This window comes from Cornus florida, unplaced genomic scaffold (genome assembly GCF_030987335.1).
Source record: "Cornus florida cultivar Cherokee Brave unplaced genomic scaffold, ASM3098733v1 CherokeeBrave_3.0.0_Hap2_Chr03, whole genome shotgun sequence".
NCBI lineage: Eukaryota > Viridiplantae > Streptophyta > Magnoliopsida > Cornales > Cornaceae > Cornus > Cornus florida.
This window is the reverse complement of record NW_026775573.1, coordinates 24,624,973-24,697,061: the sequence shown is the minus strand read 5'-3', so window position 1 is coordinate 24,697,061 and position 72,089 is coordinate 24,624,973. Positions and strand designations below refer to the sequence as shown.

Sequence of the window (72,089 nt, the reverse complement as noted above, 5' to 3'; positions counted from 1 at the left end):
ACACAACACCAAACGTCACAATCATCAACCAGTGTAAAAACTCTCTAATGATCTCATAGCACTCATACCAGATGACTCCATAACATCATTCAGTTCAATTCTTACATTTTCAAAACACATAATACGATCATCTCATGCCTAAAACCTCAAAATCAAAATCAATTATTCCCATTATTCCTCAACGGAATCTCACATTCACTTTCTTTAATCACGTAGTTCTAAGGCGATATCACACTTATCCTCAAGACACTGCTCGAATCAAACGCCGATAAAAACATCCGAATACAGGACTCACATCACGTCACCTAACCATCCTCAAGCTTACAATTCATAACACACCTCTAACCATCACCAATAGTACTAGACGCCGGAAACGCAATCCCTATTCAGTAACTCGTGCCGTCAAAACCACTCTCAAAACAAGCACCACCTAAAACGAATGACTTTATCTCCCTTCGTGAGAGTGAGTCGACTAAATCAACCAACCTTTACCGATAAACTCTAATAACATAATAAACCACACACAGGTCCGTCCACCCACGGACGTGCAGAACTCCTAAATGGAGAACAAGACTTACAACAATCGACGTCCTTGCCAGGACTAGAACAAACGGAAAGGTAATGAACCCTGCACTCACCAAAGACTGACAACTCCTACCCGAATGCATCTGACACCCTGTCACACTTTGCTCACCAATCATCCAACCACGGATACCCAATCTCACCTGAGATGAACTAAACTCCTTACACACAAGGAAAAGAACCAACTAGATACCTGTACAGAACTATGAACTCAATTCTAAGCGACCTCGCCTCTAACGGACCGTCATACACTATCAACATTGAATCCTCACATACGATACTCCGCAACACCCATGCTAACCCAAAACCAATCAAATAAGAGCACCAACGCTCATAACACACTGACACTAGAAATTATCACAACCCATCGGACACCGCATCCCGTTCATCTAGAAACCGTTACTCTCAAATGGCAACCTCTAAATTATAAAATGACACATTACTACCCATTTCATCTTTACCCTCCCAAGCGACACTACCTCGATCACCGTACACATAAAACCTGTAACCTTAGTCACAACAACCCACTGAATCTTCAAAAGAAAAAGGTGCCTATATAACAGCACCGCTCTCACTGGCTCTAAAGACTAAGCTATCCACAATCACATCAACTGGTGTACAATCCCATCACAAAACTGACAATACACAACAAACAACTCATAATCCCTAAATCACATTCGGATCATACCTCAAACCATTCTGCTTATCAGCACTAAACATCACCCTATAACGCCTCGATTACCGTCATCCTCGAATGACACTTGAACCTCTCATTTTACCATACCATCAAGCTACTTCCAAACGATTCATCCTCAAACATCCTTAAGGCAACACCATCATAAAAAGAGAATAAGCATCACTCTCGATAATCCCCCACAACGGCCACTATTTACAACTAGAAAAGAACCTCCATACGGCAATGTCATGCTGAAAAATCCTCAAAACAAAAATGAGCATAAAACCCAGAATGCTCAACACTCAACTATCTCCTCAAAACCATCCACAATGCAATCAATCACCAACGCTTAACCGGCCACCCTAACCACTCTTTCTTAGACAATATACATGCTTTAACAAGAAAGCTTCATACCCCAGGTTCAACGTCACTACTTCCCCATTCCTCATAACCCCTTTGGCCCCGTCAAAAGTTAAATGGGGCTACCAACTAGACCTACGAGATCACCCTCATCCCAATCATTCTAATCATCAGTCTACCTTTTCGAATCCTCAAACACCAAGCACTATCTCCTGATACTTCAGACACAACTTGAATTACAACTCCAGCCCACAACTTTCAACTTCCAATACATAGTCCATTTGGTAACATAGTACCTACCATCTATCACTTCATCCACAAACAACCGAGCACTTCAACGACCCCATACTACCTGCCTTATCATGCAATCTTGCACCACACCACTAAAACTAACCACTATACTCCACCTCGTGACTCTCTTCATAACTGTGCCAACCCAGAACCCCGCTTATCGACCGAGCCATGCAATCAACCCACCGAGAGTCGATTACCCGTAGCACACTTTCGTAACTTTTCGAAATTGAAAATCACCCCTCATCCAACCGTAACCAACACACTTTCTTAGACCGCACTAGAACACCCGCAATACACATCTACAACCCATAGACTACATTCGTGACTAAAACAACTTCTGTCACACCTACCACGACTGGTTCGAAAAGAACCTCCGCACCAAACTGTGACCCAAGTCACAAACACTAACCTCCTAAGGTCGTACCTTTCCCCCTCGAAACCCTCACTGGCACACCTGACCTCCATGGTCACAGGAACCCATCCACTAATGCATGAAACTCACACACAACAAAGACACCATGCCATAAAATATGAACCCATTCTAAAGTCGTGCCCTAAGTACCGCACAAAATGTAACAAGAAAAAATCAGGATGACTACACATTAAATAGCTCAATCCACGAGCTAGAAGTCCACGTCATTCATTCAATAAGAACCGGCACTTCAAACAACCATGGAGCAACCGAACTCCTCGCCTACTCAGGTCAAAACCCACGCAACCATCCACGCTCAACCGCATATTACTATGCATGTATACATATATATATATATATATATATATATATATATATATATATATAATAAAAGTATCTCATACCATGAGTCCCATCATTTAATTTTTTTTTTTTTTTTTTAAACACCTCATCTTTCATTATTTTTTTTTTAAAAAAAAATAAAAAAAAATACTTGGATAACCATGCCTAATAACTATCACAATACCATCCGAGACATGCTTGCACCTACCATGCTCACTACTTGCCACATTATCATTTAAAATAAAACTGCACACCACCGTGCCTACCACTTGCCGTTACCATCTAAATCACACTTGACATCTTATCATAATTAATATGTTTTCAATTATTTATACATTTCATCGTCATGGCCATATAACACACACTTTATCAATTAAATATTTAAGCATGTGAACACTTAGCAAATAAGCATGCCTTTTAAAACCGTAAACACATAAGCAATTAAACAAGTAAACATGTTTCTCAGGTAACAAACACTTTAAAACACAAGCACATAAACAATGCAATTCACCTTCCACATAACCCTAGGTAGGCCTCCACCCATTGTCCTACTGATTTTCGAACCATTGCTCTGATACCAAATTTGTAACGACCCAAACCCGAGGGTCCGAATCGCTAACCGGGTCCCTATCCGAACCCAAGGTCAACTAACGACATTACCGTCCTTTCCTACGTCAATTTATAATATACGTGTCATTCAAGGTTTTAAAAAAAAAAAATAGTAATAGCAATAATAATAAAATGAGATCATAGCTACAAAATATGTCAAAACAGTCTACTAACCCATCGAACCCTCAGGAGGAGCGTCGTCCGCCACTTCCCTTCCGTGCCCTGAAAAATGTTAATAATAAAGGTATGAGCATAAGTTCAGTAGGAAGTGTCTAAGACACACTTCTTATGACCCCGTGAATCTATACGAAGAATAGGTAAAGGAAAACGGGATCATGTCATAGGGAATATATATAAATATATATATATATATATATATATATATATCAATAATACCACAACCAGTATATAACCAAATATCATCAAATCACCCATACACCAAATGTAAAACCCCTAATTCTCAAAAGGATATAATTGGAATTTAATTTCATTTTTTTTTTTTTAATTATGTGTTTATTTGCTTAATTGGTTAATTATGTATTTTTAAAAAAAATTAATTGTTTAATTGAAATTGTTTGTTTGTTTTAATTAAGTGTTTAATTATTATTTGATTAATTGGTGATTTAATTGATGTATTTTATGTAGTAGCTTATATGGTTTATTTATTTTAAATCTATGTATGCTAGGGTTTTATTTTTATGTAATTTTGGTCGTCGACTTATAATTTAGTTTGGGGTTTAGAATTAGGTTTTAGTGGAAGCTTATATATATACACCGTTAAATCTGACATAGGGTTTAGACATTTTTAAATATATTCTTGTTTACGTCTACTAGGGTTCGGAAAACCCTATTCACGACTGGAGAGGTAAAACAGAGGGAAACTTGAAAGAGAACAGAGAGAGGCTTGAGCGAAACATATAGAGGCTCAAGGAGGAATAAAGGGAGTTACTCATGGTAAACCAAGAGGCAACAGAGGAGGAGAATAGTGAATTGAGGTGGAGAACAGTCCTGGAATTCTAAAATTTTGAGACAATGTTGTAAGGTTTCAAACCAAAACCTAAAGGCAAGTTTTATTCTATCTCCTTCCTGTAAACTTGTGGTCTGTGCATTCTAGGTAGTCTCCAGGGGTTTAATTAAATTTAAAACAAGTCATTTATGCATGTGTTAAATATATTTAACTTTGTTGAATTAAACTGGGTTGCAAGTTCTTACAGTTCTGTTAACTGATGTATGCTTTGTTTGAGTTTAAGCTTAGTTTAATTGATGTCGTTGATACATGTTAATGCTTTATAAATATTCTGGGACATTGATTAAACATTAGAATAAGTGTTTAAAAGAATTACAGAGACCTGGGTATCGCCGGAGGCGAGGAAGACGAAGCAGAAAACGCAGAAAGGCTTCAGAGAGTGAGAGAGAGGGCTCCCAAAAAGAGGGAGCCAGCTCCCTCATCAATGAAGCCAGCTCCAAAGAGCATCTGGCTCCTAGCTGCTAAGATTAGGCTCCCAATGTTAGGGAGCCGGCTCCCATGCCAAAGGAGCAGGCTCTCAATTTGAGAGAGCCTACTCTCGCCCAGAATTATGTATATATGGTTTTAGGGCACTGTTTGGACTGTACAGGGTTTTTTCGTTTTGTTTAAACTGTTTTAAATGGTGTATGGGATTATTATAGACCTATAATAATATGGGGAAACATTAACTCATAATTGGACTAAGGAATGGAGCAAGATGGATTTAGAGAAAAACCTGTAAACTGCACACTGTTATGGTTAATTAAATTACTTACTGGAACTTGGAGCTTCTGTTATATATAACTTAATACTATTTAATTATATCTAAACAGAGTTATAAGTATAGTGAATTACTTGAAATTAACTATGCTTGGTTTGGAATAAATTGGTATTTATTTGTTTTTAATTGTATCAATTTATGGACTATTTGGAGGATGTAAATGCTATGACTTGTTTTAGCAATTTAGTATACTGTAGTGTGGACTCTAAACATTACATTATGCTATAATAGAACCCACATCGCATAATTAGTGTCTTTGTGCTCTTGGATTTAACAGTAGGAAAGTTTAACCGATTTTGCATACTGTTAACGAATAGACAGGATTAAATTGTTTGGTTTTGTTTTAACAATTTAATGGAGTGTGTAATGATTTATAAATCATGGTCTAGATGCATAATAGGGTCATTTAATTATCGGACTTGGTTTATGCTTACTTTGGATTTTAATTGCTAAGATATTAAACTTTAATCTGCAATTACATGGATTACGGTTTTGAAATTTAATTGCTGAAATATTAAACTTGATTCTGTAATTACTTGGATTATTGATTTGGACTTTAATTGCTGGACTATTAAAATATGTCTGTCAATTACATGGATATTGTGCTGGAATTTAATTGATGAACCATTAAATACTGGCGTTATCAATTATATGGATATTGGGGATGTATTTGATATTCAATTGAGTGTGCATCATTTATGGATCATTTGTATTGTATGCACCGGTATGGGATGGTGGCATATTGGGGATGAATTAGATCAAAACGCTAATTCCTACCTATTCATACATACGGAATGGATTAACTAAAACAGTTAAATCCTACATAGATGCATGTCCTAGTCAACTAAAACAGTTGAATGACATAAAAAATGTTTGCTTACTTTTCTGTGTTAGGAAAAATTTATATATATCATTATGGTACCGTGACATAAGCTTGAGTCTCCTGATCACAGTTAGGGTGTGTATATTACCTTGGATGGATAACTGGACCTAATGACGTTCCCTGGTAGGTCTAGGTGTGCATGACTACGCTACATGCGTTTTGCGTGTTACCTTCTACTCAGGTGTGATGACTATAGGTTAGTGAGCGTCCTATAGTGTGTATCTATATCTATATGGACTATTTTAGATATTACCGAGCTATCTAGGATGTATCTGCGTATCGGGTTTATGTATGGATTATAGTATGATGGAACTTACATGTGGGCCTGACCCACTCTTATTTTTCAGGTGATCGTCAGTACCAGGCTTAGAGCTTGATCGTGATAATGTAGATACAGACACTCACTCTTCCGACTACATAGGATTTTCTTTCTTATTCTAGTTTTGGATTTTGATTCTGTAAATTTATTTAATTTATTTATCATTTGGGATTATTAGGGGTCCATTAGATGGATTCCCGAGTTGTACGGATTTGAAGGTTTAAATTTTACTAAACTTTTACAGAAAGAGGATTTTTACATTTAGAATTCTTTTCAGCTTATTATTTTATTTTCTTTTAATTCTTTTGTATTCTTCTTGTTTAGATATTAATTGTTTGGTATCCCTCGGATTTGTGCTCGGACTTGATCACCCGTGGCTCTAGAATCAAGGGGTATCACAGTTGGTATCAGAGCACTCCAGGTTCTAGCGTCCTTAGGAGTGTCTTTCATTATTTGACTTCCGCGTTGCGTCTCTTTAAACTTAAAGCCATATTAGAATTTGTTGTACTCCATTTACAGTTCGTTAGGAGGAGTAGATGTCAATTATATTCCATAATTATGGAATGGTTGACACTAGGAGGAGGATGGAGTCCAAGGCGAAAGTGATACAAACCCAAAGGAGTAAAGGAATATGTTATCGAGTTCTTTGCCAGAAGCAGAACTTGGGATCGAAGGTTAAGTTTTGGTTGGCGCTACGTTAAAAAGTATAAGCCAATGAAGGATTTAGGTGTGTGTGATAAGTCACTGCATCTTGGGCCTACACGATTTCAGTTTTCTCAAAAAGGAGAAAATCGAAAATAATGAGCCTGAAAGAGATTCTAACGGAGGAGATTTGAACATATCCAAGAAAATAACACTAAATCTTAAGGATGAAGGATCGCACGAGTGTGATCTTATTCGCTAATAATATAGTGAATGATACTAGTAGAGTTGGTGTGGATCAATCTACATATAGTTAAACTTTCGTGTTACCTTTAAAAGAGGTAGATAAAAAGTACTCTTCAGGAGTTTAGGAGCGGATGGAGTTCTTATCAAAACGAAGCAATGATTTTATATCACGTTCTGGAGGGTATGGGGATTTGGTTGTGACATTCTATGTTGCTTTATAAAGCTACGTTAGACGGTTTGAATTCCGCGTATAAGGAGGATGAAGGTTAAGCCTTTGGTATTTGCTTAGGCAAATGGATTTTGTTTTTAAGCTATGTTTAAAGGATATGTTTCGAGGTTGGATGATTACCTACGAAACTATAAAAGGAAATTGTGAACCAATCTGGTAAGATTTCTTCCAAAAGAGACTTTCTTTTCTAGAAAGAATGATGTTTTAGGTAGGGTTGTATTTTATTTCAATTGTATGTATCTTATGTGTTTCATTTTCTTCAATTATTCAGGATTAGGAATGTGGTTTAGTTGGGGACACAAATATGTGATCAACCAACTATCGTTTTGGAGGAATAGCGTTAATTACACTAGGTTTATGAGCATGTGGTCATAGGATTTGGTAAATATACATAATTCTAGCCAATCTATTAAACCTAGACATGCGTAATTATGGTATATTTTCAGGATGGGATAATTAGAACCAGCAGTACGAGTCAAATAATTTAATACGATTGGTTAAATATATCATAACACCACGATGATTTATCAGAGGTACTGACCTTGCTGAACATCTTCTTGGAAATTTCAAAAGTTGTTCCTAAGTCAGCAAGAGGATTTTGTACTGATTTAAGTACTTATTGGAATAACATCGACTGAGGATAGTTGACGGACTAACTAGTCATTAGTCTATTTTTAATCAAGAATTTTACTCATGAGGACGTGTCATTGGGAGGAGTTGCTGGGGTTGTATATTGAGGAGGAAGAAAAGTCTCTTCATTTGCACAAATAATATGGAATTTTTTTTTTTTTTAGGTCACAGTTCGCAACAAATAGTTGTTGCTAGGAAATTGCTGACCATTTGGAGGATGGAAAGATTCCATATTTTTTTGAAGTTAGACAGGAAGTCTATAGACACTTACTTGTGTTAGAGAAGTGGGGTGTCAAAGACATAAAGGTGAGGCCGAACACCTAAATAAAGAAAAGGTACACGGTGTATGTGGAAAAGTTGTTGTTAGTTGACTTCTGATAAATAGAATTACCGATTGACTTTCTATATTGGTAAGTTTATCATGGATCAAAATGTATGGATTTAGTTGCATAGTTAGCTTTTGCCAATGCTCCAAATTAAACAATGGGTGCAGATGAGAGCTGGTGGTACCAGACTAACGGTACTTTCTGTAGCCAAATTTGGAAGAAGGATGTAAGGACAGAGGTTCACAACTTTTAGTTCCTTGTTTATCCTGGAGGAAACATGATGCTTCACAGAATGAAGCTGATGTTTAGAGGACAGGCAGGAAGAGGGATATAGTGAGTTTGTTTTAAAGTCTGATATCTATTAGATAATTCAGATGGACCATTAGAGATCACTAAATCCTTGCAGCCATTTCTTTTACTAGAGTAGGAATGACAAAGTCGTTTCCACGGATTTGGTTGAGAAATTGTTGATTCTACACAAGGGTCAGAATTCTGGTTGGGATATTGCTTGACTGATAAAATTAAATCAGTTTTGCTTTTGTCTATTCTGGAACTGATAAGATATAAGTTCATATGAATAGCACGGATCACGAGACAGCTTGGATGCATAGATGTGGTGATTTACACATTGCATTAAGTTTCATCTGGTGGAAGTTATTGGGAGAAGGATAATTTTATCAACCGATATGGTAATTGAACCTTCGGTGATTATTGCGAAATTAGTTGAGTTTTAGCATGTGTAAAAATAACACTTGCTATTACTAAGGAAATTGAAGAGGTCAACTTAGAGTGTTGGACCTGACCTTGGAGGAGGTAGTACCTTACTTAGATGAGCTTAGGGTACTGAAAGAGGATTAGTAGTTTCTCTTCATGATGCTAAGAAGGTCGGAGTGACTGAGATGTAAAATTCATCAATTTTATAGTGCAGTCAAATGGTTTTGAGTTGCATCATGGCTTACAAGGTTAGTTTTGGTGAGCCGGTATAGATAGGGACATGTACATAAAAGTCTCTAAGTGTATCACTGGTTAGCAAGGTGGAAAATTGATACTTGGATATCATTGGCGGTTTTAGCCACTTCCTATAACAAAATGGGAGTCGGACTAATCCGGAGTGGATGGTTGGTATAAATTACCAACATTGGTTGGAATTTTAATTCCATATGGATTAAGAGTGGTGGATAGAGCAAGTTTGCTTGTAGACATTACTTCTAGTAGTAATTACCTGGGGAGATTCTTATCAGTTCTACACTGCACTAATAATGGAGTTATAGCATGTAGTTATTCATTATAGTGAATACAAGGTGCTACATCAAAGGAATTTTCTGTAGGTGTTGGAGCAACAACTATGTTTCGCATCTCTAGGCCAGAGATTGGGTCGAGACATTATATTTAATCATGGCAGTTATGCTTAGGATATATATCCTAGGTTTGCAGGGGTAATTGAAAGTGTTATTTTGCTTTTCAGTTATTATCTATATTATTGTTAGCACAAGGAGGTTAGTGTGCCAACAGTTGAGGTTTTGGATATTATGTAGTGCAGATCTCCCACTTGTTGGTCTGCCATGGAAGCGAGGTTGTAATAAGACCTTGCCTTTATTTTAGGATACATCGGAGAGAAATACTCTCTTTTGTGGAGGATTACGCGTGGTTTGAAGGCGGCAGTCGGATTTTGTACATAGTTGAACTTGTACATTAGAGTTTTTCTCAGGAAATAGTGGATGGGATGTCTTTCATATTGGAAGCAATGTCTTTTTTTTTTTTTTTTGAAGAAAGGTCAGTTTTAAATATCAAATTGACTTTTCACGGATTTTATTTATCAATTTAGGCAGTAGCCTAGAGTTCAGCGTTACCAACTTGTTAAGCGCTGCATGCATAGGAATTTTGTGCGAATTTTCTATGGCACTTGGAGGACTATGGATTAGTACCCTCGTATAGATATTGGGTATGGATGAGTGGTTGTACGATACAACCTATGTGTAGTTTTGGTGTTTCTTAAATATCGGAATCATAAATTTTCTATACGGATTTGGAATTCAGTGGAGCCCGTACATAGAGGCAGAGTCCACAACAGAACGGAAATGAATTTACAATAAAGAATTCAGAGATTCGTGAATTCCGAGGACGGAATTCCTTTTGTTAGGGGGGAAGAATGTAATACCCCTAATTCACAAAAGAATATAATTGGAATTTAATTTCATTTTTTTTTAATTATGTGTTTATTTGCTTAATTGGTTAATTATGTATTTTTTAAAAAATTAATTGTTTAATTGATATTATTTGTTTGTTTTAATTAACTGTTTAATTATTATTTGATTAATTGGTGATTTAATTGACGTATTTTATGTAGTAGCTTATATGGTTTATTTGTTTTAAATCTGTGTATGCTAGGGTTTTATTTTTATGTAATTTTGGTCGCCGACTTATAATTTAGTTTGGGGTTTAGAATTAGGTTTTAGTGGAAGCTTATACATATACACCGTTAAATCCGACATAGGGTTTAGACGTTTATATATATATTCTTGTTTACGTCTGCTAAGATTGGGAAAACCCTATTCACGACTGGAGAGGTAAAACAGAGGGAAACTTGAGAGAGAACAGAGAGAGGCTTGAGCGAAACATATAGAGGCTCAAGGAGGAAGAAAGGGAGTTACTCGTGGGTGAACCAAGAGGCAACAGAGGAGGAGAATAGTGAATTGAGGTGGAGAACAATCTTGGAATTCTAAAATTTAGAGATGACGTTGTAAGGTTTCAAACCAAAACCAAAAGGCAAGTTTTATTCTATCTTCTTCCTGTAAACTTGTGTTCTGTGCATTCTAAGTAGTCTCCAGGGGTTTAATTAAAGTTAAAATAAGTCGTTTATACATGTGTTAACTATATTTAATTTTGTTGAATTAAACTGGGTTGCAAGTTATTACAGTTCTATTAACTGATGCATGCTTTGTTTGAGTTTAAGCTTAGTTTAATTGATGTCGTTGATGCAAGTCGATGCTTTATAACTGTTCTGGGACATTGATTAAACATTAGAATAAGTTTTTAAAAGAATTAAAGAGGCCTGTGTATCACCGGAGGCGAGGAAGACGAAGCAGAAAACGCAGAAAGGCTTCAGAGAGTGAGAGAGGGGGCTCCCAAAAGGAGGGAGCCAGCTCCCTCATCAATGGAACCGGCTCCAAGGAGCATGGAGCCGGCTCCTAGCTGTTAAAAGCAAGCTCCCAATGTTAGGGAGCCGGCTCCCATGCCAAAGGAGCAGGCTCTCAATTTGAGAGAGCGGGCTCTCAATTTGAGAGAGCCTGCTCTCGCCCAGAATTATGGATATATGGTTTTAGGGCACTGTTTGGACTGTACAGGGTTTTCTCATTTCGTTTAAACTGTTTTAAATGGTGTATGGGATTATTATAAACCTGTAATAATATGGGGAAATATTAACTCATAATTAGACTAAGGAATGGAGCAAGATGGATTTAGAGAAAAACCTGTAGACTGCACACTATTGTGGTTAATTAAATTACTTACTGGAACTTGGAGCTTCTGTTATATATAACTTAATACTATTTAATTATATTTAAATAGAGTTATAAGTATAGTGAATTACTTGAAATTAACTTTGCTCGATTTGGAATAAATTGGTATTTATTTGCTGTTAATTATATCAATTTATGGACTATTTGGAGGATGTAAATGCTATGACTTGTTTTAGCAATTTATTGGACTGTAGTGTGGACTCCAAACATTACATTATGCTGTAATAAAACCCACATCGCATAATTAGTGTCTTTGTGCTCTTGGATTTAATAGTAGGAAAGTTTAACCGATCTTGCATATTGTTAATGGATAAACAGGATTAAATTGTTTGGTTTTGTTTTAACAATTTAATGGAGTGTGTAATGATTTATAAATCATGGTCTGGATGCATAATAGGGTCATTTAATTATTGGACTTGGTTTATGCTTACTTTGGGTTTTAATTGCTAAGATATTAAACTTTAATCTGCAATTACATGGATTATGGTTTTGGAATTTAATTGCTGAGATATTAAACTTTAATCTGAAATTGCATGGATTACGGTTTTGGAATTTAATTGCTGAAATATTAAACTTGATTTTGCAATTACTTGGATTATTGATTTGGACTTTAATTGCTGAATTATTAAAATATGTCTGTTAATTACATAGATATTGTGCTGGATTTTAATTGATGAACCATTAAATAGTGGCGTTATCAATTATATGGACATTGGGGATGTATTTGATGTTCAATTGAGTGTGCATCATTTATGGATCATTTGCATTATCTGCACCAGTATGGGACGGTGGCATATTGGGGATGGATTAGATAAAAACGCTAATTCCTACCTATTCATACATACGGAATGGATTAACTAAAACAGTTAAATCCTACATAGATGCATGTCCTGTCAACTAAAATAGTTGAACGACATAACAGATATTTGCTTTATTTTTCTGTATTAGGAAAGATTTATATATATCATTATGGTACCGTGATATGAGTTTGAGTCTCCTGATGACGGTTAGGGTGCGTATATTGCCTTGGATGGATAACTGGACCTAATGACGTTCCTTGGTAGGTCTAGGTATGCATGACTACGCTACGTGCATTTTGCGTGTTACCTTCTACTTAGGTGTGATGACTATAGGTTAGTGAGCGTCCTATAGTGTGTATCTATATCTATATGGACTATTTTAGATATTGCCAAGTTATTTAGGATGTATTTGCGTATCGGGTTTATGTTTAGATTGTAGTAGGATGGAACTTGCATATGGGCCTGACCCACTCTTATTTTTTAGGTGATCGTCAGTACCAGGCTTAGAGCTTGATCGTGATGATGCAGATACAGACACTCACTCTTCTGACTACGTAGGATTTTCTTTCTTATTCTAGTTTTGGATTTTGATTCTGTAAATTTATTTATCATTTGGGATTATTAAGGGTCCACTAGATGGATTCCTGAGTTGTACGGATTTGAAGGTTTAAATTTTACTAAACTTTTACAAAATGAGGACTTTTACATTTAGAATTCTTTTCAGCTTTTTATTTTATTTTCTTTTAATTCTTTTGTATTCTGTTTGTTTACATATTAATTGTCTGGTATCCCTCGGATATGTACTCAGACTTGATCACCCGTGGCTCTAGAATCGAGGGGTGTCACACCAAATATACGAATGAGATGTAATGTCATGCCAATGTCACTCCCCGTTTTCCAAAATAATTCCTTCATGCTGTTCCAAACCGTTAATGCAATCAGGCTCATAGCACCTCTATGGCGCCACGAGGAAAGGATTGGCTAGCTTTCCCCGACCACATGACACCTCCATGGCGTCGTCTGGCCTAGGTAGCTCAACCTCTTTCTAGATCACAATAACACCCCGGACCACTAGGTGCCTCCTAGGCGTCCGATTTTCACAAACCTTTCATCAAAAATCATTTCCCAAAAACAATTTCATTTGTTTTAAAATACTTTCCCCCTTTTCTTTCCCAATGAATGCATGAATGCTTCATGTGTCTCAATGACGTAATATCATGCAAATCAACTCTAACAACTATTACAAGCTTATCAAGATAATTCTCATGGAAGAACAACATGCATATAAATAATCAAATTTTATCCATTAAATATAAGAATTTAAAACACAACCATTTAAGCATGATTCTCTATTCATTTTAACAACTATCTACTCATAAATCATTTTAACATAGAAACCCACATGGATATATAAATTTAATATACAACACTAAAAAAATTTCTCCAAAGAATAATCACATTCAAACATGTTGTACATTAATTATAGGAAAATGAATCACAAGAACCAAAAATTGAGTGAATTAGAACACCCCTACCTCAAATATTGAAGAAAACCCCAATTTTAGCCCAATTTTTGGAATCCAATGGGTGGCCAATTGAAAATCAGCTCCGATCAAATCAAAACCCACGATGAGCTAGACAACTTTGCCTTTTATGGCAAGATCAAATTCACAAAGACGGAGAAAGGATCAAAGCTTGAAATGCCAGGTTTTTAGAGAGAGAACAGATGCACACACAAAGAGATTACGGTCTGGAGAAGGAAAAAGAAAAAAAAAATGCAAAATGTGATAAGTTTGGTGTATATAAAATGTAAAAGTCTCTTGTGGGGCCCACCGCACTTACTTTTCCTTCTTTCCTTTTCTTTTTCTCTTTTTCTTTTCTTTCTTTTTCCTTCTTCTCTCTCTCGACTTGCAACCACCTGCTATCTTCTTTATTTGATTCACTACATACATACATACATACATACATACATATATATATATATGTATGTATGTATCATTTTTTTTTCTAGTTGGGACTCACACACACTGCCTCCACTGAGGTTCGAATCCCTGACCTCCCTTTGAAAAATAGGAGCCTTATACTGTTAAGCCACAGGCCTGTTGGTTATATATATATAAATATGTCATAAACATTACAAAAGTAATATAAGAGAAGCACAATTATCAATCACCAAAGCTAAACCACTTAGTTACAAGTCCTAATTTTTTACGATTTTGAAGGAGTTGTTTGGATCCAATTTCTGACAAAAAAGGTGTCATTGTCTAAAAATAGGGTAACTTGTAAATGTCGATCCTTATACCAAATCTCAAGAGGTGTCATTGTACTTTAACTTCTTTTTTTTCTTTTTTCTTTTTGTAACACTTTAATGAATGAAGTTTACTGTGAATGTAATTTGGATCACATCTTTTAAAATACTCGTATAACATAATTTACATGGCCATGATGCTCTCTTTTCTTATTTAATCAAAACTTGCATTGATTTTCACTTGTATAATATATTTTTCAACAGATTTCACCATCTTTAATTGCTAAAAAATTCGACGTTAATAAAATTATATTATAAATAAATATATTCTTATCTTTTTATTTTAAATCAATGTTGAATTACACTGGTATATATAACTCTTGAGTTCAAAAAGAAAAAGAAAAAAAACCAAAATCATTATTCTTGGAATAAATTTGTTTAACATAGAAGGTCAATGTAATTTTGGATAAACTAGGGCATTTAGTTTTGTAAAATTTTAATATATTTATCTATAAAATTATACTATTGCTCCTTCTAAAATATAAGTAATGAATAAATAAATATTTTCACATATTTGTCCTAAAATATAAGTAATGAATATCAGTTATAAAGAAAGAATAAATAAATATGTTATATTATATTAATAAACAAAAATAAATTACATCCTTATAGAAAGGGTAATGGCTTTTGTATTTTTAATTCAAATGCCTTTTCTCAATACAATATATATAAATATTTATTGGAACATTATGTGTAATATCAACGTGTGCCTTGCCGGTTTGATAAGATAGAAAAATGCCAATATTATTGAAGAACTCCTCGGAGCTTGGCCGGTTTGACAGGACCGAATCGGCCCGTTAAGATTGAAAAATGAAAATATTAATCGGCAGAGTGTTGGTAAACTCTAATTGGCTGCATCATTTCACAGATTCTAAGGTTTATTTAACTGCCGCCTCTCTGTCAGATCATTATGGTATGGCTGTACACTTGAATTTTGTGAGTTCAATGGGGCCAAAACCATTTAAGTTCCTCAAAATGTGGTGTATGCAAGCTAAGGTTAAGGAGGTTGTTGCTATAGCATGAAAAATTGGTGTTTCTGGAAATCCTTTACATGTTCTTCAGAAAAAACTCAGAGAGGTAAAGAAAACTGTTAGAGAATGGAATAGAAAGAGAAGGGTGCTTTCAGAGCAAGTTCAAATGGCTAGGGAAAAATTGATTAGAGTACAGATGGACCTACTAAAGGAACCATTTAACTCAAGTTTCATAAATCAAGAGAGGCCAGTGGTGAACTTCAACAGCAGTTGGAACTTGAAGAAATCTTGTGGGCACAGAAGGTTAGAGTTAAGTGGTTTAAAGAGAGGGATAAATGCGCTGATTTGGTCAAATAGAGAAGGTCTAATAATGCTATCACAACCTTGGAGAACACCACAAGGGAGGTTTCTAATGATCCTCAAGTAATGAAGGATTTGTTAGTCAAATTTTATATTGATCTTTATAATGATGTTGGTGGGGTAACGGGGGAAATATTGGAGCCCAGAAGAAAGCTATCTCAAGTTGAAGGCAATTATCTTGATATAAATGTCACTGCAGCGGAAATTAAAGATGTGGTTATGTATTTTTAGTCCAGACAAAGCTCCGGGTCCTGATGGTTTCCCAGCTAGGTTCTTTCAAAAGTACTGGGAGATTGTGGGACAAGAGGTGGTGAATGGAGTTCTTCATTTTTTCCATACAAGTACCTTACCCAAAGGAGTCAACTCCACATTCCTTACACTTATACCTAAGAACAATCATGGAAACAAGATAGCTTATTATAGACCTATAGCCCTGTGTAACATCATCTACAAGATCATTTCCAAAATTTTGGCTAACAGGTTGAGTTATGTTCTTCCAAAGTTGATTGTTCCTGAGCAGTCGGCGTTTATTAAAAATAGGAGATTGCATGACAATTTTTGGTTGGTCTCTGATTGAGTTAAAGAATTTGGAAGAAGAAAGGTGATCCATCTGTCGCATTTAAGATAGACCTGAAAAAGGCTTATGACTCAGTGGATTGGGGTTTTTTACAAAAAGTTTTACTAAGTTTTGGTTTCAGTGAGAAGTAGATTAGCTAGATTATGGAGTGTACGTCCAAAGCTACCTTTTCTATATTATGTAATGGAACGCCTACAGGGTATTTTTCAGCTTCAAAAGGACTCAGACAATGTTATCCTTTGTCCCTACTTCTATTTGCTTTTGTCACTGAGTATTTCTCCTCTCTTATTGTTAAAGCAATTGAGGATGGTAAGATAAAGAAGTGTAAAGCTGTTACCAAGACAGGGTTGACTATTTCCCATGCTTTTTATGCAGATGGCCTGTTAATTGTGGTAAAGGCTGATGTGGGTACCATTAAAGGGGTTGAAGAAGTGTTACAGAAGTTCAAAGTGTCACGCCCCAAATTCCATCACTCAGGCCGCGAAGAAAAAAAAAATTAAAAAAAAAAATAATAATAATAATAATAGATAATAGATAATTAAATAAATAATTAATTAATTATATTCACTTGAGTAAATAAATAATTAATTGGAGAAAACCGGTGTCATTCACCACATAAATAATAATAATAATAATAGTTTCATAAAATAAATAATAGCATGATTAATTAACCATTTATATTAGACTATCCAAATGAAACCACATGTACACAACTTAAACAATAATTGTTCAATCCCACTATATAAGTCATGGCCACCATGGCCTCATTACAATCCATAAGGTGAGAAATAATGTTAAGGGATTACATGAGTAAAGATAAGAGAGGAAATTCCATAAGAACTTCAAAAGATAGATGGGTGAGTCCCTACGTCATTTCCCTCCTCCAAAAGAATATTACAAACATGTCATCAAATATAATATCCAAAATACATCATGTGTCAAAATACAAGTCCAAAAGTAAGCTACACAATGGATGTCACAATTATCACAAGTAGCTCAAAAATGTTGTCAAGATTCCAATCAAGCTAGGGATGAGAAACCTCCTCTTAGGCAATGCCATTTCCTGAAAAATATAAGAATCAACGGGGTGAGCAACGAATTGCTCCGTAGGAATGTCTCATGAGTATAAACTAGGTTTCTCAAAATTCTACAAACATTGCATTGTCATACAATACAAGGAACATGTTCCCTAACGTCTAGTCTCAAGGGGAACCTAAATAGGATCATCCTAGTCTAACATAAATAATATTAATTCATTCATCAAGACAAACATAAATAATATAGTGTAATGTACATAAATTCACAAGTTGCAATAACACATAAATGCCAACTTGAAAATAAAGTTGAAATCAATTAACGGGATAACTCGGAACACACCCACACTCCCGATCACATAGCCATGCTATGTGCCTAAATAAAAATAGTCATTTTCGGATTACTAGTCCGCCGGAAACTAACCGATTGGCCAATATAAAGTGGGGAAACTCATGTTTCACCCGCGAGCACCGAACCCCCGCATTCTCAAAGTAACAACTCCCGAGTATCTCCCAAAATCAACAAACAAGTCCACAAAATAATCCATATACCATGATATGCCCAAATTGCATTTCACATGCGCACATAAATTATACTAATCACACAATCCATGTCCTATGGTCCAAAATCACTATAATGGCATACTATTTGATGCAATGTCAACAAATTGGGTATTTTAAAGTCATTTAAATTCATGTTATCATTATATCAAATTTCAAGTGTGTAAAAGTTTAACATCATCATAGAAATATACATCTTCAAAATTAACCTTCACAAAATAACAAATACATGATAATTCCATGAATAAACACAACATGTAAGGCACTTTAATTACAAGAAATTGTACACATTAAGATTTAGCACTTTAATAAACATCCATAATATCAACAATGGGACAAATAACATATTAAACATGAAAATTGATATAAAAACTCAATAAAACATTATGGACATGCAATTAAATCATTATATAAGCTCTCTAATTAAACCCACACACACAAGTGTATGCATAACTCACACAATGGTCATAAAATTCCAAGAACTCCTAGGTTATAAGCATAATACACCCCTACCTCAAGCTAGGAGCAAACCCTAGCTACTCCAAAGGAAAAATGTGCTCCAAATCCGAAATTAATTGAGGGGTTTTGTTCCTCTCGTAGTCCCCGTCAATTTTCCTTCTATGCAAGCTCAAAATCTCAAAGGTTGGAGGTAAAATGGTGGAGAAATGGTTGAAGTAAAATGAAAAATAAAAGAATGGGAGAGAGAAGAGAGTGTGTCGGTGAAGTAGGAGAATGAGAGGATTTTTGACTTTTATTCCACTTTCTCTCTCTATACAAACACACATATACATATCACACACATTCCCATCCACACATATCTTACCCACTAATCAACCTAGGCCCCACAACATAAAAAAATGCAATTAAAAATAAATAAATAAATAAATAATAAAAAATAAAAATAAAAATAAGACTTGGTCATCACACAAAGCCATGGCTAGACTGCAGGTAATTAAATAAGGATAAAAGCTCTATCATATTTTCAAAAGTTGTTAAAGGAAGAAGAAGATTAGCTAGTATTCTTCAATTTCAAGTGGAATCCTTCCCTTTCAGGTATCTTGGCTTACCTCTTTCTTATAATTTACTGAAGAGTGGTGATTATAGAATGTTGTTAGATAAAGTGGATGCTAGATTGGGACACTGGAACACAATAAATCTTTCATTGGCTGGGAGAGTAGAGTTGATCAAGTCAGTTTTGTTTTCATATTTGTATCAATGGTTGTTTGGGTTCAAAATTCCTTGGGAAGTAAAGAATACGTTGGAAAGAAAGTTTAAGAAGTTTTTGTGGAGTGGCAAACAAGACATAAAGAAGATGTTTCAGTTAAAGTGGAGTAAAGTCACTTTACCAGCAAGGGAAGGAGGTCTTAATATAAGGAGAATCAAGGATATTGATTGTGCCGCAAAGATTAATTTGTGTTGGGACTTGGTTCAGAAAAAGGATAAACTTTAGATTGAATGGTTGCAAGTTGTTTATTTGAGTAAAACTAATTTCTTGTTGGTGATCCCAAAAGTAACTGACTCTGCAGTTTGGAAACATGTGTTGGGGGTGAGAGATCTGATTCTTGATAATATTATATTTCAGGTTAGGGATGGAAATAAGTTTAAGCTTCTTACAGACCCTTGGTGTAATGAAAAATCACTGATTCAATTGTATGGAGCTGCTAGATTTAGGGGGATTGATAGACAAACTTGTTTATCTTCTATTAATGATCATGGTATTTGGAGTTTCATGGATAATTTGGATTTCATTCATCATGATTTACAGCAAGTGATTATTCATGAGGGAACAGATCAGATCAAATGGAAACATGGTCAATTCAACTTGAAAGCAGCTTGGAATAGTTGCAGGTCTTCGGCTCAAAATGTAAAATGGGCAGGTCTAGTTTGGAAGAAATGCAGACCAAGAGTTACCCTCTGTGGTGATCATTTTACATAACAAAAACTTGTCATTTGTGAACTTACAGAAGAGAGATTTACAGTTAACCTCTGTTTGTCATAACTGTTTTGCTGGAGAAGACACAAATGATCATTTGTTTGCTTCATGTGGATTTGCCTCAAGTGTATGGAGAGGGATTTTTGATATTTTACGAATGCAGTGCCCAAGGTTTCTGTATTTTAATCAGGTGGTGGATAGGTTTTGTCAGCAGACTGCCAATAAATCAACTAAGTCCAGTATCTTAAGTGGACTATTTGCAATGTCAATATGGAAAATATGGTCTATCAGAAATGCAATGTTGCATAATGGGATCCAAGAACAATGTAATCAGGTTGTGCTGGCTATTATTTGGATGTAATTTCATATCTCAATATTAACCTTGCAGATTTGTTGATTGTTTTTGGAGTGGAGGTTGCCAACTGATAGATAATTTGCTGGGTTTGTGGTTTTGTTTATAGAATTGCAGTTTGTGATTTTATTTACAAAATTGTTTTGGGGTGGTTTTGTAAGGGAGCTATGTTGTAATGTCTTGTGTTTTCTTTATATATATATACATGTAATTATGGTATGTATATATATTTGTGTGTGTGGTGAGAATTTAAGACAAAAGAAAAAAATAAAATAAAAATAAAAAAGAGCAAAGAAAGGGAAAAAGGGTGGGACCCACGCCCCTTTTAAGTGGTTGTAAGACCACATTTGGCCTTGGTTTTTCCATCTGCTCTCTCTCTCTCTCCCGGCTTTGTCTCGCTGCTTCTCTTTTCTTTCTTTTTTTCTTCTACTCAAATTAAGCTTGATTAATCCCTCATCTCTTAGTCTTTTTAACAGCCATTTGTGGCTATTCAAAGCCCACGACGAGATCAACACGTTGATAGGAGCAATTCCTTGATATGTGCACTATAGGAGATTCGAAATTCTAGGTTTTGAGGTGAAGAAATTAGGGGTTTTGCATATAATTGAGGTAGGGGTCTCTAACTCACATTTTCTTGTTCCTTTGTGGGTTAATTTCTAGCAATTGTTATTAATTTGTCTAATTGATGGTAATTACCCTAGCATGATTTTTTTTTATGTGTAAAGTTAATTTCTAGTAATTATTATTAATTTGTCTAATTGATGGTAATTACCCTAGCATGATTGTTTTTTTGTAAAGTTCATGATTTTATATTTACATGTTGATTTGTATGAAAATCATGTTTAAATGTTGCTTTACTATGTCTATAAAGTTGTAAATTGTGCTAGAAATGATGTATGAATTCTTGTATGATTTTCTTTGAAATTTTAGCAAAGGATGACTAATTGTGTTATATGAAAATTTTCTTTTTTCCATAGTAATGTAGGTATGAGACATATATGCATGTCATGGGGCAAAAGAAAGGGTAAAGTGATTTGAAGTGGATAAGAATGGGTTTTTGGGAAAAATATTTTGAGAAAAAGATTTTGTGAAAAACCCGGCCGCCTGGGAGTTGCCTAGGGACCGTGGCGTTAGTGAGACTTAGAGGGGACTAGGAAAATCGTCCTAGTGTGGTTGAGTTACCTGGGCCTCAAATGATGCCATGGAGTTGCCATAGGTCAAGGACAGTGACCGATCCTGCTCTTGTGCAGCCATGGTGACGGATTCACTAACGGTTTGAAAATGATAATGGAAATGGTTTTAGAAAATGGGGAGTAGCATTGCATCACATGGCATATCATTGCATGGCATATTCATTTGTGGTATCGGATTAATGATGTGGCATGGTGGTTATATTTTTTCTCGATATGGTATGATCCCAATTTCTTTATTCCTATTCATGGTGTGAATTCACGAGGCCACAAGAGGTGTGTTTTAGGCACCACCTACTAAGCAATTTTGCTCACCCTATTATTTAACATTTTTCAGGAAACGGGAAAGAAGTGGCGGATGACGTACCACCACAGGCTTAATTTGGATTAGAAGATTATTTTGCTATTTTTGTATCTAAGTCCTATATTTTTTTAAAACCTTATTTTTTTATATTTAGTATAGAGATTTGTGAACTCTTGCTATTATAGTTATATTTATGGACTTTAATTATGATAATTTGGATTAAATGGTATGTGGATGTTCCACCATGAGATGAATCATGTTGAGGCATAATGAACAGGTGAATGGGATGCTGGATATATTATTTGTATTGTGTGTTGGGACAGGTTGGATAGGTCTTGAAAGACCATTGCAACTTTTTTTTATTTGAGCAGGTTGTGGTAGGCCCCTTTTTAGGGAAGGTCATGTCGAATTTTTTTTTATATAAATGGGATCAGCTTAGGGTCGTTACAAATTTGGTATCAGAGTCTTGGTTCGAAAACCATTAGGACAACGGGTAGAGGCCTACATAGAGGTTGCATGGGAAGTCATTCGCATAGTTTATGTGATTAATTGGTAAAATGTTTTGCTATGTGCAAAAGTATGCTTAACTGTTTACTTGTTTACATGCTTACGTGCTTATATGCTTATATTAATGTATTCATTGCCTAGTATTGCATGCTAAGTGTTAGTATAACATTCTTTTATGTTTAGTTGTTCACAGTTCATTTGTGGTATCGGATTAATGATGTGGCATGGTGGTTATATTTTTTCTCGACATGGTATGATCCCAATTTCTTTATTCCTATTCATGGTGTGAATTCAAGGGGCCACAAGAGGTGTGTTTTAGGCACCACCTACTGAGCAATTTTGCTCACCCTATTATTTAAAATTTTTCAGGAAACGGGAAAGAAGTGACGGATGACGTACCACCACAAGCTTAATTTGGATTAGAAGATTATTTTGCTATTTTTGTATCTAAGTCCCATATTTTTGTAAAACCTTATTTTGTCATATTTAGTATAGAGATTTGTGAACTCTTGCTATTATAGTTATATTCATGAACTTTAATTATGATAATTTGGATTAAATGGTATATGGATGTTCCACCATTAGATGAATCATGTTGAGGCATAATGAACTGATGAATGGGATGCTGGGATATATTATTTGTATTGTGTGTTGGGACAGATTGGATAGGTCTTGAAAGACCATTGCATCTTTTTTTTATTTGAGCAGGTTGTGGTAGGCCCCTTTTTAGGGGAGGTCATGTCGAATCTTTTTTTTTTTAAATGGGATCAGCTTAGGGTCATTACATATGTGTTGACAGATCAAATTTGATAGAAGTTGTTTTTAGTTTTTGAAATCCCATATGAAGGCTTGAAGATTGTGAATCTTTAGAGTTACCTGATGAGGTGGTTCTAGTTGGCATGAAGTTTCATGGAGTATGTTTTTCTGGAATTTAGTTATGTAGTGCTCTGTGTTGTTTTCAGTTGCTAGATTTTCTTAGCCTAAGGAGGATAATCTAGTTTTGGTGGAAAATGAGCTTGTTCACTTTTTGCTTTGTATTGGAGTTCATCCTCCTGTTGTAATTGTATTATCTTGAAAAATATTTATAAAAAAATAAAAATAAAAATAAAAAATAACCATTCAGGATACGGGCCTTTTCCTTTTAATGAATTGATTTACCAAAAAAAAAAACTATTAATACGGGCCTTTTCCTCGTAAAAAATAGACCTTTTGTTACAATAGAAGCAGAAGTGATGTAAATTATGCAAGAATCAAAGTCGATTTGCTTTATAAAAATACGATATCAATGAACTTATAAAAAACAGTTTCACGGGATGCACCTCAAAAACCTTGTCCGATTAAGCACCACCATAAGACCTATTTGAAGCCTCATTAAATGAAGTATCATAAGTAAAAAAAATTGTAATTTATGGAACCCGTTACATTATCATATTATCTTGGGACAACGGTAATAAATTAAATTGACAAGCATGAAAGAATAAATTTGAATATAAAAACAATCACTTTATGCAAAATAATTACAGATACAAATTCTAAATTTTATCTCAACACTCCCTCCCACTTCCCGTTAATTAGCATTTCTTCCCAGCCGCTAGTGATACATTTACTAAGTAAATGTCCAATAATTTAATGATGAAGATGGTGATGCTGAGATAATGTTGGGACCAATTGACATGGTGTGTGATCGATAACGATGAATAATTCTTCTAATCCGGGACAGATGTCTTAATCAACAGCCATGCATACACATATAGTAGCATAGAAAACAAAATCCTTGGTTGAAGTATGGTTCTTCATAACCACAAGAATTTCTGAACTCATGTATACATACATACATATATATAAAGCATGTTTCTTCATAACCACGAAAAGAATTTCTACATACACACACACACACATACATAACATATTCTAACAACTGAGCTCTCCAACCAAAACAAGAGAAGTTTCTCTCAATATGGCTAGTAGGTGTGGAGGATAAATGGTTGTCTACCACTCAAAATTCCACAACACTAGAATAAAATACCCACAAATAGCAATTTGACACATGGCTAATAGGTCTTGGAACAATAATTCATTATATATACCTCTTAAATAAACAATTATGTGGAAATGAGTGTCCTTAACATTATTTCAGAAATACCCATACAAACGTTCAATCAGCAATATGTACCACTTACTTAAGGTGCATAGGCAGCAACAATAGGACTTCTCACCATACGAGTCCCGTTAACATCATTCCAGCTTAAATACCCATAATTCACTAGGGAATCACTCTGTGGATTAGCATCTTCAACAGTCACTTTTATCGTTATACTGAACTCGGCTTTGCTGTACTTTCCAGCAAAGGATACCACCAGGGGCTGCACAACCACTTCCATCCCTGACGGAACCTTCACCACTGCACGATAAGTAGAGGAACTATCTACAACATTTGTTAATGCCCGGTTAAAGGTGTAACTCATAGTGTTGGTGTCGTTGAGGATAACAATTAAAGATGGATAATTAAGGTCAAGACTGGCTTGATCACAGCTGAAATTCGACCTTTTGGTGATGATCTTAATCTGTTTGCTCGTGTAGTTCATTCCACACAAGTAATTGATATAATCCTGAACCTCTATATCATAAACAAGACCAGGATCCATGGCCTTTTCAGGGTTAATATGTCCTGCCCCATAATCAAGTGGAGTCCCAGCAACTCCAGTGGTCATGTCAATGACGGGGCCATTGGCGTTATCAATCACATAAGCGGTAGTCATCATGGCTGATCGGATGGCAGCTGGGCTCCAGTCCTTGTGGAGCGTTTTTAGAAGCGCCGCTACACCAACTGCATGGGGAGAAGCCATAGAAGTGCCAGAGAGGAGTTTAAAATCGCTAAGCAAATAGTCATCTCCTATAGGTGCAGCTCCTCTATTGGGTACCCATGCAGCTAAAATATCAACCCCAGGAGCTAAAATATCAGGCTTTAGTATCCATGGAGACATGCGATCTGGCCCTCGTGATGAGAACCACGCCACAATAGGGGCAGGCTTGGTACCCAACACTGTTATCTTGAACTTGATGCTAACAGTTGCATTCTCCGTCTTGATTAGGTAGTCTTTGATCAAATCTCCGTGTTTTTGGGTTACTGCCACATATGGCAAATTGAAATCGCGTGGCCGAAGAAAGTTTTGGAAGGCAGTACTAAAGATTGCACCAGCAGCTCCTGACCTTTCTATTTCAAACATATTGACTGCTGCACTTTCATTGATGAAGTCACAAAATACAAACTTCCCTGCAACATCTTTTGGGTCAAGAGCATAGTCTTCGCAGAGTTCTTTGCTTCTATTCCCTTGGCCAAAGTATATTGGATCACGAGACACTAACAAGTCTAATGGGTAGACAGATTTTCCACTAACAGTGAGGACCTCATCACCAAGCGTCACCTTAGCTGCATAATCGCGATCGATTGTCCCAGCACCAACAGTTGTGATCCAAGGAGCTCCATTGAGTATAGTGAAACCATCAGGACCACTGTTGCCAGCTGAACAAACAACAAAAATCCCTTTCTCCATGGCTGCAAAAGCTCCCACTGCAATAGTGTTTTCATCAAAAGGCGTCTCTCTGAATCCCAATGATAATGACATGAGATCTACTCCATCAGCTATGGCTTGGTCCATGCCGGCTAAAGTGTCAGTGGCAAAAGACTTGAAGGTGCTGTTGAGGAATCCAACCTTGTACATGGCAAGCCGGGCTTTTGGTGCAACCCCAGTTGCTGTTCCTTCTGCATAACCAAAGTAATTGGCACCTTGTACTGGGCTCCCCGCAGCAGTTGACGATGTGTGAGTCCCATGTCCTAAGAAGTCCCTCGGAGAGTCGTAGTCATCAGTTCTTGATATGTTTAGCCCTTGTTGCTTCATCCCTTTACTGAAAGAGCGAGCTCCAATGAGTTTTTTTGTTACAATAAGAAGAGTTGAATTTAACTCCCGACTCACATGTCCCGCGCCATCTCTCTGGCACCGGGGTCATGCCAACATCTCTGAAACTCTCACTTTCTGGCCAGATGCCACTGTCGATTATACCAATAATCATGTCATCACCAAAATTGGCTTGAGTCCACAAGCCAGCACTCTTTTTCAGGCCAAGAAACTCTGGTGTATGTGTAGTGTGAAGCTTTCCAGAGGTCTCAGGCAAGGTTGTTAAAATCGGGATTCTAGGCAGAATCGTTTTGGGCTCCGTAGAATCGGAATCGTAGAATCGGATCGTGAATCGTAAGATTCTACCAAATTGTGAAAAACAATTGAAACGAACTTCTTAAACAATAAGATCTGTAAAATATAACAAAAATGAGGTCAAAACACACAATATTACATATCCATGAGTTCACAAATCTCAAATCCTAACAATATTTCAAAGTCCGAATATAAATAAAAGAGAATTTAACTCAAAATAACATGAATTTACAAATCTCAAATCTTAACCCATCCATCTCCAAAGTTAGAAAATAAAATTACATATCAAAAGTAAACCTTTTTTTTTTTTTTTTTTTTTTTAACTCTATGCAAATTTTTTTTTTCGAAAACTAAAGAAATAAAAAGACCTTTTTGTCTACCAATCCAAGTGTTACGGTGTATGTGACTTTATTAGTCACAAGTATGAAATTAATCAAGAGTTAGCACAACAAAATATGAACCACGCGTTAACTTGATCTCATTATATTATCAGTTTAGACTACAAGATTATACATTGGCTGGCATATTCGGCAAGTCTTTTAAGCTTTTAAATTACTTTTAATTTTTAATATATATGATAAGCCTTCAAAAAAAATTAGTCAAATGAAACCAAAATTTGCCTAAACCTGTTAGTCACGAGTATGCATCCTTGAGATATAATTGATCATTTTAATTTTTTATAATTAAACACAAAAATATATTATGAAACATCAACATGCATGGTAAAAATAATTGATATATATACATATATATATTTCTTTTTCTGCCACTAATGAAAAATAATTTATATTTTATAGAATAAATATTTAACTTTGTATACTACACTTGGGCCAGGCCTCTTTTATTTTGTAGCCCAGAAGAAACCAACCAAAAAATAAAAGAAAGCCCAAAAATAAAGGCCCAAACAACCAATTTCGTAGAATCGGTAGAATCGTGTAGAATCGTACGATTCTACCTCCGATTCTACGATTCTACCCCCGATTCTACCGATTCTACCCCCGATTCTACTAATTGAACGATTCTGCTGCGATTTGACTCGATTTTGAGTTCTGAGTCGTAGAATCGTGCGATTCTACGACTCAGAATCGCGATTTTAACAACCATGGTCTCAGGGTATGTGGCAATATGGCCAGGCATCTTCTCTAACTGATCTAGTTGAGACCGAGATAGCACTGCACTGAAGCCATCCAACACATGGTTGAAGGTGTAGAGATGGGTTGGGAAAACGCCATGATCGGACGATGACAAGGATGAAAGCATCGACATGTACCAATTATCATGATCTGAGTGTTGGGAAACGTGCTAGTTTTAAAAACTTTTCGAGGGATTTTAATTCATAGATCTTGATTCATTACATAGAGACAAGTTTTATGCAAAAATAAAACATGATGTATCATTCAATTAAAAGATTGAATACTTACATCAAGGTTTGAGTAAACCTTAGATCTCTCCTCTAAAGTGAATGTTCTCACTCATTGTACATCCCTTTTGTTAGACACCTTTTCCAAGGATCTCCATCTTCTTGGTAATGGTCTTGCCTTTAGGAATCACTCATAAGCCTCCATGAATGACCTTGGAAAATTAGGCTTGTGGGAGCCTCCATTAGATGAGAACACTAACCCTAATTTTCTAGAGAGAAAAAATGTATTCCTTTTTCCTTCTCATAAAATTCACACCCTAAAATATACATAAACCATGTATATATATAGGCAACATAAAGATAAGGAAAATGAAACTATAAATCTTTCTCAATCTCTAATTCACATATCTCAAATCTAATATGATTCCAATATCAAGTTGGGCTATGAGTGAGAATCCTTTGGGCTTATTATTTTTATTGGCTACAATGAATTAATAATTGACCCGGTCCATGGACCCAATTAAATTAATTCATAAATTAATTTCTACTCCACTAAAAGAAATTAATTGAACTCCAATTAAATAATAAATAACCTTTAAGTCAATATTGCACTTTGACCCCTCTATGCATAATTAGTTATCGGATAAATAATGCCATCAATCCGACTACTTAATTAATATATTTATTTTGGTACCTTTGATTATTTCTGGCTTGATCACAATAAAACATTTGTTTGACAAAAAATAATAATTTAAATAAATAAATATATAATAAATCATTTTGTCAAAAAACATACGAAGGCCTTCGAATTTACTTTGTGATCAACCATAATCCATACAAAATAAATACAAGTAGCAATGATACAAATATTGAAAATATAACCCTCTAACTATTAATTACATAACTACCCAAAGTGTCGGTTTAAGGATCCCAAAGAATCCGCCAAACAAATCAAAGTAATTATTAATTAACAAAAAAGTCTATACTTTTCTCATGCTTAAGAGTCAAATGCCATGACGGTAATAGGGAGCAATTGCATACGACGGCTCTCGCAATATATCTCAACCTAACGCGGATCCAGTTCAAGTCTTAATTAATTATGAGTCCATCCATAATTACTGACTATGAACAATTTATGATTACTATTTATATATCATGCATTGATTGCCATCACATACATATATATAAATATCTCTTATAATCAAATGGACACTATCAATTCTATAATGAATCAAAATATAATACATTGAATTCACCAATTGTATAAAACATAAATATTTCAGAAACGTCAGGAACATATGTCACTTAATCCAAACAGGAATTTGCTATACCAGGGCATATAAATCCCAACAGCTCCCACTTGCCCTCATAGCCAATTCAAATTGCACCTAACTCCAATGTTATCCAGATGATGATCAAAATTATTGATCAATGACACCTTTGATAATGGATCAACAAAGTTGTGTTCCAATGCAATGTTCTACCTGCAAATACATTTTCTTGCCGGACAATATCATGTAGAACATGATACTTCCTCTCAATGTATCTTGTTCCTCTATAGAACCTTGGGTCATTGGTTTGGACTACTTCTACACTATTATCACAACATAGCTCAATAGGCAGGCTAGTATACTCCACAACCTCTAAATCAATGAGATCAAACCAATAGACTTCTTTTGCCGCCTTTAAGGCTGCAATATATTCCACCTGTAGGTTTGAGTCAACAGTTGAAATCTGCTTAACAATCTATCAACTGATTTCCCTTTTATTAAGTGAACATACACTAAGTCATGAACCTCATAGTATCTACTTCTGATTAAAAATCAGAATTAGCATACCTGACTAGGACCATATCATCACATCCATAAATGAGTATGATATTATTGGTTCTCCTTAGGTACTTAGTGATATTTTTCACAACAGACCAGTTATCAAGTCCAAAATTGGACTGATATCTACTGACTATCCCTACTATGTAGCGGATGTCCTGTTTGGTATAGACTATGGCATATATGAGACTCCCATATGCCAAAGCATATAGTTCCAGTCTCATTTGCTCAATCTTCTCTGCTAGTCTTGGAAAACTACTTACTAGAGAGAGCAATCCATATTAATAAAGCAAGAACTCATTCTTTGAGTTATACATACCAAACCTGGTCAAAACTTTATCAATGTAGGATTATTAAGATAAGCCTATTTTCCTTTTAACCCGATCTTGCAAAAGCTTGATCCTAAGAATATAGCTTACATCTTGAAAAATCCTTCATTTAAAAGTAATTGAACAACTACCTTATTATTGATGACAAAACTTCCACGTCATTATAAATGAGTAGGATGTCATCAATATATAGAATTAAGAAAAAATAATGACATTCCCTTATATACTCATGATTTATTCACTAAGAAATCTTCTGGTATCTTTTTGTAGATTAACTTGCCTTCCATAGGAATCACCCTATTAGAAAGTTCTACAAGATCCGAGAATTTATTAGAATACATAGATTCCTACTCTAATTTCATAGTAACTCGCCAAATTGATCTGTATTCATATCGGTTCACGCTTCCGTGTAGCTTACTGAATCCAACTCATGTTTAACAGGGATGTCCATAATGGCCTCACCTAAAAACATAATTCTATCGGATTGGATGATAATCCTCCCACTACATCAATGTACTGATGCAAGAATCTGTGTACTAGATAATGCTGACGCATCAATAGGAAATTCATATATTATTCTCAATCTCTATAATAAGTGTGTTCATATGTGGTACATCTGGTACTCATACCATATTCTCTAACACTATGCTACTAGGTATGTGATTCATAATATGATTCTCCTATAGATAAACAGTGAGTGTAAACAATCAACTTTTATCATTGAGATCATAAAATAATCCGTCCTAATGACTTTTAGAGTAGCTATCAAATCAAGCATGCTTATGATCTGCTTCTAACTTACTTGTCCATATCAAGCACACATGTGCAAGACTACTCCATATGTGCATGTGATTCAAACTAAGATTTAGTCAAAAACATATCTCAAACAGTATCCTTGAGACAGACTAAGATGGAATGCAGTTCATAATGTGCATCGATATCATTAACACTAAACTCTTAAATGAAAGAGATAATGTAGCATAACTGTTCATAGATCTAACCATGTTAAACGGAAATTTTGTTATTCCTATTTGACACCTCAATCCATTGAGCGTTAATTGCAGAAAACTGGTACACAACACCCTCATTGACCATATAGTCTTTGCACTATCCCAAGAAATACTCATATCCTCGATCAGATCGAAGTGTCTTGATAAGTTTACCTAATCTGTGCTCCACATCAGTCTTGACCTTATCAGAATATACCAAGAGTTTAAGACTTGTGTTGCATCAGATAAACTTATCCAAAACGTGAGTAATCTTGCTTGGATGTTCATAAGACCACACATGTTAGTGTGTACCGACTCCAATTGTCCTTTATGTCTATTTCATCTGGCTGATTAAGCCCTTAGAGTTATCTATCCTTCAAAACAGGGTTCACAAGTTTGGTTTAGGCTCCTCTGCCTCACTAGGTAATTAACCTTCTTTGACCAATCTTTGAATCTCATTTTGACTGATTACAACCCAAAAATAGACACTAAAAATACAATGAGTCAGGAATAACAATTTTTCTCTTAACATTCAATCTAGAAGATGCAACATTAGTTTCTACATCCTGCAAATCTTAAGAGTTTGTGATTATAGTATATTAACCATCTTTCAATGCACCAGAAGCAATCGCATATCTATTCAATTTTATAAAACCAGTTTTACAAAATAACAACACAGTTTTTATAAACCACAAGTGAAATAAGAATTAGATAGCGTCTAACTTCTGTGTATAAAGATAGTTCTCTAATACTAATATCCCCATACTCTCTAATTTCAGATGTAATACTCCCACTGACTTAGCTACAACCTTGTCATCGGGTCAAGTACAAATATATTCCATATCATCAAGGCTTCTGGATTCCTGAAATCCTTGCAACGAATTGCAAACATGTTTAGTGGCTCCAGAATCTATCCATCAGGAATTAATAGATACAACCACATAACATGGGTCAATGATTAAGTATATATTTTCCTATGCCACGTCATTGCTTAGACAGTTCGTCATTGAGTGTCATAGTTAGCGGCAAAAGAAACAATTTCCTTCGCCCTCAACATACACTGCCTTATTCCCTTTAACCTTTTAGATACCCATGTTTTGTGCAAGCCTAGTCCTATTATCATCCTTCTTCTTTGCTTTGCCCGTCCACTTGGGCCTAGAAGAAGATGGTATAGACTAGGTTAGATTGATAGGAACGCCCATACTCTTGATTATCCCTTCATCTGTTACCAATTCTATAAGAATATCAGCAAGTGTGAACTCAAACTGATTCCTTATTTAGTTCACTCTAACAGAGTCGAACGAGTTTGGTAACAAGGCAATAATCATGTCAACTTGAAACTTACCACCCAAGTCAGCCCTATTGATCTCCAGCTAATTTTTAAATAATAAACAATCATTTTCCAAAATTCGATTTCATACTGGAGTTCCTTAGGCTATCTTGATGCTATTCAAGTCTGACATAGTACTTTGGCATACTCTCTGTCTAATCTCACCAAAACATCTTGTTAACATTTAACATAATGCTTGAAGAAAATAAAATAATGTAAATGTTAGCTTTGGAGCGTATTCGAGGTAATCTCTAGAATATTGCACCAAGTCATCCCATTTGCTTTATTTCACTTATTCAAAGCATTAATGTTCTCTTGGGTATCTTAAAGTAAAAAGAATTAGGTTTAGGAGTAGTAAATACATTTGTACCCTTACGTTGTGAATAAAATATCTAAATTCATTTCCCAGTCAATATTAATAAGGTCTAGTTACATTGAATATGTAAGCAAGCAGATAAACTGGATTAGACATAATTAATCTGAATATAAATACATTCATACAATATGCAAGGTGAATTATTAATACTGTCATGTATATTTAAAATTAAAATGAGTTTGTTAACCACATAATATAATAAATCTCAATCGAACAAGAGATCATTATCATTATTGGTGAACAATCCCTTTTAATTAATGTGGGTCCCTCAACTCTGTAGCATAATAAATCAACCAATTAATATGTCAATAACTTATCCTATTGGAGGAGTTCATTATTACTATTGTTGAGATTCATTTACTATTAGGCGAGCACTTCCATTAAAATAGTATGTGGGTCCCTCAACCACTGCATGAAAAATCAGATAACCAATACACCAATAACTTATTCGGTTGGCGAAGTTCATTACTGCTATTTGCGGGCATAACCCATCATCTCCATATCTCTTAAGACAATGCCTTATCTATCTATATGAAATGATTCCCGATTATGTTTAGCCTTTCTAAAATCACCTAGTGTAGACTACTTCGTTGGTGAGCTAACACTATTGATTTTAGATTAAGTGTATAACGTTATTAATACTCTAATGAAAAATAAAACATTTAAATATCTTGTCATTATAATCTAGACTCTTTAAATCATGCGTAGGGCCTTATTTTTAAAGATCTAATTACAATGAACATTTAATATTATTATTTTCATGAGACAACCATTCTTGTAATATTAAGACTCTTCAAATCATGCGTGGGGCCTTCTTTTTGAAGATCTAATTACAATGGTGTTAATAACGAAGGCCATGGGGCAATGTATAAAAATCCCCTCTCCCACTCAAATTTTAATCATTCATAATTAGGGTTTTCATTTTATTCATTTACATGATATAATGCATGCAAAACGTCTTGATTTTAATCCAATTAAATTTAGAAAATAATTGGACTTTTAAATGATTCACTAATATTTAATTGGAGGCATACTTTAAAAATAATTTTCAAAAATAATTTTTCGTTTCCCAATAAGTGACCTCTAATTAATTAGTAATCAAATCCAATTAATTTTCATAACTTAATTAATGTAAATCAAACCATTTAAATAAATATCATGGATCCAATGCATGAATAATAATAATAAACAATTAATTATTCCATACATCAGATAAATAAATAAATAACAGACAGAAGCAATTTAAATGGCCATTGGATTCAGCTTTTAACATTTAAAAACTAAATAATTATTAAGTGCTATAATTATTGCACCCCATTAGACTCCCACTATCTTTAAATAATGGAGAATAATATTAAAATCCACTTTGGGGCAATAATTCACTCTTTAACGAGTGAAAACAACACAAAATAATCATTAAAAACAAGCCTGGAGGTCCACCGTTAGGACCTATGCACCTGTAGGAGCCAAAACACAGTCCCACGCGCCCACACGCACGTCCCACTCGCCCTAATACTCTGACACGCGCCAAGAGAGAGTGGCAGCGCGTGGCACGCGCTGCCACGCGCCATTTGATGCTGACACTCGCTGCGCGTGATACCCACGCGCTACTTGGTGCTCACACTCGCTACGCGTGTTTCCCACATGCCATGTAGTTGGCTAGGCATTGATTGCATGGTCTTCCGCGAAGCACTGGAACATCTCCTTTGCTGATCACTAATCCAAGGGCCAATGATGCGGGCGCACCGTATGCTGGTGTACCGCGTCACACCTGATCCGCAGCCCTTTCTCCGCCGCATCCCCTAATCGCCGGCGACTCTCTGACCACCAGAAAAACGCCGGAAAATCCAGAAAATAATTTAAAAAATTCCAGAAATTAAATTTAAGCCCTAAAAATTCCAGAAAAATTCCAAAAAATTCCGAAAAAATTCCAGAAAATTCCTAAAGCCTAATTTAACCTTTTAGAACCTTTTTGAAGCTTCATAGCATCTTTTGATGAAGATTACATGGCTTTAAATAAATTTACAATTTGAAATACAATGAAAAAAAATTAAATTATATCATTGAACTTTCAAACGGCTAAATCAAAGCCTTAATTACATTCATCCAAAGATAAAATTACATTCCAATAACCTATAAGCTTCATCCATGGCCCAAACATTCATCATCATTCATTCACAATTATACATACATCATCATGTATTAATATATTAAATCATACATCAACATACATCAATATATATAATTTGGATCCATGATGATGATTTTGATAAAAACATGATCTCTAGTAATGAATCAAACCATGCTCTGATACCACTGTTGGGAAACGTGCTAGTTTTAAAAACTTTTCGAGTGATTTTAATTCATAGATCTTGATTCATTACATAGAAACAAGTTTTATGCAAAAATAAAACATGATGTATCATTCAATTAAAAGATTGAATACTTACATCAAGGTTTGAGTAAACCTTAAATCTCTCCTCTAAAGTGAATATTCTCACTTATTGTAGATCACTTTTGCTAGACACCTTTTCCATGGATCTCCATCTTCTTGGTAATGGTCTTGCCTTTAGGAATCACTCATAAGCCTCCATGAATGACCTTGGAAAACTAGGCTTGTGGGAGCCTCCATTAGATGAGAACACTGACCCTAATTTTCTAGAAAGAGAAAATTTATTCATTTTTCCTTCTCATAAAAATCACACCCTAAAATATACATAAACCATGTATATATATAGGTAACATAAAGATAAGGAAAAGGAAACTATAAATCCTTCTCAATCTCTAATTCACATATCTCAAATCTAATATGATTCCAATATCAAATTGGACTATGAGTGAGAATCCTTTGGGCTTATTATTTTTATTGGCTACAATGAATTAATAATTGGCCCGGTCCATGGACCCAGTTAAATTAATTCATAAATTAATTTCTACTCCACTAAAAGAAATTAATTGAACTCCAATTAAATAATAAATAACCTCTAAGTTAATATTGCACTTCGACCCCTCTATGCATAATTAGTTATCGGATAAATAATGCCATCAATCCGACTACTTAATTAATATATTTATTTTGATACCTTTGATTATTTCTGGCTTGATCACAATAAAATATTTGTTTGACAAAAAATAATAATTTAAATAAATAAATATATAATAAATCATTTTGTCTAAAAACATATGAAGGCCTTCGAATTTACTTTGTGATCAACCATAATCAATACAAAATAAATACAAGTAGCAATGATGCAAATATTAAAAATATAACCCTCTAACTATTAATTACATAACTACCCAAAGTATCGGTTTAAGGATCCCGAAGAATCCGCCAAACAAATCAAAGTAATTATTAATTAACAAAAAAGTCTATACTTTTCTCATGCTTAAGAGTCAAATGCCATGACGGTAATAGGGAGCAATTGCATACGACGGCTCTCGCAATATATCTCAACCTAACGCGGATCCAGTTCAAGTCTTAATTAATTATGAGTCCATCCTTAATTACTGACTATGAACAATTTATGATTATTATTTATATATCATACATTGATTGCCATCACATACATATATATAAATATCTCTTATAATCAAATGGACACTATCAATTCTACAATAAATCGAAATATAATACATTGAATTCACTAATTGTATAAAACATAAATATTTTAGAAACGTCAGGAACATATGTCACTTAATCCAAACAGGAATTTGCTATACCAGGGCATATAAATCCCAACACTGAGAAGGGAGTGGGCATAGCTGATTTGTCATGTGGATGATGTAGGTCCCACGATCATACCCTATCGAAGCTGACAAAGCAGTTGAAAGGAGAAGGAAGAGAGAGATGACCTTGTATGGAAGATAACATTCCATTGTTGCAGTGTTGTGTCTGCAGTTCACTAAAAATCAGAACAATTACAAAGTGCTTATGTAACTGAGTTTGTATACACGTTAACGAGACATTTTCCAAGCTAAAAAAATATTATCGCAGGGACATTTTACACCATACATTACATTTTGAGCCACGTGACAGAGGGAAAGGATAAGGAGATGTTTGGTGCAGAATGGTTACAAGAGCAAGAAGTTATCGATATCTAGTCTTTATCATTCTTGACATCAAAGGGTCCAGTCCTCCTCCAACAGCATATTGTCACGAAGTGATTCCTAAGACGCTTGGAGGATAGAAGACATGCATGCTGGTTGGCAAAGAGCAGAGTTTGACTGGGAATGGTTCCAGGGAAGGGGCGTGCAGGAGCACAGGATGGTACCTCTTCAGAGTTCAGGCAGGTCGACTCGGTTCAGTTCGAGGTGCTTGTCGCTGGTCGTGGACTTGACTATGAAGAAGGGAGTTGGCCATCCCTGCACAAACTGGTCGGGAGCCGGAGCTGTTCCCCTGACGAGGCTATGGCAGGCCGAAACCAGTCAGCATGTATCCTTGGGAGGGCAGGTCGTGGTGGCTGACCAGGGCGCTTGCGCGAGCTGAAGCAACGCCTTGGTGCCGCACGGGCCGTGCCGCTGCGCCAAATCTCTAGGCCCGTGACAAATGGTATCAGAGTAGGACTTGGGGTAAAGCACGGTGGGGTGCCCCCTTTTCGGTCTGGGAGGGGTCAGAGAATGAAGACGGTGCATTGAAGTTGCGTCGATGAGGAGGAATCAATGCAGTTGGGGGGGGAGAGCCTCCATCTCCCCTGGAAGAGGCGTCCGTTGAAGTTGCGCATTGAAGGGCCGGAGGGCCGCGCGCACCAAAGTTCGTGCTTAGTCCTTGGGTGATGCAAACCATGGTGAAGGGCGAGCATTAAGTCGGCAGGAGGCCATTGCTTGCTCGGGATGTCGCGGAGGCGGCATGACGGAGAAGAGTCACGTCCTTGAGAAGTGGACGTCCCTTTAGTCCGAGGCCTATCATTGGGCGAGTGCAGTACAAGGAGCTGCACAAGGAAGCGATGGTGGGAAGGCGAGCATACCGCATGGAGGCAGACTTTGGAAGGGAGTGGACGCAGTAGTGAAGCGCCGCACTGCGACGAGGACGTAGCAGGATTTGGGTGGGGGAGAATGTCACGAAGTGATTCCTAAGACGCTTGGAGGATGGAAAACATGCATGCTGGTTGGCAAAGAGCAGAGTTTGACTGGGAATGGTTCCAGGGAAGGGGCGTGCAGGAGCACAGGATGGTACCTCTTCAGAGTTCAGGCAGGTCGACTCGGTTCAGTTCGAGGTGCTTGTCGTTGGTCGTGGACTTGACTATGAAGAAGGGAGTTGGCCATCCCTGCACAAACTGGTCGGGAGCTGGAGCCGTTCCCCTGACGAGGCCATGGCAGGCCGAAACCAGTCAGCATGTATCCTTGGGAGGGCAGGTCGTGGTGGCTGACCAGGGCGCTTGCGCGAGCTGAAGCAACGCCTTGGTGCCGCACTGGCCGTGCCGCTGCGCCAAATCTCTAGGCCCGTGACAATATGCCCTCATGAATTGACTTCCATTTGAAATATAATAGTAAGGTGTAATTTCTGCAAACTTCATTCACCTCCATGTATCTTTAACAGTTCCTCTTAGAAACATCATATTTAAAAATGACCAAGAAAATCACATAGATCAAGGAAGAATGAATTTACCACCAACACAGGTGGAGAGATGATCTGATGAGGAATAAAAATAACCAAACAGCTCACGCGAAGCAGGACTAACCATGAGCAACCATAATTTCACCGGATATTATTGAGACATAAGAATCCATGTTATCAAAGGGGTGGAGCTCACTAGTGGGATGATTTTATTTTACGCGCCAAAGCACCATAAAAACCTTGTCTGATTAAGCGCCACCATAAGACCTATTTGAAGCCTCATTAAATGTATCATAAGTAAATTTTTGGTATTTTCCGGAACTCTTTACATTATCATATATCTTGGGACAACGGTAATAAATTAAATTGACAAACACAAAAGAACAAATTCGAATATAAGGGCAATCACTTTATGTAAAATAATTACAAATACTAATTCTAAATTTTATCTCAACACTCCCTCCCACTTCCCGTTAATTAGCATTTCTTCCCAACCACTAGTGTAGGTGACACATTCACTAAGTCAATTACAGCCACAAAGTACATCGATTCTCCCTAAAATGACTTAAACAGAAGACAACTATGGAATCATAAACATATGTAGCCCACACACACATACACTGGCTGGAATACTGTTACCACTCTCAAGACACAAGGAAAATATGAAGAGAAGTTCAATTGGGTGGGTGGTCGATCATCCACCTTTTGATCACATGTGCGGGCGAGCTTCCACCAAGTTACTCAACATCATAAAAATAGATTAACTAAATGAACTAGGGTCATATCAAGTAGATTTACATGTGTGTGTGCCTGTGTAAGTTGGTGGTTGAGTAACATTCACTCGATTGATAATCTTCAATCTGATAGCATCAATTATACCAACATTTCACTCACATAAAGAACACGCTTGTCAAGCAAACCTGCATCAATAAATTTGGCAAAAATTAAAAAAGTGTCATAATGGAATTCGTGATGCACATGATTTGCAAGTGATAGTGTATTTATATCAATTAACCCGACTCAAATAAGGTTTAGAACATAGCCCCCCCCCCCCCCCCCCCCAAAAAAAAAAAAAAAGAAAGAAAGTTTCTAGAGAATTTCAACCAGAGCATGAAATTTTGAGAACAAAAATATGATGGGGATGCTAACTTATCATTCACTTTTATAATTTTGGTTTGATTGCCTAGTTTCTATTGTGAGGAAAGGCATCTTAAATATTTTAGAAAATTCATAGAAATTAAGCAAATACTGGTGTAGTTGGCATTTAAATTTGTGATGAATTGAAGAAACCAATTGAAAAATACACATATATACAGAGATAGATACAAAAACAAACAAAAATTCACAAATAAAAGGGGAGGGGAAGCAAAAAATCAAATGAATTCAGAAAAAGAAGCCACTGTAACAAAGAGGAAAAAGAAATCCCAGATGAAAACCACAACTAGTGATGCTACTACTACTACAATAGAAACCAAAACAACCATTGAAGCAAAAACTGGTTGTGTTGAAAATTGAATCTTGCCAGGAATGAACAAACTCTTTGACCAAAATGCACAGCAACAATAATAGCATAAGAAAACAAATCAAGCACAGATACAGAACTTATATGTGCGTCGAAATCATGGAAATTTAGTGCTGAAGATGGTGATGTTGAGATAACGTTGGGACCAAATTTGACATGGTGTGTGATCGATAATGATGAATAATTCTTCTAATCCGGGACAGATGTCTTAATCAACAGCCATGCATACACAAATATAGTAGCATAGCAAAACAAAATCCTGGTTGAAGTATGGTTCTTCGTAACCACAAGAATTTCTAAACTCATGTATTGTATACATACATGTATATATAAAGTGTGTTTCTTCATAACCACCACAAGAATTTCCGCATACATACATATATATATATATATATATATACACACACACATACATAACATATTCTAACAACTGAGCTCTCTAACCAAAACAAGAGGAGTTTCTCTCAAAATGCCACAAGTGGCAATCTGCATATGGCTAATAGTTTTGAAGGATAAGTGGTTGTTTACCACTCAAAATTCCACAACAATAGAATAAAATACCCACAAATAGCACTTCGACATATGGCTAATAGGTCTTGGATCAATAATTGATTATATATAACTCTTAAATTAACAACCATGTGGGCATGAGTGTCCTTAACATTATTCCAGATTATATATCCACAAACATTCAATCAGCAATATGTATTTCTTAATTAAGGTGCATAGGCAGCAACAATAGGACTTCTCACCATACGAGTCCCGTTAACATCATTCCAGCTTAAATACCCATAATTCACTAGGGAATCACTCTGTGGACTAGCATCTTCAACAGTCACCTCTATCGTTATATTGAACTCGGCTTTGCTATACTTTCCAGCAAAGGACACCACCGGGGGCTGCACAACCACTTCCATCCCTGACGGAGCCTTCACCACTGCACGATAAGTAGAGGGACTATCTACAACATTTGTTAATACCCGGTTAAAGGTGTAACTCATAGTGTTGGTGTCGTTGAGGATAACAATAAAAGATGGATAATTAAGGTCAAGACTGGCTTGATCACAGCTGAAATTCGACTTTTTGGTGATGATCTTAATCTGTTTGCTTGTGTAGTTCATTCCACACAAGTAATTGATATAATCCTGAACCTCTATATCATAAACAAGACCAGGATCCATGGCCTTTTCAGGGTTAATATGTCCTGCCCCATAATCAAGAGGAGTCCCAGCAACTCCAGTGATCATGTCAATGATGGGGCCATTGGCGTTATCAATCACATAAGCGGTAGTCATCATGGCTGATCGGATGGCAGCTGGGCTCCAGTCCTTGTGGAGCGTTTTTAGAAGCGCCGCTACACCAACTGCATGGGGAGAAGCCATAGAAGTGCCAGAGAGGAGTTTAAAATCGCTAAGCAAATAGTCGTCTCCTATAGGTGTAGCTCCTCTATTGGGTACCCATGCAGCTAAAATATCAACCCCAGGAGCTAAAATATCAGGCTTTAGTATCCATGGAGACTTGTGATCTGGCCCTCGTGATGAGAACCACGCCACGATAGGGGCAGGCTTGGTACCCAACACTGTTATCTTGAACTTGATGCTAACAGTTGCATTCTCCGTTTTAATTAGGTAGTCTTTGATCAAATCTCCATGTTTTGGGGTTACTGTCACATATGGCAAATTGAAATCACGTGGCTGAAGAAAGTTTTGGGAGGCAGTACTAAAGATTGCTCCAGCAGCTCCTGACCTTTCTATTTCAAACATATTGATTCCTGCATCTTCATTGATGAAGTCACAAAATACAAACTTCCCTGCAACATCTTTTGGGTCAAGAGCATAGTCTTCGCAGAGTTCTTTGCTTCTATTCCCTTGGCCAAAGTATATTGGATCACGAGACACTAACAAGTCTAATGGGTAGACAGATTTTCCACTAACAGTGAGGACCTCATCACCAAGCGTCACCTTAGCTGCATAATCGCGATCGATTGTCCCAGCACCAACAGTTGTGATCCAAGGAGCTCCATTGAGTATAGTGAAACCATCAGGACCACTGTTGCCAGCTGAACAAACAACAAAAATCCCTTTCTCCATGGCTGCAAAAGCTCCCACTGCAATAGGGTCTTCATCAAAAGGCTTCTCACTGTAACCCAATGATAATGACATGAGATCTACTCCATCAGCTATGGCTTGGTCCATGCCGGCTAACATGTCAGTGGCAGCAGACTTGAAGTTGCTGTTGAGGAATGCAACCTTGTACATGGCTAGCCGGGCTTTTGGTGCAACCCCAATTGCTGTTCCTTCAGCATAACCAAAGTAATTGGCACCTTCAACTGGGCTCCCAGCAGCGGTGGAAGGTGTGTGTCCCATGTCCATCGTAGTCCCTCGGAGAGTCATAGTCATCAGTTCTTGATATGTTTAAGCGTAATTGCTTTATCCCTTTACTGAAAGAGCGAGCTCCAATGAGTTTTCTGTTACAATAAGAAGAGTTGAATTCTACCCCCGACTCACATGCCCCGCGCCATCTCTCCGGCACTGGAGGCATGCATTCATCTCTGAAACTCTCACTCTCCGGCCAAATGCCAGTGTCAATTATACCGATAATCATGTCATCACCAAAGTTGGCTTGAGGCCACAAGCCAGCACTCTTTTTCAGGCCAAGAAACTCTGGAGTATGTGTGGTGTGAAGCTTTCCAGAGGTCTCAGGGTACGTGGCAATATGGCCAGGCATCTTCTCTAACTGATCTAGTTGAGACCGAGATAGCACTAAACTGAAGCCATCCAACACATGGTTGTAGGTGTAAAGATGGGTTGGGAAAACGCCATGATGAGACGATGACAGGGATGAAAGCATCGACGTGTACCAATTATCATGATCTGAGAAGGGAGTGGGCATAGCTGATTTGTCCATGTGGATGATATAGGTCTCACGATCATCCACTATTGAAGCTGACAAAGCAGTTGAAAGGAGAAGGAAGAGAAAGACGAGCTTGTATGGAAGATAGCATTCCATTGTTGCAGTGTAGTGACTGCAGTTCACAAGAAATTAGAACAATTACAAAGTGCTTATACAACTCAGTTTGTTTACATGTTAATGAGACACCTACCTAAAAAAACATTATTGCGGGGACATTAAATTAAACTACACTGTGTTTACACCATACATTAAATTTTTTGCCAGGCGGCAGAGGGAAAGGCGAAGGAGATGTTTGGTGCAGAATGGTTACAAGAGCAAGAAGTTGTCAATGTCTATTTTGAAGAAAAGTGGCGCAATCCTGAAGGATATCTATATCTAGTGAAGTAATTACTGCTGTCTGAAGACCGGCCTGCAATACTCATAGTTCTGGTCGCCTAATTTAGCGGCTGGATCTACTCAATTAAATGAAGAAATATACTCATAGTTCTGGTCGCCTAATTTAGCAGCTGGATCTACTCAATTAAATGAAGAAATATATTTGGAGTATAGAGTTAAATAGAGCTAGTCTTATCATTCTTGACATCAAAGGGTCCAGTTCTTCTCCAACAGTATGTACCCTCATGAATTGACTTTCGAAAAATAATAATAAGGTGTGATTTATGCAAAATTCATTCACCTCCATATGTATCTTTAACAGTTATGCTTAGAAACATCACATTTAAAAATGACCACACCAAGAAAATCACAATAGATCAAGGAAGAATGCATTTACCACCAACACAAGTGGAGAGATGATGTGATGAGGAATAAAATTAACCAAACAGCTCACGCGAACCAGGACTAACCATGAGCAACCATGTGTCAGGTGTGGAATCCTGAAAAAAGTCGAGATCAATTCAAAATTACCAGCCATGACCCTGAAGCTAACTGAGTTCTTCAGCTTCCATGCAAAAGTATATGTAAAAGCAAACTTATCACAGTTTCATTGAACATGCTACAAATACAGAGGCCAGTCAAAAGGAGAATATTACAAGAAAATGCCTGGTTTATATAATGAAATATAATAGTTGAAATGTAAGTTAATTTACAGATGGATCTTTATTTGCAGATGATAAGTTACAGTGACTCACTCACAATGAGACTTTCGAAATTAGCCTTCAAGCCTATGTCAGACACAAAGGAACATACGTGTTACTACATTTTTCCATTATCTCTTTCTAAAACTTGGTGGAAAAATGGAAAAACGGACAGGTCAGTGACAAGCATACCTCAGCTATAAGATCCTAATTAAGTTAAAAGACATTAAAAACTTTCAAAAGAGTCTTCTAGCCACCAACAGCAGCCAGGAACTTCCTCTTGCTAACTGCTTCCTCCTGCAAAACCGCAACATCTCTCACCTTGTCCAACAACTCCTCCAGTTCATTAACACCAAAACTCTGATAATCCAGTGGCTTCTTGTACCGTTGCTGATATATTGCTTCAAAACAACCCAAGAAAATTCGACAAGAATAGCTCACGAGTATCTCTTGAAGCTCGTACTTGAACTGCTGGAGACTTTGGTCATCGATTTCATATTGAGCAACCATCCCCAGATCAGACTTCTCTCGTTCCCTCCTCTCATCATGTTCTTCTACAACTACCCTTTCATCATCTGAAAACTCATCTGAAGAGCCACAGCCTGTGATAATATCAATATTCTCTTCCTGAGTCCCCTTCTGTTTCTTGTCCTTTTTTGCAAGAGCCAATGGAGGAGCACTTGGGCTGGCTCGCGAGTTCCGCAGGTAGACAAACTTTCTATGGCCTTTCCCCTCCACAGTCATTGCGTCTGCCATCTTCTTGAGAAGATTCACAAGTTTGAATGCCCCATATTCTGAAACATAAAGAGGCCTCCCAAAAAATTTCTGGTAATCGGAAGGAACACGATTAAGAGGAAGACATCCTCCAGATAGCTCAAGCAGCTTTACCAGCTGCCCCTTCAAACCATTTAGGTCCCCGGGCTGTACCCACATCAAGTCATTCTGGTCACAAGAAGAAACAGGTCCAGCCGAAACTTCATCCAAACCAGATGGAAGACTGTGTGATCTCATGCTTGTAGGAAAACAAGGTATGGAGATTGAAGTATTACTGTATCCAGATAAAGACTGTGATATCAGTGAGAAATCCCTCGGGTTGTAATAGCTTTGTGAGATCCCCCTATATACTATGGCTTCTTCTTCGTTCTGACCATCAGGGTTGTCACCTATGTGGCATCTCATCAAATACCCAGCAATGTCAGCTGGACCCGTACGAGAGGTTAGTAAAGCCTTGGTGGCAGGCACAAAGCCTTCCCCACGAGCCACACTAGGCCAGTCCCATACGAAGCTACCTGCATTACAAAGGGCCGATGAAACATCCACCCTAGAAGGAATAACGAGAATCACGGTATATCCACGCTGACCAAGTATGTGAAGTGCAGGAGCAAAATCAACATCCCCAGAGATCAGCATGATGGAAGAAGGTGGAGGGTTGTCAATAGCAAAAAGAAACATGTCAACCAAGATTGCTTTGTCAGCAGCATCCTTCCTCCCATTTGGGACATCTATGAGTTTCACACCAGTTCTTTGGCAACCCTCTCGTAGTCGCCTGGGGAAGGCATTAAAATCTCCATAGGCAGAAAACATTGTAACAGCTCCTCTAATTACAGGATGGACCCGTAAAGCCATTCTGATGTTCCCGGCCACATCTTCTGGGCGTACATCACTTGGGACAGGACAGTTCTCGATGTCCCAGAGAATAGCTAGAGGAGCATGTGAGGAGTTTTGGCTCTGCTGCCAAGGAGGTGGAGGTGTGTTAATGTTTGGATTTTCCATATGTGTCGCACTTTGTTCTGAGGATTCTGTAGACAATACCAAGGCTGATGTATTTGGATTAGCCATCCTTATCTCATTAAAGCTTAAGGTTCCTGCAAATGAGGAAGAAATAAAATTATAAGCAGCTATACAACAAAGAGCATTTCATAGTATTTCAACTTGTACACCCAATACAGATATAAACAAAAAGAAGGGGAGAGAAGGCACCAGGTTGAATGGGGTGGGGTTGAAAATGTCGCTAAACTAATAGTTTGACCAGTTTTACATTCCAAGTTAGGTAAAAAAGGAACTCCTAGGCCAAGATTTGACAACTATCAATTGTATTCAAGATTTAGCAAAGGTAGATGGTCAAGATTGCATTAGTAGCAGTTAGTAAATTAGATGCATAACATTGACAGTTATGACACAATAAATCACTGCTAATATCAAAATAAAATAAATGCATATTCTTGCTTCCTGCATTCACTCGATTGCCTCAATTCTCACAAGCATATAAACAGCCTAACAATGAAAAGGGGGTACCTGTATGTAACCTTATTCATCAAAATATCAGACTCAATAAACTACCTGAACGCTTCAAAATACTATGCTAGAAAAAAAGAAGGGGGTGGGAGAAAAAATCATCTTACAAGAACCAAAATCAATAAACGAAAAAAAATAAAAATAAAAAAATAAAAAATAATAATAATAATAATAATAATTTCAAGAAAGAAAGGACTGAATTGGACCAGCTGAAATGAAAATTGGAATGAGAAGTAATAGGCAATAACTCATCGCACTACTAAGCTAAAATATCCTCACATATATGGGCAAAACAATGAGCCTCTTAGTAAAGGAATTTCCAGACCTGTATCTTGCACAGTTCCACTATAACGACACTCTCTGCCAACATATATCCTAGAACATATTGGGACACTCCCAAATAGTAATAACTCTAGAGTCACCAACATCTTTAATTTCTAATATTTGTCGATCAGGTCTCAACTCTATAGGATATAGTAGGCAGATAAAGAACTTCATTCTACAGCTTGGTCGAATTCCACCACAAAAAGCTTATAGCCCAAAAATAGTTGGAAATGCCCTCAATCTGCCATTGTGAAATGGGCACAAAATATTTCACCAGGCAGTCACCTAACAACAAAGACAACAATCAATTGCAAAATCTCCAAACAAGAACAAAAAGGGCAATTCCTGCTATGCCAATATTGAATCTCAATCAGAAAACAGTTATTCCGTTATCTACTCGTGTCATCATCTATCAAGGCAAATGGTCTAAGCAACACAATATTGTGAATAAACACTAACAAATGCATGTCATGCTTCTATATTTCATTATTTTTTATTTTAAATTTAAGAACATAAATTCAGAAGATAATGTAAATACGAAAGACGACAACTTAAGCCTTTTTTTCCAATTACTTGGGGTGGCTACATGAACCCTATGTTTCCATTCCGCTTTATTTAAGGCCATAGCCTCAGTCAATCCACATGCTATCATATCTTTCCTTACTATCTCTACCCACGTTAACTTTGGTCTTCCTCTTCCCCTAGTGGGTCCCACTTCTAGATCAATCAACTAAGTTTTTGAATTAAAATAGTACTCTACAAGAAAATATGAATATTCAAAGGGAGCTCTTATATCTGATCCGTCTTTCTTACTGGGTAGGAATGGGACTAAAATGTATACCTTCATAATCTCTAAGAGGCTTCTCAAGCCCTAATGGCTGAAATAGGACTGTCTGAACAGGCACCTCTCCACTCCGTCAAAGAGGAAGAACTATCAGATTCCACATCAAGATTAAGATTGATTTGATGCTTGGGATGGACCGGACTTCGCCCACGCCTCTTCGGCAGCCTAATCATTCTAGTTTGGTGCCTACTGTTAACGATTGGCTAGTTTGGTTGACGTCGTTCGTCCACTCGGTACGCTTCTTTCCGAACACGCTATAATTGGGACAAAGTGGCGGGCTGGCCTGAGAAGCTAGCTTGACCAGCCCATTGATCCTAACCCTTGATTACCTCAATGTGAATTATGTCACTTTTCCTCACATCAGCACTTAAAGGTCTTCTTCGCACATGTTCAAACCATCTTAACTGATTTTCTCTCATTTTATCTGCAATTGATGCTACTCCAACCTAATTTGAACTATTAAGATAAAATTAGAGCCAAGAATGACATCATAGTAGGACATTTGGAAATAATGAAATCCCATGGCACATACAATGATAAGATTTTATATAATACCAATCTCTAACTCATCTTAGTTGGCATAAGTCAGTACATCAACCTATGACCAAGTATGAAACTGAGTTTAGGACAAGGATAACGTAACACCATAAAACAAGATTTTGGCTGACAATGGTTATGATAGTTGTGATGATCAGGCTGGTCACGAGCTTGGAGACAATGTTTAACTTCAATCAATTTACATATCACAGTTCGAGATCTTTTGAAAGCAAGTAAAAATCCTCCACCAACTAAACTTGTGGTTACAAGGACCAGCAATATGCATATTTATGTCCCGTAACCAAATTACTTATAGATATTGGTAGAAGCGAGTCTTGACAATAAAGTCAGAGCCAACAAAAACTACATGAAGGGACCACCTTCCCATGGCATTCAAAATTATGTTGGATCAGGTCTAATATGATAAATAATATATATGTCCTCTAGTCATCATTTTTTTATTTAACTTTTGGGTACACTTGGGCCTCAAGCCCGGTGTGCAATCTAGTAAATTAGATTCATGCACAACCATCAGCTCCAACAAATGATATCAGTGATTACAAATTTAGAACAGAAAAAACGAATATACTGTCTTAAGACAACAAGAACAGAGTACAGAAGTTAATGCATCTTGCAAAAACAAAACAAAAACGGAAAGGGGTTTCATGTAGATGTGGTTAATAATGTGAAGAAGTGAGTAAAGATAATGCTACATAACTGAAGCAGTAAGCTACTTCAATGGCAGAAACGCAATACCATAAAGGGTAAACTGAAATAACATTCCGAGAAAAAAAAAAAAATGTAAACGGGTTATCTATGAGTTGCCTAAGTCATATAAATTTCTCTACACATAGAGAGAAGTCGATCACCAACACCAGCATTACAAACTAAACATTCAGCTACGATTCTCATGTGTTTTGGCTAACAAGTCAATAAATTATAATAAATCATTACAAAAATATTCTAACAAAGGGTGAAACTATGCCATCAAAAACCAGAAACAAAACCACAATTAATTCAAAAATAAATAAAAAGAATTAAAAAAAAAAAATACCTCATAGAGCCAATTCTTCCTATACACAGCTCCAATAGAGATTACGCCCCGTCCCTAGAAGACAAATAAGTCAATTGAAATCAAAATATAGACAAAACTAAAACGATTCAAACGATCGCTCTGCTCTTTAATCGACAATTGCATAAACATATACAAACCATCAAAAAACCTAGATTCCTAAGAGGAAGGAACAAATAAGCGAATAAAGTCTCATGCTTCTTCAGGGAATCTCAATTCGAAACCCTTATACATATACATACATACATGCGTGTGAATATATAGAGAGAGAGAGAGAGGTAGAGAGAGACCTGCCCAAGGAAGATGATGGCTTTTCTGTGAGGTTTTGAGTCCTTTTGACAGCTGAGAGCTTTTAGCAAAGAAAGAGATTACTGAATATTAGTACTGTTGACGGTGTTAATGGGCCTCCTTGTCTTGGATATATATAATAAAATGGGCCCATAATTTCTTTTTCTGTTTTTTTTTTTATTATTTATTTTAGGTATGTGGACAAGTATATATCTATATATATATATATACACAGTATTATACAACGACCTAAACCGACATTAGAAATTATACTCTTTAATTATTATTTTCTTTTTTAACAAATAAAAAATCAACCAACTGTGTTAGTTATTTTGAACTTTCGGTGTGTAAACTTCCAATACTCATCGTTAATTAAAGTAAATAATAATCGGTATTGATTAATTGTGCTCAAATTTTTTTACTGATAAATTAGAGAGAAAGGAATTAAAGACACCCATGTCGCTGCTCAATCAACTAGACCCGTTTTAATTTACATCTCAATTTTTAACTTTTTAAGAGAAGGGGTTTGCAAATTGTCTCTCATTGTGAAAAGGTCGTGTTACTTGTTACCTGGTATTGTCCTTAATGCAAATTTTGTATAAATTCCGAGATTTTGTTATCAAATTAGAAGTATAGGGGAATTAATTGTCAAAACTTGGTAGTTTTTTCTTTTCTTTTCTTTTTTACATTTTGCCATTTTTTTATTTTTTTTGGGCCTCTCAGAATATCTTATAAACCATGAAATCCCTCCGTCCAACATGTATTGGAAATTTTTTCTGAGCCAAGAGACCCTTTTTCTAATTGATTTCAATACATAATAATTTTTTTATTTCTTGGCAAACTAAAGGGAAGGGGGACTCGAACACCCACTTGGAAATTGGGCGATGTACCAATTACATACTCCATGCATTTTTACCTTAATTACGTAGATATATGTTTGTGAAAACATGCACAAGCATAAAATTAGTATTTGAGAAGTTCAGAACCTTTTGAATTTATGAGCGACATATCGTAATTCCCCTTCATTTCATAATAAAAATTCGGGAAAAATTATCCCCAAAAAAAAAATATTTTTGAAGCACAAAAATGACTATATTACCCGTACCAATAATAAATAAATAAAACCCATAATTCACTATTTCACCACCCACTCCAACACACTCATTTCCACCCACCACCGCCCATTCTAAAAGTAAGACCTTGAAAATTTGGAATCAAGTAGTGACTTTATATGATTTTAATTTCAGACTTCTAAAATGTCCGGGTGAGTACTGTGGAATCAATGGGCAAACACCAAAGGAAAATACTTTTTGCACCGAAGTTGTTTTACCAAACTGAATAGCCGAAGCATCAACTTCCATTTGATGCAAATTTGACCAAAGAAAAACGTTAAATAAATTCAAAGACACAAAAATACCCAGATTTAATGATATATGTGTTATACAGGTAATTGCACATATTCGATATTTACCCTGCAGCCATAAGTTCAAAGGCCGGTTATTGAAAGAGTTTCGTTTAAAAAATAAAAAAACAGCCAAATTGAAAAACAAGAACCTCTGATATCCCTAAAAGATACATAAATGTCATTTCGTTTCCCAAATGAATGAATCAAATAGTTGGACATTAATGTGCTAAAGAACAAGAATTCAGTTCAGATTTCCAAAAAAAGGCAGAACAATTCAAATTCTGTACAGAACATAGAATCAAAGTTCCAAAAATACTGGAACAGCCTAACAACTAGTAGTAACAAGAGATCATGATTGTACGTAAACACCTACTTACAAAGCACTACAACGAACGACTGAAAATCAAGGGATGTTAATCGCATATTTCGTAGAGAATTTTGATCAACTATCCTGAAAGTTTTACTTGTAATATAGAGACAATTATGAAGTCAGGACCTTTTCGATAGCAGACACATAGAACTCCTTGGGCATGGTACCAACCACAGAATCGCGTTTCTCTCCATTCTTAAACAGCAAAACAACCGGCACAGCCTTAATATCATAGTTCTCAGCAATTTCTGACTCACTGTCTGCGTGAAGCATAAAGCATTTTACTCTGCCAGCATACTCTGCTGCAATCTCGTCAATCACCCGGTGAACCATCCTGCAGGGTCCGCACCAACTAGCATAGAATTCAACGAGGACAGGGACTTCACTGTTTAAAATCAATTTGTCCCATGAATTTCCCGTGACCACTGTAGCTGCACATTCCAAATATAATGCAATTAATAGAGCCACTCAATGTTTCACCATATATTTCACTGGTATCTAAGCAGCATACAGGGTGATTGATATTCACCACTTTACACGAAAAAATGATAACAAAAAAAAAAAAAAAGTAACTATACCAATCGAAAAATAGGATTAGCTTCCGCTTCTACCTCCATATTTCTTTTACTGTTACAATTTGACAACATTGTTGCAAAAGACAATAATATATATTTCCCACAGTGTCGGTCAAATCTTTCACATGGTTGTAGATGTTCTTGAAAAACTTCACAACTTGCAGAATAACCATTTCTCTCCTTTGCATGTGTATAGTGCAAGTGTTTGTGTGTAACATTACCCTTGCAGGTTGCAAATATTTGATAGTCAAAATATCACAAAAACCCCGATCTTTACAAAGAGTGAGAATATGGATTAAGGGGGAGAAAGGCTATGCCTCACCTTTCACAATGCCCAGTTGCCCACTCTTCCTTTATATTCTTTTTTTATCCATAATTAATTCTAGACAAGTCAGGAGTATCTTTGGCCTAGTGGCAACTAGCAACATAGAGCCAAAATGAAGCAGAAAGCAAGATTGAAATTCATTGTATATTAAAAACAAAATGATAAGGAAAAAAGAAAAAGACGACCCAACAAAGACACTTGGGCAAACACTAGTAAGCTAAGAAGGCAGAGTGTGCATTTTATCAATTAATTTGCCTGCACTTTATTAAACAATGAACCAGCAGAATGGCTCACCTTTTAATACAAGGATCTATTAACATTACATAAACACCCAAACAAAATTATAATAGAAAATACAGAAAGAGTTACTAATCTAGCAAAAACCAGACATGGTGACATCTACTGCATCCAAGAACCATATTTTTAAGCAAAGACACTCAAGTTGAAGTTATAATTGTACAGTTCAAAAACAAGAAGGATAAGAATGGGCAACACAACAAAAACCGGAACACATTAATTTCAGCAATTACACTATTTTTATGAAAAAATACAAACAAATAAATAAAACTAAATTATTTAAGCTATCCACATAGGCAGGGGAGGATACAGACAGAACCTAGGGCCAGAAAGACAGAATTTTAATCTCGTACATCATGCACGAACTGCATCCTAGTTCACAATCAGGGGCTTGCCTACACATAGCTAGGGGACCAAAGTGTTGAAATTAACCTTTAATACCAATATATTTTCATAATATTTTCAAATAGATTGATAATATTCTGTTAGGTTTTCATCCATTTCATAGTGATTGGTAAGTTTAATTTGCCTTCTCCATCATCTTTAGAATTTAACCTTCAGGCTGCATTGTGGTCTTAGAGCTTTGGTTTAGAATAATTTGAAATCACAAGAAAATTGGTTTATTTTATTCGCATGCCAGTTTTGATAAAAACTCCTGAGAGAGTCTAATTATCAGTTTGTTGACTTTTGTTTTTTTTTGGTTAAGTAAATATCTAGTAAAACAGCAGTCAAAAGGGGAGCCCATCCCAAAACAACTGAACAAAAACACTATACCTTTGAACTATCGACAAACTCAACTAAATCCCCCATAGATTTACATTTTTCCCCATGGACCCAAAAAAAATAAAGAAATTAAAATATAGAATTTGAATGCCCAAATAGGAGCCTCCACTCTATCGAAGCACCTCCTATTCCTTTCCAGCAAAAGACCCCACCAAAGGCAAAGAGGAGCAGCCCTCCACGCCTCTTTAGCATGAGACCCTACTGAGAAGCCTCACCATGCTTCAATAGAGCTCTTTGTAGATCCTGGCATAACCCAATGAACACCAAAAATGGATAGGAGCATGCTCCATCCGTCCCTAGCCACTGGACAATGTAAGAGGATATGACTAACCCACTCCTCATCCCTCTTGCACATGCAGCACCAATTGGCTGTCCTACGTTACAAAATTCATTTCTTTTATGGTTCAGCATTAGAAACTCAATTTGTGCTTGCCATCCAGCACTTAGCAAATCCAGTAGCTCTGCATTGCATAGTTATTCTTTCTTTTTTCCCTGAATATAATTATTCATTTTTGGTTGCTACCACAATCCACATCATTCTCAGGTGTCATAATTGCTATTTTCAGGGGTATATAAGTAGTTTTCTTCATTGTCCAAGCAGTTTTCCGGTACTGAGTTTTGTTTTTTTTTCAAGTATCAGGAGTGGTCTAGAGTGTCGTAGCTAACTCTTTGAGTGTTGACCCTGTTGGGTCACTTGTTAGTTGAGTTAGTCTTTCCATGGCTAACAACTGTAATCAGAAAACAAAATCCCCTCAGATAGTCCTAACAAGATGCACTTCAGTGCCAACAAGAATCAATGAACAAATTCGAACCCAAACCAAGTGTCTTACTCGCATGGTGCGTGGGTTACAACTTACAAGTGAATGCACCTCCATAAAGCAAAATTTGAGGTGATAGGAGACCTAGAGAGGTGGCTCAAGAGAGTGATGAAAAGAGTGACTTTGAAGAAGAAGTTGCTCCAAAAATAGAGGATGTACGAGTTGGAGAGTAGATGATAGGCCTCCTAGAGCTATTGATAAAAGGAGGACCAAGTCATTAATTTGAGGGTAGTCTACAGCCTGAGGAGTTCTTAGATTGGTTTCATAGGATAGATTGGCTTTTAGTAGGAAGACATGCCTAATAATAAGAAGGTTGCTTAGGAAAATAATAATAATACTAATAAGGCCAAATTTGTTTGATTGAAACTAGAAGGACATATTATTTGGTGGAAGCAAGTCCAAAAAAATAGGATCACATGAAAATAAAATATTAGGCCACTGGATCACATAAAAGAGAAACTTCAGGGAATGTTCCTCCCTTCTGAAAATCATAAGAAGCTTTTCAAAAAGTTTCACAACTTGCAACCAAAAACACAAAAAGAAAAAACATGTGGATGAATACACAGCAGAGATCTATACCAAGCTCGAAATGATTTAAGGAAGATAAAGAGCAAATATCACACCTTCCTATTAATTATGAAATTGTTCTCCATGTTTACCTTATCAAACAAGAAAATTGTTCTCCATGATTAGTACAGCTGGATGATATGTATCACCATGAACTTAAGGTAGTCTGGGTTGATAGGCAACATACACAATCGACAATCTGTAGAATAAATATTGCTCAGGCTAAGATCTCTTGAGATCCCAAATTTTTCTGTCCAAGGGATCTCAGGATTCTCAATTTGAAACAAAATACTATACTTGCGTCACGTTATCATTCAAAAGATGTTAGTTTTGGTCAGATTTTTTTTATAAAGTTCCCTTAATGTCTACGAGTTTGAAACTTAATAGAAAATATTGCAGAATTTGAGATCATTGAGAGTTTCCACTTCCAAAGGGCAAGAAGCAAATTAAGCATCTCATCTTGGCTTGGATCAGTAGGAGCCCAACCTATTCTATTAGACTAGACACATATACACAACCGAGTCAAGGAAGTGGCTAAGTAATTCCCATTGTTTCCATGAATAATATCTCAGAATCAAATTTCCATACAGGGCTAATTCCAAGAAAACTATTCCTCGTACGCACATGAATTTAATAGTATGTTTTCATCAAGGATTTTAATCTCATATCGATTTTATATAATTTGATTGCTAAAGAAAGGTTATCAACATATAATCATAGGATTTCACAAATTTCAAATATGGATTCGAGTTTTATTAACTTTATTCAAACAACTGAAAAAGTGAGAAGGCCAGATTCCAAAATAACTCCATCCTGTTAAACAAACTGAAAACAAGGAAATTCCTTCTCCATAGTACAATATTTTACCTAATAATAGATTATTTCAGTAAAAGGTTCTACCTTTGAATTGCGAGGAACCTTCAGAAACTCAGGAAGAAAAGGAAAAAGAAACATTAAAAAAACAAAAAGGAGACCTAATCACAACAAATAAAATTCTGAACCTTAAAGTTAACTAGAGATGCATTTACATCATATTTATAAATTAATTTGAGTTAATTCAGTGTGCATGAATAGAAATAAATATTGCGAAGAACCTCAAAATTAAAGTCTTAAAAGAAATGATAATTTTTTTAGATTTTTAAAATGTTGTTTCAGAAATTCAAGATTGATGTGTGACACATAGGGATTTGTGCTTGTGAGGCAATATTCTGAACTTCAAAAAACCAGCAATAAGAAAAAGACTAATTGTTTCAGACAGACACTAATCAATCCAATCTATCATTTGGCCACACCATGAATTTTACAGTCACTCTTTCCTTTATATACATTCAAACTTGGGGTTTTTCTATCTTTTCTACATTTCACTCCCTTTCCTTGTATGATTCTAAACTTGACTTCTTCTATCTTGCTTATATTTATTTTCTTTTTCAGTTCCATAGTAGAAATAAATTAACAATATAATGAAGACAAAAGTATCAAAAAGAATATAGAAAATAGTAATGGTAATGAAAAAAAACATGGTTGCGGGTAACTGAAAAGTGAAAATTATATAATCAATATTCTGATGCAAACAAGAGTTTTGACTAAAACATGATTCCCTAAGAAAATTCTCTAGATTTATGGCAAGCTGGAAACATCTCTACATTCTACATCAAATCCTGACATGCCATGGCAACTTACTCAAATAAAAGATGCCGCTACAGTGATAAAGTTTCTGGTTCAACTAGCAGCCGTTGGCAGAAAAAATGGAACCCACTAGTTTAACTAGAACCCCCCGTTGGCAATAGATAGGGAAATAGTCTTATACAGATTCCTAAATTCAGCCAAACACTAGAAATGCAGATATCTAAAAAGGGCTAAGCCCAATGCATGAGGCTCTTGCCATTGCAGGGCCTGGGGAGAGTTAGATGTACACAACCTTACCTCTGCATGGAGAAGCTGTTTCCGGTTTCGAACCCACAACCTCCAGGTCACAATGGGGCAATCTTACCATTGCGCCAAGGCCCACCCTCATAAATGCAAATATCTATTGTGTCAAATAATCAAGACAGAAGCAGAAAAAGTAAAAGCATCATTCATTTCTTGTCAAGCTAAAAATATCTGGGCAATTATAATCTTAGTAGTATCAAGATCCATTTAAGGAAAAAAAAAAGTATCAAGATCCATTTAAGGAAAAAAGAAAAAAGTATCAAGATCCCAAAACAAGCAACCCTACACTTGAAACTTAGGGGGGCTCCGTTATCCAATTGCAAGCCTTGCACTTCAATTCGATGGAACTTGAACTGAACGTGAAGTTAAGATATTAAAAATCCATTACAAATTACAAATTGTGAAAGTAAAACTCTAAACTCAGGATTCTATTTTTTTTTTTTTTTTTTTTTTCATTGGCAAGAAGGACACTCACACACCCACTTTGCCCATGTTGGGGACTAAGTTTCGTATTCTATTCTTATTAAAACAGAATTGCCGGAAAAAGCACTCAGCAGAAGACTACGAACTCTGCCTCTCCTCCCTCGGAGGGCCTTAATTAAAGGTTTTTAGATGCAATCAGGTAGAATGATATACTAAACCCTAAATACCTATGATGAACTAAAGAACTCGCCAGAACTGAATTAACAATAATAATAATAATAATAATAAAACAGGGAATACAAACAAGAAAAATGCAAAAAATCACCAGAACATGGTGAAATAGGGATCTTTCAAGAACCAATTAAAAGAATCCATAATCTTATTCAATCCACGCATATATAAATATTAAAAACAGGGAATACAATCAACAAGAATGCAACAAATCACCAGAACATAGTAAAATAGGTAACTTGCTAGAACCAATTAAAAGAATTTATAATCTTATTATATACAACAAAATACACACACCACACATATATATATGCATACATATTGTATATATGTGTGTATATATAGAGAGATATTACCTTTGGGGTCACGCAGGCAGAAGACCGTTGGAGAAGGAGGCAAGTTCCGAACCCTAATGCGCTTTTTGGGCTGAAATGTGAGTCCGAAATGGTTAAGCCATTGCGGGGGAGAGGGTATCGAAGAGATTTTAGGGTTTTGAAGGGCAAATGGTGGCGATGAATAGAGAGGGGAAGAGTAAGAAGCACAAGAAGCCATCATTGGTTGAGCAAATGCAAAGAGAGCGATTTCCTAATTGAAAGGCAATGTTTGCGTACTATCAATATCTATCTATCCACATCTATAGTATATATAGGGAGAGACTAGAGAGATAGATAGATAGACATATATATATATATGAAATATATACGGTGAGAGAGAGAAAGAGGAAGACAGATGCTACACGGGTTTGTAATTTGGTAAACCAGAGAATAGAGAAGCACGTTTTTTTAATAGGAATACTACTGTATAGATATATGGATGATACGAATAAACGCTGCGCTGCGGTGGTTGTGGCATGTAATAGGACGAAAGAGGGAACATCAGTTGAGCCAGTCTCAAGCTGCCAGTGGGGTCCAGCCACCTTATTCTTTCTTGATGGGATCCATACAGCAACAAACTTATCCTGAATTTTTTAAAAAAAAACCAAAAAAACATCAATAGAAAAAATAAATAAATAAATATATAAATAATAAAAATAATCACACACCCAAAAAATAACAGTAGAGTTATGTAATCTAATTATGCTTGTATACTATTCCATGACCTAATTTGTAGAGGTTTAATTTTCTGAGAGTGTGAGTGTGTTCAAATTCCTCTATCCCCTAATTTGTTAAAAAAATTAAAAAAAAATCTAATTACAACTTAAACTGCAAAAACACAAAATTAAAAAAAAAAAAAATTAAATTAAAAAAAACACGTGCGGTTATATGTGGCATGGTTGAAATTCTCGGAGGTTATATGTGGCATGGTTGAGATTCTTGGATTGGAAAATTGTTGCTCCAATTACACCGATTCATAATATATTAAGCACAAATTACTATTTGTTCTAGCCCAGCCCATCTTGTTGGGCTATGGTCTGTGTGGACTTATTGGGCCATTAAACTAGTCTAGAACCTAAACCAATTTGAATTATCCAATCCAAAAGTTTCGATTTAACTCAATCGATGGAGAATCCTGATGACGGTTTGGGTTGACTCGATTTAATTTATCAGTTCAACTTGATTTAAAGATGGTATATAATATGTAGCTAAATATAACCGAAGGGCAATTTGGGCATTAAAATTTAAATTTTTGCTGATGTCGGTAAAAAGTGTCTCTGACCAGCTTTGATAGTTGAGAGAGAGAGAGAGAGAGAGTGATATGTGTCAAAAAAAAAAAAAAAAAATGGGTGGTCTAACTTAATTTTTGCAAATATAGAAAGGTCTCTTTGAAAATTGGACAAATCATAAAAGGGTGTAACTGAATTAAACCCTATTTATAAATATGGATTTGTATAGAACATAAACAAATTATATGGGTTGGATGTGAATTTTCTTATTTAATCATATTTCAATTAGAATATAAGATTATATAATATTGAAGATGTATGAATTTTCTCTCTCTAAATTGACAGAATTTCATTACACTTCAAAAGTTTTCTCCCCCTATTCCTCCTTTCTCCTTTCATTTATAGACCATTTGCATTATTCCAGAGCTTTCTTAACTAACTTCCGCCGTTGGGCCTATCCTCAAGGTTCAGTGGTTATGGGCCTGAATCCTCTTTGTTGAAGGCGTTTTTTAATCAGTCCAATACACCCGGTCTGCTTTGTGGACGTCAAGATTGGGCCCTTGTCAATTATCATGCCCATACTTTGTTATGTGAGTTGGATCTGGCCCAAGCCGTCTTTGGCATCCTCAATTGCCCCCATAATCACTCCCTCATTAATTAGGGTGTGATTATTTAAAGACTCAATGATGACCTGACGGCTTATGATGATTTGACGTCTCAAGGCGATTGCATGGGGCACCGAGCGATCGGCCTCGGAATTAATGTCCTTTTTGAAATTCGAATCCCTTCAGCTTCCTGACGTCTCGGCAAATGGGACCACTTTCCCTTTAAATACCCTTCTTCCACGACCAAAGCTTTTCTTGTCACATCTTTCACATCTTGCTGTCAATTAATTCATTCTACTTTCCCAAGGCGAACTGCATCTTTTCCGGTCAGATCTCATCTTCTCCGGTGAATTTTGTGAAAGATTCTTCATCCTCAATGTCCTTGCAATATTCTCTGAGGTTAGTCTTTGTTGCCCCTCTCCTCCTAAAATCTCTGCATTCTTTGCCAAGGCTCATAATCTCTTTCACCATGCCTATCGATCTAGATGTTCTTCGCATGAAACTCCACCTTCCCAGTAATATTCATGTTAGGGAATGCCCCGCAAATGTAAATATCAGAACTGGTAAAGGCCTTCTTCCCGGTGAAACCTTATTTTGCCTCCATCATTTAAACATTATTAGATTCCCTCTGCATCCTTTCTTTTCTTATGTATTCAATAGGTTAAAGATTTCTCCTCTTCAAGTTAACCCTAACTTTTTTAGGGTTCTATCCGTTCTGTTGCTTTTGAATCATGATAGAGGTTTGGATCTTGATTTAATTGATCTTCTCCTTTGTTACAAAGTTAGCAAGATCAGGTTGGACGAGGCTTACTACCATTTCTATCCATTCGAGAAGATGTCCATCTGTAAGGACAAACTTAAATCTGAAAAAGGGTGGAAAAGAGGCATTGTTGGGGTTTGGGGAGCTTGGTTTGCTCCAGTAGCCAATGACTATCCTATCCCGAACGCCTTTGGCGAATGTTCAGTCTCTTCTTATAAGAAGTTCAAGACTCATAAGGCTGACTGCCCTTGTGAAATTTGCATTCCCCGTTTTTATTCTTTTTCTTTGCAATTCTCTTGGTATCACTTTGGATAATGAACTCAGTTACAGCATTTGCAAGGATAGGATCACATACCTGAAGGAACACGTGCCGAGTAACGTCCCCTCTTGTTCGGAGCTTCTCACTTCTAAAAACCTTAGTGACATTTCAGTCCTCGGTTCCACAATGAGTCAACTCCAGATCCCTTCCTTCAGTAGGAAGAAGGCTCCTCCAAGGGCTGTGACGACTCCTGCAGCTTCTTCCTCTCCAGCCTCAGCATCGTCCCTTACTACTACCTCCAGCACTACTCTAAATGCAATGAATACTAACCCAATCATCAATGTTCCTTCTGTCAATCTGAGCATCGCTCCTCGGACTCGGGGCCCCTCTGCGCCCGTTGCACCCGCTCAAAATAAAGAACGAGGGAAAAGGCCCCAACCTAACAGTGAGGGCAATCTTGATGACCATCCCCTGACGAGGAGGGTTTGGACTTCAGGGCCGAACGTACCCATTCCCCCCCAGATTAGACCGGTCGCTCCTTCTAGATCTGGCACGGCCACTGTTTCTGCCTCTTGTGAGGCTCCATGGACTCATCGATTCGTCCGAACGGATGGATCGGTTGTTAAACCGAACGACACCATGTTCAAAGATGGCCTAACCACCATAGCTTACTACAAGAACATGTGGTCCCTCAAAGATGTTGAGGTTGCCAAAGCTCTTTCCCAGAAAGAAGTGTTCAGCTGTTTTCCTTTGGCTGCTATGAAGGTAATTTCCTACCCAGGTCTTAGTCACCTCAGAAGTATCTTCATTTTACAATTTCTCTGAATATACGTTCGGCTTAATTAGTATTCATATATTGTTTTGCAAACTCTGTTTGGCATGATGGCCATGCAAAAACATGTTGAGGTTGCCAACGTTAAGGCACGAAAGTTTGCCAAAGACGTTGAAGTAGGTCACAAGGAGAACCAGATCATTAGCACCAAAAATGCTGAACTCATGGTGCAACTAAATAAGGTTGAAAATGAGAGGGATGGTCTGAAGAAGGAAGCAGACTCCCTTCAGGATGAAAAGAACGCCCTTCAGCTTGAGAAAAATGTCTGGCAGGCCGAATGTGCGTCGCTCAAGACTGAAAGGGACAACTTTCAGCGCTTGCTTTATGACCTTTGAGAAGAGGGCTCTAGATGAGCGCAATGCCTTACTTGGCGTTATTGGCAAGGTTAACAGCGGGGTGGCAGCTCTGCATGGTCGCTTCTCCAGAATCGGTGCCTTGAGGTATGCTGAAGGGTTTAGAGAGGGTTATAATGACCGTCTTCCTACTGAGGGTCAGACCGGTTCCACTCCAGATGACATTAACAATGAACTCAACATCGATCCACCAGGAATCTATACTGACCAAGACTCTTCTCCTGCCGAGCATATCTTTGATGAATGCCAGGAGATTGCATCTTCTGGGGTCATTCCTGCCCCTCCTTCTCCACCTTTGAACGCTCCTCCTCTATCAGTCATGGTTCCATCTGCAATTACTACCGAGGATGGAACCTTGCAGAATCCTCTGTCTATCATGGTTCCATCCGCAACCACTGCCGAGGGTGGAACCCTGCAGAATGAAACAGTGATTCAGTTGGACTCCCCCCCCCCCCCTCCCTCACAATGATGCTGCAGCCACTGATGGGGAAATGAACGCCAGCAACCCCGAGGGGATTGCTGAAGCTGAGCGGTTTGATGAGGCTGAGCGGGTCAATGAGGAGATGAGCGTAGCTTGATTGCACTTATATTTTCTTTATATCATCTTCTTTGTAACTCTCACAGCTCCTTATATAAATGAAAATGATGATTTCGATTACTTATGATTTGAAACTTTTCATCGTTTGTCAATAACTGTTTATATGAATGAATTGCCACTTTCTTTTGCATCCTTTGTCTATTACTAATTGGCAAGTGTTTGGCGTTCGGCTCGTAGTGCCAGTTGCCACTTTCCTTGCATAAGTGCTTGGTGCTCGGCTTGAACACCACTTGCCACTTAGCTTTTTACTTTTTGGCAAATGTTTGGCGTTCGGCTCGTAGTGCCAGCTGCCACTTTCCTTACATAAGTGCCTAGCGCTCGGCTTGAACGCCACTTGCCACTTGGCTTTTTACTTTTTGGCAAGTGTTTGGTGTTCGGCTCGTAATGCCAGCTGCCACTTTCCTTACATAAGTGCCTAGCGCTCGGCTTGAACGCCACTTGCCACTTGGCTTTTTACTTTTTTGGCAAGTGTTTGGCGTTCGGCTCGTAATGCCAGCTACCACTTTCCTTGCATAAGTGCCTGGCGTTCAGCTTGAACGCCACTTGCCACTTGGCTTTTTATTTTTTGGCAAGTGTTTGGCGTTCGGCTCGTAATGCCAGCTGCCACTTTTCTTGCATAAGTGTCTGGCGCTCGGCTTGAACGCCACTTGCCACTTGGCTTTTTGCTTTTTTGGCAAGTGTTTGGCGTTCGGCTTGTAATGCCAGCTACCACTTTATTTGCATAAGTGCCTTACGCTCGGCTTGAACGCCATTTGCCACTTGGCTTTTTGCTTTTTTGGCAAATGTCTAGCATTCGGCTCGTAATGCCAGCTGCCACTTTCCTTGTATAAGTGTTTGGCGCTCGGCTTGAACGCCACTTGCCACTTGGCTTTTTGCTTTTTTGGCAAGTGTTTAGCGTTCGGCTCGTAATGCCAGCTGCCACTTTATTTGCATAAGTGCCTGGCGCTCGGCTTGAACGCCACTTGCCACTTGGCTTTTTGCTTTTTTGGCAAGTGTTTGGCGTTCGGCTCGTAATGCCAGCTGCCACTTTCCTTGCATAAGTGCCTGGCGCTCGGCTTGAACGCCACTTGCCACTTAGCTTTTTGCTTTTTTGGCAAATGTTTGGCGTTCGGCTCATAATGTCAGCTGCCACTTTATTTGCATAAATGCCTTGTGCTCAGCTTGAATGTCACTTGCCACTTGGCTTTTTGCTTTTTTGGCAAGTGTTTGGCGTTCATGAAGGTAATGTTTCTACCAATTTTCTGAAGTTTTGTCAATTTGCAATTATATATTCTAAAGTAAATATTGCTTCAAACAAAAATTTATTTTTATTGATAATACCTTTTCAAAGATGTGGCATTCCAAGGCTTGTTTACCAGCCTTCCAGCCATAGTTTCCAACACATATGCCCCCTTTCCTATAACTTCCGCAATTCTATACGGTCCTTCCCAAGGTGACATCATTTTCTTGATAATTCCAACCTTTCTTTTCAGAACTAAATCACCGAGTACAAAATCCCTATGCCTCACCTTCCTGTTATGGTTATTCATAAGTGTTTGTTGATATGACACGAGCCTTACTGCCGCAGCATCCCTCTTTTCCTCAAGCAAATTGAGGTTAAACCTCAGCATATGATCATTCTGCTCCTGATTCCATGCTAAGCTTCAAACAGTGGGAACTTGATGCTCCACCGGTATTACCGCCTCGGTACCATACGCCATTGCGAACGGGCTCTCCCCGGTTGGTCGCCTCGGTGTCGTTCTGTATGCCCACAAAATGTTCGGGAATTCATCCAACCACTTCCCTTTCTCATCTTCAAGCTTCTTCTTTATGCAAGCGAAGATCATTCTATTTATGATCTCAGCCTGACCATTTACCTGTGAATGGCTGACCGCTGCTAACTTCTGATTGATTCCATATTCTTCTAGTAACTCTCTCACTTTCTTGATATCGAGGTTAGTCCCATTGTCCATGACAATCAACCTCGGTGCACCAAACCGACAAATGATATTACTCCAAATGAAATGTCTCACGTAAGTCTGAGTGACACTAGGGTACGGTTCTGCCTCTACCCATTTGGTGAAGTAATCTGTTGCAAGCAAAACGTACTTATTTTGTGACATGGCGGTAGGTAATGGGCCAACCACATCCATCCTCCACTACGCGAAAGGCCACGGTTTGGCCATTACGTGCAAGTCTTCTGGTGGTTGGTGGATCAGGGGTCCGTATCGTTGGCACTTATCGCATCTTCTCAAAAATTCCTATGCGTTCCGTGACATGGTCGGCCAAAAGTACCCTTGTGTCATTGCTTTGTGTGCTAAGGATCTCCCCCTTAAATGATTGCCACACACACCTTCATGAATGGTCCGCAGTATTTGCTGAGCTTCTTCAGGGGTTACACACTTTAGATAAGGTCCTAAATAAGACCTCCTATACAGCTGGTCGTGTACCACGGTATACTTCGCAGCATTCGATCTGATCCTCCTTGCTTCATCCCGTCGTTCAAGCAAAACACCATCTCGGATATATGCCATAATTGGATCTATCTAGCTTGGCTCATATGGTATGACGTTTACCTGCCATGGGTCCGAACTTGACGACTCCTCCGATATAGATGGCTGGCGCAGCACACCAACTGGAATCACCTTTGCCAATGTCTCACCCGAGCTCGATGCACTGTAGGCCAATGGTCGACATCTTTATTGTGCTCCCGCGGCACTTGAGTGAACTTGATCTGATCGAAATTGCTAGCCTCGTGCATAACGGCTGAATGGTATGCTTCCATAGTCTCATCTTTGGTACCATACTCTCCAGTCACTTGTCGAATGATCAACTGCGAGTCACTGAAAGCGACTAAGTTTTTGACTTTTAGTTCCTTGGCCAACCTTAAACCAGCCAATAGCGCTTCATACTCTGCTTCATTGTTGGTTGCCCTAAACTCAAGCTTGATGGTTTGGCTGAGCGCAGTGCCCTTTGGTGTTTGCAGTTTGACCTCGATTCTTGCCCCCATTTGATTTGAGGAGCCATCAACAAAGAGCTTCCATGAGGATTCTTCCAAGCACGCCTCTGGCTCTTCCACATCACACTCTAGTAAAAAATCAGCCACCGCTTGCCTTTTGATGGCCGTTCGGGGTTCATACGTGATATCAAAAGAGCTTAACTCTATCGCCCACTTCGTCATTCGTCCGGACAGATCGGGCTTATGCAGGATTACCCTTATGGGAAATGTGGTCAGAACGACTATTGGATGGGATTCAAAGTAGTGCCTGAGTTTCCTTTTTGTATTCACCAAGGACAAGATCACTCGTTCGGCCTTTGAATATCTTCGCTCTAGCTCGGCCAATGTTTTGCTTACATAAAAGACTGGGAACTGCTTACCCTCAGCACACCGGATCAGAACACCGCTGGTTGAAACGCTACACACTCCGAGGTATAAGAAGAATTTTTCACCTGGTTCTGGGGCATTTAAGACTGGTGGATTCCGCATATATTCTTTCAGATTGGTCAGTGCCAGCCTCTGCTCATTCCCCCAGGACTACTTTCCGTGACCTCTGATTATATCAAAGAACGATTTACAGCGATCAGATAACTTGGAAATAAACCGACTCAATGCCGCTATACGTCCGGTAAGAGCCTGAACTTCTTTAATAGTGCACGTGTAACGACCCAGCTCCTCATGGATCCGGATCATTAAACGGGTCCTTGCCCGTCTCATAAACCTCCGAGGGTAATACGGTCATTTCACGTTAAATTTAAATATCAAGGTCCAAAAAGGACAAAATGGTAATTTGCCATAATTCAATAAATTGAGACTCCGAGGGTAAAATGGCCATTTACTTGCATCACATCATAATTAAAATAAGATCCGGGGTAAAATAGTCTTTTCGGTGGTCAAAACATAATTGTTGCATTTATTTGGGTCATAAAATAATTACATGTAACCTCACTTGGGTACCAAAGTGTAATTTAAGAATTTAAAATAGCAATTACATACGAAACAGAAACATACGAAACAGAAACCGGTCGACGTATATGCTTCATACGTCGACTGGTTTGGGATATGAACAGTAATGACACCCACTGCCGAGATACCGGTCGACGTGTGGGATGTACACGTCGACTGGTTTAGGAAGTGTACAGTGACAACCTCTTTGCTAGGATACCGGTCGACCGGTTCACGCTACACGTCGACCGGTTCACATTACACGTTGACTAATTTTGGGTTAAATACACTCAGTTACTTACTATCCAAGGGAGACCAATATACATCTATACTCAATAACCAATCACTAACGCCACTACTCTCACGTACCAATTTATATACATTTCAAAACCTAATGCAACACCAACCATCACGTTGTTAACTTAATGTGCCGCACGTTACTTAAAATACACGCAAACTGATTTTGAGTGAGTAAAACTTAATTTCATTTTCCATGGACCATATACAAAATGAATCCAATCATTTAACTTGTTGCAAAAATAATACATATTGATAACAAAATTTTTGTAGAATACATAACACGTTCCAATACATCATTTAAAGATCGAATTACATAAGTCTCATTTTATACAAATTTCAAAGGAATTAAATACAAGAGTAAGGCTTTTATGGCCAAAATTTACATAGCTTTGGTATAAATAAAAGTGAAGTCCTATCTACATTGATATCCATGGATGTACATCAATTACCGACTCATCTCCAAGTCTCTGAAAAATGTTAATATTGATAAGGTGAGCTCAACAGCTCAATAGAGTAAAGCCTAAATCACATTCCTAAAAATCCTGTGAGCCACAATCAAAGAATGGGATTCAAAGAAAATGGATCATGGGATTAAATCATTTCAACATTCATGAAATTCATAATTTACATTTAAATTATCCTATCAAACATCAAAACATACAAATTGATAACATAGATTATACTTTCACATTTTCTCATAGAAAAGTGGCATACTTGGCACAAATACAAGAAACCATCATTTCCTCATCCTTCAACAATTAATTCATCACAATTCATGCTTAACATCACAACCAAATTTTTTTTAAAAATAAGCATGCTTCACAACCTTAAAATTATCATGCAAGGAGGCATATAGAAACTCACTAAAAAGCATAGGAATTTGTAAGTTAGACTCCCCCTACCTCAAGATAGAAACTCAAGCTCTAAGCTCCAAGCTCCCAACTCAAATCCCTCCAAAAGCTTGCAACATCGGTACCAAAATGTAGCCCTTGCAATGGTCTACGATTTGCCAACAATGGCTTAAACCAAATCCTCTCTAGCATGAACAAATTTTAGAGAGAAGGAAGAGAGATATAAAGAGAGAAAGAAGAAAATAGAGGAAGAAAGCTTGTGGGTTGGTCCAAAGATGAGGGGAAGAAAGAAATAAATGGGCCAAAAGGAGACACCTCATTGTCTCTAGAATTCTCTAGGCTATTCTATGAGTCAAAATGACAACAATGCCCCTTGAACTTCTTTGTAACTTCAACCTTGCCATAAAATACCTCATTCTATAAAATACCACTAATACAACATACATACATGTATAAATATACACATACACATATGAAATGGCGAAAACGCCCCTCACTTAAGGTGAGAAAACCGGGAGAAGTTCCCGAGTCCGAAAATCGTGCCGACCTCCAAAAATTTTAAGAATGACACATTCACTTCTAATTGACTTAAAATGATTAAAAATACACTTCTAAAACCTTCGGCTCAACAATTGACCAAAACGTCCCTCGGGCCCACGTGGCATGCAAAACGAGGCAAGGATTAAAATAATCTAGAGAAATCAAATAAATTTAGAAATCAGAAAATAGGAAAAATCAGTAACGTTACAATCTCCCCAACTTTAAAAGATTTCATCCCCGAAATCAATCCCCCTCACAAGAGAAAGACGAGAGGATGCAAAAACGGAGTACGTCTCCGAGTACCCACGTAATAAGCTATACCTTAAAATCCCCATCTAGAGAATCTCACATTCTACGTCACTCGCAACCCCGTGTTAGTGATCTAGCATAACCGATCAGTAGCCGTAGTCACATGTGACCTTTCCTCCACGATAACCAACTGAACGAAAAAGGCGTCGCAGTACCAAACAAAATTCTCCACTGCCACCTTTATGCACACAAGGCACAAGCCCGCAACTAACTCTGTGACTCCACTGAGTCCTGACCACTGAGAACCATTAGGATTTTCATCCTTCCAACCAGAACATACCACTAGGTGGAACTGAATCCACAAATGAAGACTTCAGTCAACCCACACAACAACCTGCATTACGAAAAGAATCATTTAATCCAAGTCACCACGTCACTCAACCATCTACTTCCGCATGTGAGATCAAGGGAAACACTCAACCCTGGTTAAAACCAACCCGATTTATAAAATTACACTAACACTATCCACACGAGACAATCCACCAGAAAACTGTTGGATCCTATACACAGTAGGTCCAACCAGCAGCGCCTTACCCTATCGGCATCAAACACCCTAAGGCCCACAAAACTATAGTTACAAAATTGCTTATCGAATCAATACGCGAGCTCAACTCGCGATCCCAAGGAAACTCTTAAAACCATCTCTGACAACTACTGTCTTCACTAGCTACATCATAGCTGAACACCTACAACTGAATCAAGAGGACCATCTGATCTTTCAAATGTACCATCGAGCCTGGGAAAACAACCCATCAATATAACTCAAAAATCAACTGATCGAACAACTGAAATTCCTTGGACATGTAGTCCCATACCAAGTACATTACCAGCCACAACAAGTGACCTGAATACGTACAAGAATACCGTCAATCCCAATCAAGACTCACTCTAAAATGGGATTGTACATCCAGACATACATAATGCAAACACCATGCTCTGACTGTCACTAATCACACTAAAAACAATAATCGTTGACATTTGACCCGACATCATGCTAAAGAAAGACTGACTCAGAGTAATGGTTGGCCAGGCCATTCCCATCGTCGATCCGACCTTAACACCAACATCGTTCTTGTCTTCAGGTCTAATCCTCAAACACACATACAGACCAATCCCTATGTCTACTCTAGACACACGGTCAAACCATCCTCAACACGCGAGTCAAATCACACTTACTAGGTGCCACTGCTAGCTCTAAGACCTTAAGAAATCGTACACGCCGATACACAAGTCATGTCTCATATCGCATCGATCACAACCTTTCGAGACGAATCCCACAAAACCAAGGACTTCACCTCCAACCATGGAGATAAGTCGAGCGATTCAAAACAAATCTTCATTCGGATTCCTCAACAAGGAGAGAGCTCTAAAAAGTTATTTCGCCCACCGACACGCACAATTCCTATGTGGAGATACAAAACTCACAAACAAGAAAGTCCTTGCCAGGATCAACACAAGAAGAAGGAAGATCAAGTCCCTCTACCGCAACAGAACAGAACACATATCTATCGATACCTTGCATAAGCTATGCCAAAAAAGAGGAACTAAATAGAGACGAAACAACTTGATCCGCAACTTGTACACTCAATATCCATACACTTAAGAGAACAGTGCCCCTTCCCAAACACTAAGACTAGACAACGACTCCTAAGATATCGCGTCTCATCCTGTCCAAAGCAGAACCTTAACAAATGAAATTCCAAACATTCCATTTGTAGTTACAACTAGGCAATGTTAACCACTACATCAATAATCTTTAAAGTAACATGGCTAAAACCTTTCTGTCATTAATCCATCATTAAAACCATTACGTAAGAGCTCAACTGCTAACAAAACATATATCATTATCCAACAAAACTGTCTGGAATACTTATACAGTCTTACAATTACATCATTGCCTTAATACATAACGGGTACAACTGATACATCATCACAACTTAAAACTCATACAAAACTCCTTGATCATCATCAACACCATCCGGTCCGAAACCATACTACGGGATATGTCCACTATCCTGGCACAAATGAATCCAACACTGCACAAAGTGTATGGGCACCTGTCCAAACTCACAGGTAGCCCCCGTTACCAGAGCAACTGTGTGCAGGTATCCCCCACTACCAGAACAACTGTGTGCAGGTACTTCCTGTCACACCCAAACTCGCAGGTATCCCCCGCTACACAATCACAGGTAACCCCCGTTACAGAACTCGCAGGTATCCCCCGCTACACAGTCACAAGTAACCCCCGTTACAAAACTCGCAGGTATCCCCCGCTAAACAGTCACAGGTAACCCCCGTTGCTGTACCGGACTCACAGGTATCCCCCGTTACAACATGACACGATGCACTAACAACAACATGACAAGACACACATATGATAATGTGACATGACTACCCAATAACTATGCAACACGACTGACAAACTACTGTGCCACATGACTCACAGACAACCAGTCAACATGACTCACAGACAATCATGCAACACAACTCACAGACAACTATGCAACACAACATGACCCACAGGTAGCCCCTGTTACAACACGACACAACTCACAAGTATCCCCCGTTACAACACATGCCGGCTCACAGGTGTCCCCCGTTACAACTGACACGACTCACAGGTATCCCCCGTTACAACAGTCACAGGTAACCCCCGTTCCAAAACTCACAGGTAACCCCTTGTTACATCTAGCACAACTGTGCACAGGCAACTGCCTAATCTCACAGGTATCCCCCGTTACACAAGAATCAATCACAACAATATCTCATCTCCTCTGTGGACAATCCCTCTTCATGTGGCCCGACTGACCACACTGAAAGCAAACTCCGGAACTAGGTCTATTAAGAAGACACTCCGCCTTGCGGTGTCCTGGCTGCTTACAATGATAACATACTAAGCTTGTCTTAGAAGGCTCTGAAGAAACACCAACAATAGAAGTAGCACTTGCCGTTCGCTGCTCCTGAGTAAACAAGGAAACATCCATGTGCCTCTTCCTGTCCCGACTCTTGGAAGAAGTACCCATACTCATACCTCGTTCCTGAGAACCCACAGTACCACTACTCTCTTGCCAATCCTTGGCTTCTGCTTCTACCATTAATGCTCTCGTAACCACTTCAGAATAATTCTTTAACCCCAAAGGTGTCAACCCCGGCCTAATAGAATGGTTTAAGCCATACACAAAACGCCATGCCTTCTCCTCCTCATTTCCTAACACATCCGTAGCGAAACGTGAGAGAGAAGTGAACTTATTTTCATACTCTGTTACTGACATATCACCTTGCTTGAGACTATTGAACTGCGTCCTCAATTCTCGTCTCTTAGTTTGTGGGAAATACTTTTCAAAGAAAAGACTTTTGAACACATCCCAACTCATACTGTCAATATCATGCGCGTTAGTCATGGTCTTCCACCATGCTGCCGGATTACTAACAAACTTGTATGTAGCTAAGGTGATCTTCAACCGATCACCGGGCACTGTTATTGCCCTGAAATGCTTTTCAACTTCATCCAACCAATCGTCCGCTACCAATGGATCTGGACCTTCTTCAAATGTTACTTTCGTGAGCTTGTTAAATTGAAGCAGATATTCAAGATTCCGCTCCATCTCCGTCTTCTGCGGTTGAATAGCCGGTTGCGGTACCACTTGAGGAACTATGGTACTTGCAATTTTTTGAAAGGCTGAGGCTACAGCCCTTGCTACTAGAACTTCGTCCTCCGGTACTTGTGAATCATCATCCACCTCTCTATCTCGGCCTTGTCCCATTGAAACTCTGTCTGGTTGGGATGGCCCTTCACCTGTTTGCTGTCCATCTTCATCTGGGTCCATCACTTC

The 72,089-nt window shown here is 37.4% G+C and overlaps 2 protein-coding genes, 2 long non-coding RNA genes and 2 pseudogenes across 5 annotated transcripts; 1 reads left to right on the top strand and 5 right to left on the bottom strand.

Annotated features, from left to right (window-relative positions):
- Nucleotides 1-17,577: 17,577 nt before the first annotated feature.
- LOC132299979 (uncharacterized) lies at nt 17,578-19,204 on the bottom strand. Its single transcript, XR_009480247.1, has 2 exons — nt 18,980-19,204; nt 17,578-17,934 (listed from the first exon to the last, which is right to left on the bottom strand). It is a non-coding gene; the product is annotated as an uncharacterized LOC132299979 (long non-coding RNA).
- Nucleotides 19,205-20,705: 1,501 nt separating this feature from the next.
- LOC132299980 (uncharacterized) lies at nt 20,706-24,181 on the top strand. Its single transcript, XR_009480248.1, has 3 exons — nt 20,706-21,360; nt 22,279-23,003; nt 23,122-24,181. It is a non-coding gene; the product is annotated as an uncharacterized LOC132299980 (long non-coding RNA).
- Nucleotides 24,182-24,590: 409 nt separating this feature from the next.
- On the bottom strand, nt 24,591-28,229 carry LOC132301294 (subtilisin-like protease SBT1.7; annotated as a pseudogene).
- A 12,653-nt stretch (nt 28,230-40,882) lies between these two features.
- LOC132299976 (subtilisin-like protease SBT3) lies at nt 40,883-44,127 on the bottom strand (annotated as a pseudogene).
- A 65-nt stretch (nt 44,128-44,192) lies between these two features.
- On the bottom strand, nt 44,193-49,715 carry LOC132299977 (uncharacterized). Of its 2 annotated transcripts, XM_059796902.1 has the most exons (3): nt 49,604-49,714; nt 49,296-49,349; nt 44,193-46,106 (listed from the first exon to the last, which is right to left on the bottom strand). In XM_059796902.1, the coding sequence occupies exon 3, from the start codon at nt 46,078-46,080 to the stop codon at nt 44,491-44,493; it is 1,590 nt and encodes a 529-aa protein (XP_059652885.1). In that variant the 5' UTR covers nt 46,081-46,106; nt 49,296-49,349; nt 49,604-49,714; the 3' UTR covers nt 44,193-44,490. The 2 variants fall into 2 exon arrangements, with proteins under 2 accessions (XP_059652885.1, XP_059652886.1); XM_059796903.1 differs by lacking the exon at nt 49,296-49,349 and having other exon boundaries at nt 49,604-49,715.
- Nucleotides 49,716-51,230: 1,515 nt separating this feature from the next.
- On the bottom strand, nt 51,231-58,113 carry LOC132299978 (thioredoxin M3, chloroplastic-like). The gene is made up of 2 exons (XM_059796904.1): nt 57,681-58,113; nt 51,231-51,807 (listed from the first exon to the last, which is right to left on the bottom strand). The coding sequence occupies exons 1-2, from the start codon at nt 57,877-57,879 to the stop codon at nt 51,488-51,490; spliced, it is 519 nt and encodes a 172-aa protein (XP_059652887.1). The 5' UTR covers nt 57,880-58,113; the 3' UTR covers nt 51,231-51,487.
- Between the last annotated feature and the right edge of the window lie 13,976 nt (nt 58,114-72,089).

Excerpts from the sequence above, each read along its gene's own strand:
- LOC132299978 (XM_059796904.1), bottom strand. The coding sequence starts at position 57,879 with ATGATGGCTTCTTGTGCTTCTTACTCTTCCCCTCTCTATTCATCGCCA. Across the intron at positions 51,808-57,680 it reads CTGCCTGCGTGACCCCAAAG|CTACAGTGGTCACGGGAAAT; the intron begins GTAATATCTCTC and ends TGGAATGTGCAG.
- LOC132299977 (XM_059796903.1), bottom strand. The coding sequence starts at position 46,080 with ATGGCTAATCCAAATACATCAGCCTTGGTATTGTCTACAGAATCCTCA.